At 41.6% G+C, this 71565-nt stretch overlaps 1 protein-coding gene across 1 annotated transcript; it reads left to right on the top strand.

The window, feature by feature from the left end:
* The first annotated feature begins 15052 nt into the window (after nt 1-15052).
* On the top strand, nt 15053-65438 carry IBTK (inhibitor of Bruton tyrosine kinase). Its single transcript, XM_054393225.1, has 28 exons — nt 15053-15376; nt 18488-18584; nt 20232-20356; nt 21036-21146; nt 22382-22552; nt 23679-23796; nt 26598-26778; nt 29046-29169; nt 32851-33028; nt 34442-34616; nt 35487-36083; nt 37447-37533; nt 38565-38647; nt 38761-38798; nt 41171-41267; nt 41660-41761; nt 43514-43631; nt 43878-43938; nt 46036-46163; nt 47069-47181; nt 47820-47968; nt 48722-48885; nt 51119-51211; nt 52330-52482; nt 55926-56072; nt 64080-64148; nt 64273-64405; nt 65114-65438. The coding sequence occupies exons 1-28, from the start codon at nt 15053-15055 to the stop codon at nt 65237-65239; spliced, it is 4062 nt and encodes a 1353-aa protein (XP_054249200.1). The 3' UTR covers nt 65240-65438.
* The last annotated feature ends 6127 nt before the right edge of the window (nt 65439-71565 follow it).

The following is a 71565-nucleotide window of genomic DNA, read 5'->3' as shown; positions in this document are numbered from 1 at the left end:
TGCAGCACCCCAGGATCCCATTGGCTCTCTTGGCCACAAGGCACATTGTTGTTCCATGCAGAACTTGCTGTCCACCAGCACTCCAAGCTCTTTCTCTGTGGAGCTGCTTTCCAGCAGGGCAGCCCCTAACCTGTCCTGGCCTGTTGTTATTTCTCCCCAGATGCAGGACCCTGCACTTGTGTTGTTTATAAATTGTAAATACATGTTAACATTGTATATTTTGTAAATATTAATTGTATTTCATATTTCTAGATTGTAGTTTTGCTTGTAAATAGAGCTTCATTTGCTTCTGCCCCACGGAACCGGTCTGGCAGTTTTATTTTGGGGGTAATTTTCTCCAAATTAGTTGAGGGGTAATTTCAACCCATCACAACCTGGAAGTAATTTAAATAACTAATCAGAAACAATTACATCAAACTTGGATTGAACTTGGGAAAACTATTATAACCAAAAATCCCCAACCTTTTTCTTTTTAAAACACATTCCATACATTTCCTGATACATTCTGTTTGAAATAGAACGATCTTTTTAAAGTGGGCCTAAACAATAGCTGGGTAGGTTGGAATTACTTGAGAGAAAAAAATTACTCTTTTTATTTTGTAAGGTTTTCCCCCCTCCCCCTACAATTTGGCATGTCTTTGTTTTAAAAACTGTAGAAAAAAGAGACTCTACTCAGGCATTTTATAGTTTCACTTCAGTTGTAATTTCACTACACACTAAAACAAAAGTCTCAAATTTTAAGTATTGAAGTAGTTACCTTTACAAAACGTAATCTCAAAGTTTAAGTACTGAAGTAATTACCTTTACAAAACTGAATCTCAAATTGTAAGCACTGAAATATTTACAAAACTTCATCTCAAATTTTAAGCACTGAAGTATTTACCTTTTCTTAACCAGTCTTTCATTCACAGGTTTCCACACACTTTGGATAGCCCCATTCCCTCCTTATTTTGCAGAAGAATCAGAAACAGCTTTATACAAGGAACAATTTAAAGGAGGTAAATCAAGCCGCTGTTTTTTCAGCAACCCCAGGAGAGTTTTATTCTGATTAGGTATGGAGACAGACCATGCTAGGAGTGAGGAAGGAGGAGTATTCTCCCCACTGCCACTAATTCACTGCCTTCATGCCTCAGCCTGCACTCCACAGATTCTGGGTGTAGAGAAAACTTCGGTTTGGTGCAGAACTGCCCTGCTAAGGCTGCTAGCAGATAACCAACCAACACGGTGATGTCATCTGCGTGCCGGCAGAGGTTTTCGACTCTAGATGGCACTGCAAGGTAAATGCAAAGGTGTGCTTACTAGCTGGAGAGATTTTATGCTCCTGAGGTATTTTTTTTATCTCCCAAGCACTTTAAAAACAGTGATTGCAAGGTTAAGAAAACCTCAAGAGGGGTTTTCAAGACCCATACAAGACCTAGAAAGAAGTAAAGTAAGGCCAAAGGAGAGCTGTCTGGAGTTGATATAAAAGGAACACCATGCCAACTTTGCCAACATACTTAATGCTATCCCCATTTTGGGAAGCAACCCCTCCCGAAACAGTGGTGAATCACTGCAGAGATGGACAGGATTGGTGAATCCAGCTGCTCCTGGCATCCCTGGATCATGCAGCTGGAGCAAGACAAGCTTGGGTACCCTGGCATCACTTCAGCTGGGCCATGAACTCCTGCAGAGAGCAAGATGAAAGACAGAGAGCATTCAGAGAGACAGGCAACCTCCTAGGGTGCCCAGTGCTGTGAAGAGCATCCTGATCCACGGTACTGGGTGGAGCTAGGGCTGTTTAGTTTGGAAAAGAGGAGGCTGAGGGCAGACCTCATTGCCCTCTACAACTACCTGAAAGGATGTTGTAGAGAGGCTGCTGCTGATCTCTTCTGACAGGTAATTAGTGATAGAAGAAGAGGGAATGGCCTCAAGCTGTGACTAGGTAGGTTTAGACTAGACATTAGGAAGAATTTTTTCCCAGCAAGAGTGGTCAGACATTGGAATGTGCTGCCCAGGGAGGTGGTTGAGTCACCAACTCTGGAGGTGTTTAAGAGGTCATTTAGATGAGGTGCTATGGTTTAGGGGTGAGCTTTGTAGAGTAGGGTTCTTGGTTGGGCTTGGTGATCCTGAGGGGTCTTTTCCAACCTGAATGTTTCTCTGATTCTGTGATACTTTGTGTGGCATGAAGCAGATGGTGGGCACCCTCTGCCACCCAGGCTGACTGAGGGTTTTGCAAGCCTTCCCTGCTATGAGGCGTTACACTGAATCTTCCTTACATTAGGTCTGTAATAGAAATTTCCCAGTATTTTATAAACATTTTTTTTTCAAGTTCATTAACCCAAAAGACCATGAGGAACTTACTTAATATCAGAAGAAGGGAAGCCTGAAGCTGATTAATTTTTACTTCAGTGTTACTGCTGCCAGCAAGAATTATTACTCAAGTCTCTATAGAGGACACTGGTAATAATTAGGCTGGCTAAGGCTGATAAGTAGAAATTAGAAGGGGGTAAATCTGTCACTTGACAGAATATAGCTGAAAAGGGGGGAAAAATTAGTTATTTTCACTTTTGATATATAGACTGAACTTTTGGACTGAATGAAGTAATTATTGAAGTAATTGATGAAGTAATTACCATCATTTTTTTCAACATTTGGAATCAGTTTCAGAAATGTGTTATGAGATGGTTGCAGGGATAGCATAACATGCTGAGTAGATTTTTTTTCCTCACTGTGACTTACATCTTCTCCTCTTGTTACTCCATTAGCCCAAGTTTGGTGCAGCAGACAAGGCATGGACCTCTACCTTAGTATTTTTGCAGACTATTCTGGATGGATGGAGGGAGGGATAGGTTCTATAGGCTGTCAGAAAGCTACCTAATGGGGTAATGTCCTCACTATAGCCTAGATTTATCTTCCTCTATCCTTAAATGACTATACACATTTAGAGCACAATCAATCCATAACCCTTCAACAGTCAAATAATGGCATACTAAGACAGAAGATACACTCTATAGTCTAATGAAGCCTCTCAAAATGGATGTTCCTCCACAAATTCTGAAGTACACTGATTTTCCTTTTAAAGTGATTCTGGGTTGTTGTTGTTTTTTCACTTTTTGAGGGGGTTTCTGACTTGGAGTCTAGAACTGCTATAAAAAGCAACTATGGTGGTCAGAGATACATTTTTCCCTGTAAGATAATTACATGTTTATTTGCAATAATGCAGACCTTTTCACCACAACTTGGAAAAAACAAAGATGAACAGTTCCTAACTCTCAAGCATGCACTACATGCTCCAGGACCTCACAGATCTGGGTGTTGGACTACCCTACTATACCAAACTCTTCAGTGACTTGTTACTGACTGTATCCACTGCCTGTGATTTCTTCTGAAAGGCTTAAAATAGTGTTATTTTTTCCACAGCAATGTTGTCATTTTCCACTGGTAAAAAACACTTAACCCAGTAATTTAAAGAGAGGTTCAAGTTAACCTGTTTTGAGCTCTTTTTGTTTTACAGTGCTACCTTATCACCTCCACTCCTCTGCAAGTCAAACCATGCCATCCTGATTCTGTGAAGGGGATTCATTAGTTTGCTGCTTTTGCAGCACAAGACAGAAGGAACTTCTGTCATTGACCTATTAGAGGGGGAAAATTAGAAAAGCCTGAACAATAAACAATAGGTAAATAGTTAATATTTTACCTTTCCATGAAAATGTTAAAAGTCCTGCAAAGGAGATCAGACTCTTGCACAGAGACCAGAGACCTGTGGCTAAAAGCTTTTGGTTACTCTGTCAAGGTTTTGACTGACTCAAATCTCATCAGGTCTTATTCAGGACTCAGTATTATTTTCCATCTTTTCTGTGTCCCTTGCTGCAGTTTCCCATTCTTTACAAAAGTATTTTGTACTGAAGAGCTCAGGAACTTCAGCTTCTTAAAAGTTACTTTTCTCATATAACCCATTGTTGTTGTCTTGGACTTTATTCTATTTTAAGCCCCTTGAGCTTTCCACTGTGCTGTTTAGCTCTCCAAAGGATGCCTGTCCTGGCTATTCACTTGAATTCATTACTGTATAACAAAGCATTGTTTATGACTGAGTTCAGCTGTATGTGGACCTCCTTGTCTCCCCAGATGGTCATTACTGTTCTTAGGCCAGCTGGCAGCATACTTGGAGCAAGGCCACCTCTGAGATATGCTTATGAGTGAAGCAGAAAGAAGTGATCACAAGGAAAGCACGCAGGGTTAGTTACAATGGTGAATGGCTGCTGCCAAACTTCACATTAACTGGGCCAGATGGCACAGGTAAGAATTTTTTAGATCCACCTACACACAGCTTCTACTCAGTCTTCCCCAAACTGAGCTGCTGCTGAAGAACACAAGTTAGCTATTTTCAACTGCAGAAGTTTTGTGGCTTAAAAAACAGTGGAGTCATTTAAAGTCTTTTAGTGCTTATACAACACAAGGGATAAACTGCAGCTTTAAAGAAACACATAGAAACTCTGGCCACTGACATTACAGTATCACAGACTGTTAGGGGTTGGAAGGGACCTCGAAAGATCATCCAGTCCAACCCCCTGACAGAGCAGGATCACCTAGACTAGATCCCACAGGAACTCATCCAGGTGGGTTTTGAATATCTCCAGAGGAGGAGACTCCACAACCTCCCTAGGAAGCCTGTTCCAGTGTTCCATCAACCTCACAGTGAAAAAAGTTTTCTTCATGTAATACACCATTAAAGCATGTCTGTATTTTGGCAAAAGTGGTGTTTGATTTTTTTTTTTTTAGTCTGTATTTTATGTTGGGTATTGTTTGTCTTGGTTTCTAGCTTCCCACCCTAAAACACTACACCCTAATCTTGTTCCAGACTAATGTGCAATCTGTACCACCTATTACATCATCCATTAATTAAAAAGCAGAGTTGAACTGAGCCTTCCTGGAGTTTAGCTGAAACACACATTGAGTGAACCATAGGTAATTACTTTACAAAAGCAATTTTTCCAATCCATGTGCACATACCAAATGTTGCTTATGATCATGCCCTCTGAGCTAGCATTAAAGGCCTCATAAAAATGAAGTTGTATCTTACCAATTAGGCCACTTGTTCTGTGAGACACAGAAAGTGCACTGACTTAAGACAATGTGCCTCAACACAGCCTTCTGGACACCTTCTCTCAATTATTTTCCTGAAGGCTGATTATTTAATGTGAAGTTCAACAAGACCAAGTGCGAGGTCCTGCATCTGGGATGGGGCAATCTGAAGTATTGATATAGGCTGGGCAGGGTCTGGCTTGAGAGCAGGTCTGAAGTAAAGGACTTGGGGGTGCTGGTGGATGAGAAGCTCAACATGAGTGAGCAGTGTGCACAGAGAGCCAACCAGAGCCTGGGCTGCAGCAAGAGAAGTGTGGCCAGCAGGTCGAGGGAGGTGATTCTCCCCCTCTACTCCACTCTGGTGAGACCCCACCTGGACTACAGAGTCCAGTTCTGGAGCCTCTATTACAAGAAAGATCTGGAGGTGCTGGAACACGTCCATAGAAGGGCCACAAGGATGATCAGAGGGCTGGAGCTCCTCTCCTATGGAGACAGACTGAGAGAGTTGGGGCTGTTCAGTCTGGAGAGAAGAAAGCTCAGAGGAGACCTTCTTGTGGCCTTCCAGTATCTCAAGGGGGCCTACAAGAAAGCTGGGGAGGGATTTTTTAAGGGTGTTAAGTAATGTTAGGACAAGGGGGAATGGAATAAAACTAGAAATGGGTAGATTCAGATTTGGATGCCAGGAAGAAGTTTTTCCCGATGAGGGCGGTGAGACACTGGCACAGGTTGCCCAGGAAAGCGATGGAAGCCTCATCCCTGAAGGTTTTTAATGCCAGGCTGGATGGGACTCTGAGCAACCTGATCTAATGTGAGGGGTCCCGGCCCATGGCAAAGGGTTTGGAACTGGATGATCTTTGAGGTTCCTTCAACTCCGACAATTCTGTGATTCTATGATTCTGCAAGTCCTCCTGGAGAGAGGTTGCCTTGCCAGACACCATCCTCCTTCTCCACTGCAGGCCATGATGCTTCTCTTGTGAAGACCGATAGAAACAGGCATGAAACACCTCAACTCTGCCCCCTTCACCAGCTCTTCCCCCGTGACTTCCAGCCCCTTTCTTCGCCCACAAGACACACCCGCAGCGCCCTCCTCGCTTTAACCCTGTCAGCCCCTGAGGCCGACCCCGCCCCCTCGCACCGTTACCACCTGACCCAGGCCGTCGGTCAATCCGGGCTCCGCCATTGAGGGGGAAAAGCGGTGGGGGGGAGGCCGTGGCGCATTCACAGCCAATCAGCGAGTGAAATGCGGCGTTGCCGCGGCCAATCGGCTCTTTGCTTCTTCCGGGGTGCGGTGGCTGCTGCTGTCTCTGCACTGTGCTGTGCGCTGCCGGTAGAGGCTGTCGCTGTCGCCGTCGCCGCTGCCTGAGGTACCGCGGTAGCCGTAGCAGCCTGGCCCTCCCCTGGTGTCACTGAGGATGAGCCCCCGCGCTGCCCAGCGCGCGTCCCGTCCTGCCCGCCCGAGTCCATTCATCTAGCGACTGGTGAGGGGCGGGCCGCGATCTGCTGATGTGTCCGGAATGGTAGCCGGGCCTGGGGGAGGGACAGGGTCATAGGTGGCCTTGCCGGAGGGATCGGGACGTCGGGGTCTGTTTGAATGGGGAGAGGCCCAGACAGAAGACCTAGGGAGGGTAAAGGGCAACCGGCCACATAGAATGGGAGGGGACCGGCTTCGAGGCGGAAGAAAAGTGGCTCGGCAGCCTCTTGATAAGTCTCTTCTGAGGCTCCTCGCTTCCCGGCTACGTGGACATGTGTAGTGGGGCTAAGAACGGCCGCTTAACCCTCAGCCTGCCCATGGCCTGTGTCTAGCTCTTTGCGACACTTTAGGCCTTGACACTGATTCTTTATCTTGAGATTCTTGGGAAGCTGTCGTGTTTCTGACTTTCTTGGTCATACTTGTCTGTGGCTTTTGTTAGCAGCTCGCAGTATTTCTTGGTTTTGAGCAACAACGTAAGCACCAGAGAGCTGAAGTCTCATAGTTAAAAAGGATATTTCCATGCAGTTTCCTTTTGGGCCAACCACCTGATCTTTGAAATATGCCTTTTTTTTTTTTTTTTTTTTTTTTTTTTTTTTTTCTGTGCTGACGTGGTCAATACAGTTGTCTGTCTTCAGGGAAACTGACCACGATTTGTGGTTTACAAAAAAACAAGCACAAACAAAACCACCCACCTGATGTGCGTACCCTTTAAGGATACCACAACTTAAGAGTCCATTGACAAAAGTCACTTTTGCTAAGACTTGATCTACTTATTGGATATAGTTTTATTTGGTGAAATGCTGGCACCCACTTGTGATTCCTTGTGCTCGATTTATCTGCAAGTTGTCTGTTTCAATTAAAGATCTAGATCAAGGTTCCAGTGTATTGTGGAATTATCTATAACTGCACTTGCAGTAGTTTTGTCTGAATTTATGTTATGCTTTATGTTTGAATTTTTTGGACAATGTTAAGTTACTAAATGGAAGTAGTTTGGGCTGTTACTAAGTAAGCCAAAGGCAGTATTTCACAGCTTACTGTTTATGTACTATGATTCCTGACTAATAGATCTGCTCTGACGTCCTGTAGCTGCATTTAGCTACCAGTGGTACTTGGAGGTTTCTTGGCAGTCATGTCTGCCTCTAATTGGCAGTGCTTGTTAGCACTGTTAGGAGCAAATGCATTAGAGTTGTTGGATCACTAAACGTCTCATCCTGATAAAGATTATGTTGTTGCTGTGAAGAAGGAAGTTATAGAAAGTCAGAAGAGAACCTCTAAAGGTCACCTGTGGCAGGTTGTACCTGTGGGAAGCTGTGGCACAGAGGCCTAGGCCTGGTAAATGAAGCAGCTTGGATCTGCCATGGCCCAGGGAGCATAGTGGGCATGGTGGAATGTGGTGCTTTTTAAAGCAGGCTGGTTTTCCTTCATAGCTTTGCTTCTAGGTCACATTTATTTGAAACTCAAACAGGTTGCTGGTTGTCTAGCCCATTATGAGAGCATTCAATTTATCATTTGAAACTGCTTCCTGATGTGCAGTCTCTTAGAAAATGTGAACAAATGACTGCTTATCCCACTGTCAGGGTGAAATGCACGAGACTATTGATATTTCTTCTATATGTAACAGCTGTGTTATTCAAAGGCTCTGGGTAATCTGAGGGAGAAAATAAATCCAATATGCTGAGCCCATACTCAGGTTATTTTGTACACCTTTTAATCCTAGCTGCTCTTTTGAAAGTTTTCTTCTACTTACTCCTTCTCTTAAAACTTGGTATCTGAACTAGAGGCAGCACTTGCCATGACATTTTGTCTGCTGAGAAGACCAGAACCCTTGTTTTCTGTAGCTTGTATTGCAGCATTTCTGTAAGACAGTCAAGAAGAATCTACTTTTAAAAAATGACTGGGTGTGGGAATGTCTGACTGCTAACTGCTCTAAGCTGCTGCAAAACTTAAATTACCCTTTTTCCCTTGTGTATTCCATCACTTTCCCCTCCTCCTGCCAAAACCCACATCCAAGTGGGTTTTGAAAGCCTCCAGAGAAGGGGACTCCACAACCTCTCTGGGCAGCCTGTTCCAGGGCTCTGTCACCCTCACTGTAAAGAAGTTTCTCCTCATGTTGAGCTGAAATCTTCTCTGTTCAAGTTTGAACCCACTGACCTTTCATCCTTGATAAGGTTCCCCTGGTATCTCATCCCACTCTTAAGGTAGACAGTATTAGCATAACTTCATCAATTCCTCCTTCAGAGGCCACCTCATCCCTAAGGTAAGCAATAGCAAATGAGCTTTTAAACAGTCATCACAGTCTCTCCTCATTTAGCAGTTTACTATCTAAAGGAGGAGCAAATGGACTTTGCATCTTCTGAAAAACCATATTATTTGCACTATTTTTTTTCTTTAAAGAAGAGGTGTTAGGGTTGAAAATAGAAACCATTATTTAGTTCTAGTTTAGGAGAGCCTAATACTAGGTAGTTTTTCACCAAGTGTATCCTAGATGCAGCTGGTGTTTAGAAGAAAATCAATACCACTTAACTATACAAAACCACACCAGAAGGGCAGTGAATGGAATGAAATTGTGCCAACTTAAAGATCAAATGAGATCTTGAGAAATATATTCTTAGTAAAACAGCCCAAAGCTGGATTTCAAGGCTGTGTCACTAATTTGCAAATGCAAAACTGTCAATCATCTTCAAGTGGCACTGAATTCTAATAATCTGAATAATCTTTTATGTTTTCTCTTCTACTTCTATGTGAGACCATTGCCTTTAAGATGAAAATCCACAACAGCAGCTATTAGATAGTACCTTGGTACTGATGCCCATTTCCATGTTAACCAGATTTTGCTGATCTCATACTGAGTATAGGATTTCTTTGAGAAGAATTTGAAAGGTATCAATTCTAATATCAAATGTATACCTCCCATACTGGATGAGAGAAACTACCAATCATGTGGTAAGTGTTGGTTACTCTCCTGATAGGGTGTTGTACCTTTGAGCTAAGAGCACCCAACTTCTGTAGAGAGTTTCTAGAAAAGGAGAAAATTTGGAATGTGTTGGTGGAGAACATGATCCTGCAGATGTGAAAACAAGCAGTCTGGTGTTTTCCTTCCTTCAGCTTGTGATACCTCTGTGCTGAATGTTAGTGTTCTAGGCATCACAAAAACTTGTGCTGAATATGTTTTGCCTTCTCTGTGTTTGTCTTTGAAAGATAGTGACTACAAAACAGTCATGTAGTAGGCGGCCCTAAAGCTGCCTTGGTATCATCATACCTTTCTTCTGGCTTAATTTTTTGTGATTTCATGAAGTTTCAGAGTACCACTGATTATATATTCTGGAAATCGTCTTGGATAACAAAATAGGTAAACAGAACCCTTTGGACTTGAAGACCACTAACCCACCAGAAGCCCCTTGTAAGCAGCTTTGAGATGCAGAAAGATTTATGGAACATCACATAAGTAGGAAGCTTCTGCCAACTGTTGATCTTTCCCAGTGACTGAACAAAATTTTGGGGCTTAATGTCTGCCCTCTGCTGTTTGCAGGAAATGAAATCTAGCATCATCGTGCTTGGTTGCTAAGGTATTTCTTAGCTAAGTCTTTACAGATATGTAGAATCGAGAGAGGTGTGACAGCTTTAATTATAGACTTTTCAGCAAAAAAAGAAGTGCCAAATCTTTGCTTATTTAGAATCATAGAATCAGTCAGGGTTGAAAGAGACCCAAGGATCATCTAGTTCTAAGCCCCCTGCCATTGGCAGGGACACTTCACATTAAATCAGGCTGGCCAGAGCCTCATCCAGCCTGGCCTTAAAAACCTCCAGGGATGAGGCTTCCACCACCTCCCTGGACAATGCATTCCAGGCTCTCACCGCTCTCATGGGGAAGAACTTCTTCCTCCCATCGAGTCTGAATCTCCCCACTTCCAGGTTTATTCCATTCCCCCTAGTCCTGTCACTACCTGATAGCCTAAAAAGTCCCTCCCCAGCTTTCTTGTAGGCCCCCTGCAGATACTGGAAGGCCACAAGAAGGTCACCTTGGAGTCTTCTCTTCTCCAGACTGAACAGCCCCAACTCTTTCAGCCTGTCCTCACAGGAGAGGTGCTCCAGCCCTCTGCTCATCCTCGTGGCCCATCTCTGGACACCTTCCAGAAGTAGTGTCTCTGTGAAACAGAGATTTTTGGTACAACCACAGCAGGTAGAGAGCTGCTTTTTCAGCTGTAGGAGCTCTGTTTCCATAAGGTCAGATGACACATCTGACACACTGCTTCTTGAAGGGTGTCTGGCAGCTGTAATACTTTGCCTTGTCTGAGGGGAAGAGTTGAGTGAGAGGGCTCTTTGTACTCACTTCCAGGAGGCAAGATACCACAAACACTTTCTTACTATTTAGGAATTGCTTCCAAGTTGGTTGTAAAATTTTCCTGGGCTGTGAACATGTCGCTTGTGTCTCTAAGAGGAAATGAAGAAATTCACTTGCTGCTCTGGTTGGCTCTCTAGGCTACAAGTGCACACTGGTGGCTCATACTGAGCTTCTCATCCACCAGCACTCCCAAATCCTTTACTTCAGGGCTGCTCTCAAGCCAGTCACTGCCCAGCCCACTGGTGCTTGGGATTGCCCTGATCCAGATGCAAGACCTTGCACTTGGTCTTGTTGAACCTCTTGTTGAACTTCTCAAATTCCTCCATTTAGTGACTTTTTTTTCTATAATGATGATAATTAGGAATTAGATTTTTAAAAGAATTTGAAATTCCAAATGATGCCTATTGTATTATAAAAATGTTTAAAAGATGATAATATTTAGCTATTTATGTCTTTTATTAATTACAGCATTAGGAAGATGCTGGTATTATATCATGAATGTGATTAGTGCTGAAATGCCTGCAGAAATGCTGCAAGTAAAAGCAGAGGCTCAATCAAAATGGCACTGTATTCTTAGACATTTCAATCAAATGTTTAAAAAATGCTGGTGCTGTTCCTATTTTATGCTCATTTTAGATGTCAGTCATTCAGCTCAGGCTCCATATACTAGAAGTAAGCATTTGGACAGCATAAAAGGTTTTCACAGAGACACGAGCATCAATTCACAATTTTAAAGCTTCAGGGCTTCACTTAAGGACCTCCTCTGTATTTAAAAACAATCAGATGTTGTAATAGAATCATAGAATTGTTAGGGTTGGAAGGGACCTCAAGGATCATCTAGTTCCAACTACCCCCCTGCCGTAGGCAGGGACACCTCAGACTAGGCCAGGCTGGATGATAGTGTGTGCTGTTGGGGTTACCAGTTTTTATTGTGGAAGGATGAAAACTTGATCTGCAGCCTTCTGTCTCAAAACTCAAGGTGGTATATATCAAGTGCTAATATTCTATCTAATGTTGCAATGTTTATAGTACAAGAGGGCTGGGTTAGAATGACTTACAGAACAATAATTCAGCAGAATCAGATTTCACATAGCTGCAGTAAATGTCACCATAATGGAGCCAGTGTGAGGCAGGCAGGGTTGTATTTCTATCTAATAGTAAATTTTTTAATGTGTGGTTTATTGTTCACAGTATGTTGATGTTTGGTGAGGCTGGAGATCAGGTGCTTTAAAGAAGTTTTTCTGTAGCCTCTTTATTCTGTTCTTGTAATGGCACAGATTTCTTTGGAACCTGGACTTACTTCGTTCTGAATCATTTTTTCTTGCACACCTCTTTAAGGCACTGAAATGTATCTGCACAAGGGAGTGTATGACATGGGGCATGGCTGGACTGCTTCCTTGGGTGGTGGTGCTATTTCATGCTAGTTTACCTAACAGATTAGTCGATTCTATTTTATGACTCCTCTGACTAATCTTTATTTATTTTCTTTTTAATTTTTTTTCTTTGTAGCACTGTCTTAATGATGGTTCACATGTAAGATGTGCTTTACAAGGTGTATGTAAAATTTGTTCTTCTTCCACAGCATAATTTTGTTGCTGGTGAGGTGAAATGTGACAAATTGGTCTGAGGATAACAGCACTTGTGATGTTTTTACTATAGATCTCCAAATATATACTTTTTTATTACTCCTGTTTAGAAGGGTGCTTGATGCACTGGCAATCTGCTGGAGTCTGCTGATAGCAATCACTTGTCACACTTTGATTCTTTAGAGCAGCAAGTCAGGCTGTGTTATTAAACTAGACCTTTTTTTGAGCTTGCAACAGTAATTCAGTTTTTTTTAGAGAAGGTGAAAGGAGAGGAGTCCACATGGATACATGTTAAATTTCTTATGTTAACTGCAGAAGTTTGTCTGTTGGTTGTAAAATGCCCTGCAGAGTGAACTGAAGCTTGCTGTGACAAATGTTAAGCTAAACAGTTGTGGTCAGTTTTGGTCTCTGAAATATGTCTAAATGTTACCCCTGGTCAGGGATGAAAGATGAAATTGTAGTGAGTGAAAAATACCCCTTCCCCCTCCATTTGCCTAGTGTTTGAAGTCGTTTTGAAGATGCATACAGAAAGTCTTCTTATCTGTAGAATTCCATTCCAAGTATTTAATCCTGTCTGAATGATGTGGAAAAGTAATTGTTGGAGGCTTTGTCAAGAGATGTTGAAATTAATACTCTTGGATTAGAAATCTGAGTGGTTGTGGGTTTTTTATTTTTGTCTCTAAAATTTAGATTCCATTGCTAGTGTTTGTTCAAAAACAATTGCTTTTAGCCTCATGGCAACCTTGATGATTATTCTTGAAATACCAGGAGGACTGGGATTTCTTCTTTCTTTTCTAGACAAAATGGTCTGTCCCTGACACATCTTTGTTAGATAGAGACATTAATAAAATATTGTTCTACATTCAGTGTATGAAAAACAATGGAAGCTAAGCTCAACAGGCTTTTTTTCCAGGGGGATGGAGGCCAGGGAGTGGGGTGTACACATTTATAACGACTGCTGAGCTGGAAAGATATCAGAGACGGGTTTTGTTGTTGTTGTTTGGTGTCCCTCTGAGGATTTGCTAACAGTTTTAGCTTTCTTTGTTCACCTTCTTTTGGAATATTTTACTTGTGGGTAGAACAACTTTAAACTGAAGTTTTCAGAAGAAGCAAAAACTTCAAAGATGACTGAATACTACTTCACTCAGTTTGCAACTTATGCTTGAAAGATTGAAGCCTGAGGTTTTTTGGGACAGAATAAGTTCACATTAAATTAGGCAGTGTATCAGTGATGTACAGAGTGGTTGCTTTTTTCTGTTTTAGATGTGTTCATGTGTGATTTCTTTTATACTGCTGTCTGCATTTCATGTACTGTAGCTCATTTAAATATAACTGCACATATTTAATAGGCTGGATGAGTGCTTCTGTCAGGCCTTCTGTATTTTCGAGCAGGTGGCTGCCAGAGAAAGATGGATATGCTAAAGATAAGCATGCACAAATAAGCAGAAGTGCTGTGTGCCCTAGAATACATTTTAATGAAGAAGAGTTTGTATCTTTGCCTCTTTTTCTTTCTTCTTCTTCCCTTATCCCTTCTAACCTACACCTTCACTTCTTCCTGCCCATTTCAGGAGTTTATACTGTAGCCCTGCATGAATGCTAACAGCCTGCATTTGCATCTCTTGTACAAGTTGTCATTATTTGATCTGTTGCTCACCTTTGTCAGTGGTTGCAGGAGGGGTGCAGAGGAGCCTTTTTGATTCTGCAGAAGACAGTAGGGAGGTGGCTAAGCATTCAAGCCAGGGAAAAGGAACTGGGGCGTAAAACTCGTGGAAGGGAAACACTCCGTTGTTATGGGTGTGACTGACAAGGCTTCTGTTAGCTAAGGTGTGCTCAACAGCAGTGGGGATATTTTGGTGGATGCTTTTGGTTTGTGGTTTTGGTGTGTTTGGTTTTTGTTTTTCTTTCTGTTTTTAATTTTGGTTTTGTTTTGTTTTGTTTTGTTTTTTTTGTCCTTTCTGCCAGGAGTGTTTTAGGTCAGTTCTTGCATGACCTCCTTGGATCGAGCTCGCTGTGTAGCCTCAAAGATTTATGTCAAAAAAAGGGAGGAGGTGCTTTTGGAGACTGGGGTGGGAAAGAAGAGTCATGGGTTTTTAAACTGGCTGAATGCCTGAGGATAAACTCAGATGGCATGGGGAAGGCCGGTTAGCCCTTGCCACATTGCACCTGTACTTGCAAGCACTAGTTTGGTATGCATTTAAGTTAGTACAATTGCTAGGGAAAAGAATTTTTGTTCACTAATCTGTTTTGATTTGTTCTCTTTCAGGTCTCCCTTGCAATTATGGAGTTTTAGAAGAATAAAGTAGTGTGGAGGGGGAATCCCCCTCTACACTCTTGAGGTAGTTCACTTTTGGAATTTTCTATGGACAAGAATATTTGTTATATAAGATGGTGAAATAAGACTTCTAAAAATATATATTTATAAATATTTATTTGGATCAAGTGCCAAACATAGCAGTACAAAGATTTCTTATGGCAGCTCAATAAAACTGGATTTACATCTTTGGAATTACAAATTTTTCTAAGGCACTGTGTTGTGTACTGAATTGGAGTGCCTTGATACACTTAAGGAGAGGAGCAGCTTTCGAAGTGAAGATGAGTTCTCTCTTGCCAGACTGCACTTCAAAGTGTCGATCTCTACAGCATGCTTTGGATGTTATTTCTGTAGTAACCAGAGGAAGTGAAGGCCAGATCAAGGCCTTTCTGTCTTCTTACTGCTACAATGCTGCAACTATCAAGGATGCCTTTGGTAGGAATGTTATACATCTTGCTTCATCTTGTGGCAAAAAAGGTGTGCTGGACTGGTTGGCTGAGACCAAAGGAGTCGATCTCTTGGCGAAAGACGAAGAGTCTGGTTGGACAGCTTTGCACAGAAGTATATTTTATGGATACATTGATTGTGTTTTGTCCTTGCTGAAGGTGAGTGATCTGTAATTGTAGTTTTCTTCAATTTCTACAGTTTTGAGAGTTGTATTGGTTATGTAAGAGTGGGTTTTTAAACTTGACCGAAAGCCTCTCAAGAGATAACTTAATAGTGTGTTTAGATCACAGTGCATTGACGTACTTGAAGATTGTCCCTGTATTCATAAAAGATGTTTGCCTTTGCCCATGCAGAAATCAGCACTGAGTGAGGATCTCTGATTAATTGTGGACTTGAAGACTGGTTTTTGTGAATAATATCAAGGTCAGGATCTTAAAAGTGGAGAGTGATCAGAGTGAAGATACTCTAAAGATAGACTGTTCAGTAATTATACCAATTACTGCTTTTAGAGAACATAAAATAACAAAAGCTTAAATGGATTTATAATTAGAAATGAATCATACATTTGAGAGAGAAGCACTTAAAGAGTGCTTTATTAAGTGAATCCCTATTTCATTCATATGTAACCAAGGCTTTTGCTCAGTCCCCCTTGTTAATTTCTTGCAATTGCTGTTTCTTCCCTACCACTTAGCAAGTTGTGTCTCTTCTAGATTGCTCTTCCTTCCATTCCTCCTGTCCTAAGTACATCAAAGGGAAGAGCTATATATGGCTGAGATGTTCAGGGTTTCTTTAACTACAAAAAAAAAAAAAAAATTGTGTTTCAGGGTTACTTAAAGCAAACCTTTTAAGGCAGAGAATTTTCCATTTTAAATTCAGCTTTTTAAAATTGCAATGACTAGCTGTTTGTAAACATAAATCTTTCTGGTTTTAAGCAAAATGGTTGTGGATCCAGTATTGAAGTTCTAATAACTGTTAAATATGTATTTCATGTGCTGTACCCTTACACAGCAAGGAGGTTTTCATTGAACTTGACCAAAGTAGGTGTTTGTATGAGATTTGTACATGATGCTATTTCTTAGAAAACTGGAAATGGTGTATATGATAATTGAAAAAGTGATCAGTCCTCTAGCATGTATTTGTGTGTCTGTATTCTTGATGCTTGCATACAGGAGGCCTGTACTGGTTTCTCCATATCTGTTATACTTTTTATGTCAGTTGCAGAAATGAATGAGGTTTTTCTGATAGTTAGGCTCTGCTGATAATCTTCTAAGAAGCAGAATGAAACAGTCCATGGAGAGTCTGCCTCCTGGTTCCTTCACTGAAGTCTCTCTGCTGTGCTGCGTTATAAAAAGGATATGTTCTGAAGGTATTACAGCAGCAAGAAGAAGGGATTATAGAATAGAATTACAGAATAGCTGAGCTAGAAAGTTGTCTAGTCCAACCCCTCGTGTTCAAGCAAGGTCACTAGGGCAGATTTGCCAGGACTGTGTCTGGTTGGACTTTGAATGGAGACTCAGACATCTCTGTTCTGATGTTTTAATACCAGTGCACTAAAGACCAGGTATTTATTACACATTTTGATAAGAAGTGCACTTTCCCTCGAACCCTGGACCTTCTCTAGGGTAAGGAACTCAGCTCTTGCAGCCTGAACCTAACACTCCAGCTGTGGCTTGCCAGTGCTGAGTAATGTCTGCTGGCAACACTCCCACACGCAGCCCTGAATGCTTTCTCCATTCTTGGCCATAAGGACACATCGCTGGCTTGTGGTCAACTGGTTGTCCACCAGGAGCCTCAAGTCCTTTTCTGCCGACCTGTTTTCTAGCCAGTTGGTCTCCTGCTGTATTGGTGGACTGGATTGTTCCTCCCAAGGGCCAGGATTTGCATTGCCTTTTTTTAAACTTCATGAGGTCCCTGTCAGTCCATTGCCTGTTAAGGTCCCTCTAAATGACAGCACAACCCTCTGGTTTACCAGCTATTCCTGATCTTGCATCATCTTGCTGAGGGGGTACTCTGTCCTGTCATCCAGGTCATTAGTGAAACTGTGAAACTGTATCATCCTCAGAATCAGCCCCTGGGGTACTGAGCTAGTGTGGATGACAGACTTCTGTTCTGAGCTGCAGGCAGTTGTCTTATTCCCAGGACTATGTCTAAATACAGGTTTTGCCACTGAGCAACTGGGGGTTGCTTTTACAAATTCAGACCACCTGAGTATTAACTACAGCCTCTCTTCTGCTTGTAAATTGCTTATACAGCTGGCAAAGAGAAGAATGTCCAACTGAGTGATAAATCATAAAAATAGGTTGGTCTTTCTGTCATGTAGTGCATTAATATCAGCACTCTCTTATTAGAGCTGCCTTTATCATTTGGGAAATATATGTTGTTGCTCTGGCTAGTGCTTTTGCAACTGAAGTTGCAGGTTAAAATCCATCCTTCAGCTGTGGCTAGCTGTCCTGTCATGCTTGAATTAATTGTATTCCTTCAAGTTTTCAATTTCATGTGTTTCCTTCTTAAGTGTGAGATTCTGTACATTTTCCCTTTGTATTAGCCATGAGTTGCATTAGCCATTACAGTCTGCTTGAGGACACCTGCAGTTCTGCTCTTCAGGGATGTAATTGATAATACTTAACTCCCTTAAAACCAAGATTGAGGTAGCTGTGTATGTTGAGGTAGCTGTACTTTTGTGTTGAGAAAGTGCTTTTATAGAGAATATCCCTAGCTCTGAGTTCTGAAGAATGACCTGTTCATGCTTTGTGCTTCTGTCATGTCTGGCTGTTATGTCCTCTTCCCTTTTCTCAGCAATTGTGAACCAGTATTCCTTGCTTGTTGTCAAAGCCATAGTAGTTCTTTTGTGGTTTTTTCAATTTTTTTCTCACTTCTCTAGCTTGTGAAAATTGATTCTGGAAATATGCCAGTATAAGAAAAATGTAGTCTTGGAAGCTGGTGGATGCATTTCTGGTGAATACTTGCCCTTCTTAGGTGGCAGTGCTTTACCTTCAAGTTTGTTTCACTGATTACATCTTAGTACTCAATCAGTACCCATACAACAAAATCCCACTTGATAGATCGACATGGTGTGTGCATGGCTGAACAGAATTGCACTATTGTTTTCAGATTTTCTCAGTTTGCTTGACTCTGAAGATTTTATTTTATCAATATTAAACTTCAATGAAAGATTCATTTGGCTTGTTAAATGCTTACCTGTCTTACTTCAAGCTGTGAAGTTAAAATTAACTTCTTCTTTTACCCCCCCCCACCCGCTTCTCTTTCAGCATGGTGTTAGTCTCTATGTTCAGGATAAAGAAGGCTTATCAGCCCTGGATCTTGTGATGAAAGACAGGCCAATCCATGTGGTGTTCAAGAAAACTGGTAGGAAATCAAATAAATTGTATTGTACAAGGGGATATGTTTCAACAATGTATTAATATATGTAGCAGTGTGGACTGTTTTCTATTTCTAATTAGGACTGTGTAGATTTTGAGGTGGCTAAAGATACAGGCTCACTAATCCCATAAGACAGCAGGTGCAGAGTCTTGATGGACATGTAGCAAAAATGAAGGAATGATGACTGACTGAAACAACAACAACCAAAGCAAGTGATATCATGGGTAACCCAGAGAGGTTGTGGAGACTTCATCCTTTGAGCTACTCAAAACCTGAGAGAACATGGTCCTGGGACAACCTGCTTTAGCTCACCCTGCTTGAGCAGAGGTGTTAGACTAGATGATCTGCTCAGTTACTCTGTGATTTTTCTCTGTTAATTCAAGTTACCAGAGAGACTTCGATGTCATTGAAGTGGATAGAATAGTTTACGCCACTTCTGTGTCTTTTGTGAAAAGAGGGAGAATCTTAAATCTTCAAAATATGTTTTGGACAAGGTAACTTTGTATAAGCTACTAACAGTCACTCTAAATACATTTTATCCAAATAAGAAATGGGTATGTAAGAACATCTCTGAGCACACAAGTCTTTCTTTGATAGGGGAGTCATTTTTCCAGTAGCTACTTTTTTTTTCTTTTTAATGCTCTTCTATAATTTTCTACTCCCTTTTTCCCCTGCTTTTGTTCTCCATGTCCCCATGCTCAGTGTTTCTTATACAGTGAAACTGTTTCTTTTGAGCTTACATTTAGTCAGTTTGATTTTTGGTTACGTAAATCTTGAGAATGGTGTTCAGATATCACTGTAAATCAGAGGTTTTAAAAAATATATGAAGTGTTAGTTTTGGGGCACATGTCTGATTTGAAAGTGGTTATGGCACATGACAGCATAACCTTTTTATAGGGAAAGGCTTTTTGCTAAATTGAAGCAAAGCACAGATAACCTAATGTAGTCTTCTGAAAACACAAGTAAATCTGCTGCTGAGGAATGTTTGCATTTTCTGCAACTGGAAAGCAATCTCTCCTCCTTGTGAGAGGAGAGACTGAGGGAGCTGGGGCTCTTTAGCTTGGAGAAGAGGAGACTGAGAAATGACCTCATTTATGTTTATAAATATGCAAAGGGTGAGTGCCAAGAGGATGGAGCCAGGCTCTGCTTGGTGATGCCCAGTGACAGGACAAGGGGCAATGGATGGAAGTTGAGGCATAGGAAGTTCCATGAAAACATGAGGAGGAATTTTTTCACTGTAAGGTTGATGGAACACTGGAACAGGCTACCCATGGGGGGATTGTGGAGTCTCCCTATCTGGAGATACTCAAAACCCACCTGGATGTATTCCTGTGTGATCTGGTCTAGGTGATCCTGCTCTGGCAGGGGGGTTGGACTGGATGGTCTTTAGAGGTCCCTTCCAACCCCTAACAGTCTGTGATTCTGTGATGTTGATTATCTATACATTATTGTTGAAATATTTTGTCATAGCCCTCTTTTTTTTCATAAGAATAAATATTTTTAAAATTCAGTTTGAGGTAAAAAACTTTCCTCTTGAAATTTTGCATAGAAGCAGCAGGAGTTGCTTTTCAAAGTCACTATGCATGAGCCCAGTAAATTTACAAGCTGCAGAGAAAATGTGTTTCATTGCAGATCCCACGGAAGTCTACACCTGGGGAAGCAATATAAATTTTACCTTGGGTCATGGTGGTCAACAGGGTAAACATCATCCTGAACTGGTGGACCTCTTCCCTCGAAATGGCGTGTACATCAAACAGGTATTCTCAGTGCTTAATACAGGCACCTTTTGCTGTGACCTTGGATGAGTATCTGAAGGGGAGCAAGTACTGAAGATATTAGCAAATTTTGAAAATGTTCGGGGGGGATGCAAAAAAAAAAAAAAAAGTGTGGTCTGTGGTTTCTTGTTGGGTTTGGTTTTGATGGTTTGTTCTTTATGGTTTGTTTTGAAAGCAGCATTTGCTGTTAAGCATGCTTCCTCTAGCAGCAATTTTGTCCCTAATAATTTCTTGAGACTTCAGTTTAAGAATGTTTGAAAGCTTAGAGTACAACTTGAACAAGCATTCTGTGCTGCAATCTTCACCTGATTTCCTTCAGCTCTTTGGAGGCAGTATTGCTGCCCTGAAAATTCAGTATTTTGAGCTTCCCTTAGCCTGTAGACCAGTACTTGAACTTACTTTAAATGCAAACTGTAAGTCTCCAAGTAGGTTAAGCCAGTACAGAATGAATTTAAAGCCCATATTTTATGTTCCTTGTGACTTGATTTGTCAGTCCTGTGCTTTTAACATAAGTGTCTTACTCATGTTTTCATGAACAGATCTTTATTAAAGCTGGACTTCTTTGCAAAGTAGCTTTGACAGGTGTTTTCAAATTATCTGAGAAAAGTAATTTGCTCTGTACTACCTCTTCCCCACTCCTATTTTGCCCTTTTTCTTTCAGGTGGTACTCTGCAAATTCCACTCTGTGTTCCTGTCCCACAAAGGTCAAGTTTATACATGTGGACATGGACAAGGAGGACGCTTGGGTCATGGTGATGAACAAACATGCCTGGTATGCCATCCTGTGCCATCTCCTGTAGTCTAGCATGATATTTCTTTTATTTCAAACAGTCAATCTCATAAATTAATTAAGAGTTTCTGTGAGTGTACTGTGAAAATGAGTTTGCTGTTGAGTTCAGAGAAATACCCTTGGTCCCCATGAAATAACAGAAAAAAAATCCTCTCCAGCACTGCTAATGAGGTGACAGAAGAAGAATGTGCATTTAAATATATTTCAATTTAAGATACCTAAATGCTGTGGTCTAGTTACAGCTGAGTTGTTTTAAAGGCTAGCTGATGCCAGATGAGTGGCAGCAAATGGGTTTGGGCTGTGATGGCTTCTTAAACAGGCTTGTGAATCCATCTGATGAGTGTCAAGGCTGGCAAAAGGAAACAGCAGTACTGTGGAGTGTAGTGGCATGGAAAATGATGGTAGGGTTTCTTCTTAGTAAACTTGCACAGCTATTAAATGAAAACTCACCTATCACTTTCATTTGAGTAGCACATTGTTGCAGTATGGGAAAACCAAAATTCGAGAGGGCTATGTTATGACAGATATAATTTTTAGACTTCAGGATCTTATCCTTGCCACACTACCTGCTAGCCTGTGTTTAGTTTGCAACAATTAAAAAAAAATTCTAATATCAGTTATGTGGTAGAGATTGATACAATGCTGCTGAGTGTTATAGTGAAGACTGGAGCTCAGTTATTAACTTTTTGTTTTTAAATGCAATTCTGTGAAATTAGATTTTTTTTTTTTTTTGCAAATTTCTGTTTTGAAATTGGGATATTACTCAGCTGATTAGTTCCAGGACAACTCATGTTAAGAGTGTATGACAAGTCAAAGATACAGAACTGCTTCCTCATTCTGTAGAATTTTCATAGGATTATCCTGCGTTTTGAAGGGGGAAATCTTTATTGCTAATGGTAATTTAAAAAAGAAAAACAAAAGAGATAATAATTAACATTTGTCCAGCTGTCCTGAAGATAGCAGTTTCCAACCTGATTTTGCAGCAGGTAGTTTGCAAGTCATTTCCCCTGAGAGCGGAGGTGCATTTCAGATGAAAGCAGGTTGTTTCATTGCATTGAAAATGGTAATTACATTAATGAATATTCAATGTTCAAATGCATTTTCTTCTGTAGCTCAGTATTTGATCATAACTTTCTATTTGTGTAACTTTGGTTTCCTAGATAGCTCCTGTTTAGTATTAAACTAATACATTTTTAATGTACTTTTGTCTTGTGCAGATTCCTAGACTTGTGGAAGGCTTAGCTGGCCATCAGTGCTCTCAGATAGCTGCAGCTAAGGATCATACTGTTGTGTTAACAGAAGATGGATATGTTTACACATTTGGTTTAAACACTTTCCATCAACTGGGTATTCTTCCTCCTCCTGCTAACTGCAGTGTTCCTAGACAGGTAAAATAACATCAGTCAGAGCTTAATTGTTTTAACAGAAAGTAAAATGTGAAGGTTGTGAAAATAACTTTTACACGTTTTCAGGACAGTAAAGCACATTATGAGTTCTGATAAAATCTTGATTCTGTGTCATCATGCACCTCAATCTTTAATACTTTACTGTGTGCTGATAAATGTCTTAGTTTGTAACCTGAACTGTACTAAAGTTACTCTAGTGCTAAGTATGGTACAAGTTACAACGGCCAAACCCCTTTTCTTCCCCAAATTGCTCTGTAGCTGACATGATGTAAAAGAAATAGGTTATGTGTTAGCTGAGATTGATTCTCTACTCCCTTTGAATTACTGGATGGTGGATCTCAGGATTTGATGGTTGTGTCCATCACTGAGAGCACTGTTGGTTCTGGACTCATAATCCTTTGAGAAGAATAGCAACATGGAAAAGATGGTATGAGTATCAGCAATTTGACTATATTTCTGTGCTCAATCTCTAGCTTTTTTCTATTTTTTTTTCCACGAGTAAATAAGAGTTACATTACTTCTTATTGAAGGGAAGCTTCATCTGGAGTGGAACAACATTGTACTACCAGTGTTGTAAAAGCAGGAAAGAAAAACTGGCCAATATTCAACAGCATTGTGTTTTGGGATAGAGTGGGATGCTTCTCAATAGTGTAATGATAGCTCTATGTATCCACAGTATTTGCTTTGATCTTGATCTGGAGAATCCAGTTAACTTTGAAGTGTGGAATTAGCAGTAAAGTGGTCTTCATTGGGATTTACAAGCTGAAATTTTTTCAGCTGACACTTTTGTAGCACCTGAGTCTTCTTTGGCTGTGTAATACATATCCTGAGCAGTCTTGTTCAACATCTTGTATGTGAATAGTGCCTAAGGAGATTTGATTCTGGTTCTGATTAGATAATGCAAAAAGCTTACCTGATTTGGGCACTAATTTACTGAGCACCACTTGACAAACTTCTGAAATAACCCTGACTTTACTAGACTGTATGTGGATTGATACCAGTGCTTCATTCTGAATGACTTTAGGAGTTAAATGTTGTCAGAAGTCTGTACATGTGAAACTCACTTGTTGCTGCTTAATATTAAGATGTGCTTTGGATTTGTGCTTAGGTTCAGGCAAAAAACCTGAAAGGTAGAATGGTGATTGGAGTGGCTGCAGGCAGATTCCATACAGTGCTATGGACTAAGGAAGCAGTGTATACCATGGGGCTGAATGGCGGCCAACTAGGTAAGGTAGAAGCATTCTGAAATTAAAACCCAGCCTTTGAAAGATGTTATTTTGTTATCTGATTCTCACACCAGAGGCCTGGTTAAAGCTTTCTCTTTTCTCTTAATTTTTATTTTATTTTTAACCAGTTTGATGACAACTTGCCTACACACTTCTTTTCACAGAATTGTCAGGGTTGGAAGGGAACTCAAGGATCATCTAGTTCCAACCCCCCTGCTATGGGCAGGGACACCTCACACTACAGCAGGTTGCTCAGAGCCACATCCAGCCTGGCCTTAAAAACCTCCAGGGAAGGGGCTTCTACCATCTCCCTGGGCAACCTGTTCCAGTGTATCACCACCCTTATGGTAAACAACTTCTTCCTGATGTCTAATCTAAATCTGCCCTCCTCTAGCTTGGATCCAGTCCCGGTAGTCCTATCACTCCCTCACATCCTAAAAAGTCCCTCACCAGCTTTCTTGTAGGCCTTCTTGAGATGCTGGAAGGCCACAACAAAGCCTCCTCAGAGCCTTTTCTTCTCCTGTGTTATTAATTCTGTATTTAAACTCTTTTTATCACTCTTTTGCCTTCCATGTGTCTTGTGTGGTCCAGCTGCTGAAGGCTTTCAGGAAACAGAACGTTGCTGTTTGTGTTGCAAATTACCCCAAGGCACACTTGTCTCTTTCCAGCAGCCTGGCTGGTACTGCCCTTAATAAAGTCTTTCACCACACACTGTAAACATGCTACTGATAACTTTTTCCATAGTAACTTTTTAAATTGGACTGCTTGCCCAAATCTAGAATTCCTTTCATCAGTATCATTACCAGAACCTTAACTTGGTGTTATTCTGTAATCAGGGGGAAAAAAAAATAAAAAAAGTATTGCCAACTAGTGAACTTCTTGATTTTTTTTTTTCTGTTTGAATAGAATATTTTAATTGCTTTGTCTTTTTTTTTTTTTAAATGAACATATATTGAAATACTGATTTGGATTTGCATTTGTGCAAGCAAAACTGTTAGCCAGCTCTGGTATTTACAGTTAATCTGCACCAGTTCAGGCATCAGGTTCAGACACTTCTCTTTTTTTTTTTTTTTTTTTTTTTGTATTCCTATTTAAGATTGCAAATGTCCTTGACTGGGAAGTATTTTACTAATGAATTTTTTGTTTGTTTGCTTCTTTTGTTGTTTGTTTGTTATTGTTTGGGGGGGGGGGTGTGTTTGTATATACGCTCATCCTTTAATATTTTTTTTGTAGTTGGTTGTGTTGTTGAGATTATTCTAGTGTACACATGGCCCAGTGCAGTACCATGTGGAGATAGTAACTGGATCATAAGTGGTATAGTTCTATCAGCTGGGCACTATGATAGACCTGTAGTCATAAACTCTGCCTCTTTAAGATGTTTGGGCACAGCATTACACCATCATATGACAAGGTTGCTTCCAGCTGTAGATGTAGCTACGCTGCTTGTTCCTGGGTATTTGTATCCTGATGCAGCTAGAAGTACACACAGAGCACTTTACGTATCAGATTCTTTGTCTTGGGTTTCTGGATGCAGCAGAGCAGCAATGGCCTAATTTTATTTTCATTTAAAAAATACAGACTTGTCAGAGATCTTCTGTTGCAGCTCCAACCATGTCTGTTTCACATAATTGCTTATGTGCATTTATAGTAGTGTCATGACAAGCTTCTTTGGTATATTCCAGTGTCTGAAATAGATTAGTTTATGCCAGTGTTTTTTCTAATGTCTGGAACTGTAATATGATCAAATAAATGCTCTTTCTTTGGTATCAAAGGCAGTACCACTGCAGAGTTTAACAGCATTAAATAGCTTTCCCTGTAGAATATAGAATCATAGAATTGTCAGGGTTGGAAGAGATTTCAAGGATCATCTAGTTCTAAGCCCCCTGCCATGGGCGGGGACACCTCACACTAGATCAGGTTGCTCACAGCCACATCCAGCCTGGCTGCAAAAACCTCCAAGGATGAGGCTTCCACCACCTCCCTAGGCAACCTGTGCCAGTGTCTCACCACCCTGATGGTATAAAATTTCTTCCTAACATCCAATCTGAATCTACTCATTTCTAGTTTTGTTCCATTCCCCCCAGTCCTATCACTCCCTGACAACCTAAAAAGTCCCTCCCCAGCTTTCTTGTAGCCCCCTTCAGAGACTGGAAGGCCACAAGAAGGTCTCCTTGGAACCTTCTCTTCTCCAAACTGAACAACCCCAACTCTCTCAATCTGTCCTCATAGGAGAGGAGCTCCAGCCCTCTGATCATCCTGGTGGCCCTTCTCTGGACACATTCCAGTACCTCCAGATCTTTCTTGTAAGAGGGGTGCCAGTATTCCAGGAGTACTCCAGGGATGCAGTACTCCAGCTGGGGTTTCAGTGGAGACTAGTGGAGTAGAGGGGGAGAATCACCTCCCTCAACCTGCTGGCCACACTTTCCTTGATGCAGCCCAGGATGTGATTGGCTCTCTGGGCTGCAAGTGCACACTGGTGGCTCATATCGAGCTTCTCATCCACCAGTACCCCCAAGTCCTTTTCTTCAGGGCTGTTCTCAAGCCAGTCAGGGCTGCTCTCAAGCCAGTATATGCCTTACTTCATGTTTTGTGTGTCAAATCTTGAATATTTTCTGGAGTTTGTGGTCAGCTAACAAGTCTTTATGGTGGCTCTCTTCTCTAATTTGAAGATTAATTCTGTAACTACCTAAAAAATATTTTAGAAAATAAAGGTTCTTTGAGAGTAGCATAGCAAGGAGTCCTTTAAATGCACAGTGTGTGGAATAACAAATAATGGTTTTGGGGTGTGTTGTGTTTTCTAGGTTATCTGCTGGATCCCAATGGAGAAAAATATGTGACTGTACTTCGCCAAGTGTCTGCTCTTCACCATAAAGATATCTCCGTGTCCTTGGTCGCTGCGAGTGACGGCGCTACAGTCTGTGTTACTGAGAGAGGAGATATCTATTTGCTTGCAGACTATCAGTGCAAAAAGATGGCTTCAAAGTATGTGGAACTTTTCTAATCTGTCATGAAGAGCAGTAGGTGAAGATTTCACAGTAGCCTTACACTTGCAAGCTATTTTAAATTATGTTTGGGATGTTTTTGTGTGCGTGAAGTAGCAAAAAAGAGGTCCCTTGAGGTTTTCTTCCTTTGCAGCTCTATATGAGCTGCAGCTATCGATTTTTGTTTCTCTATTTTTGTTGTTCAGAATCACAGAAGTGTTCATGTTGGAAAAGACCCTCAGGAGCACTAAGTCCAACCCAGAACTCTGCTCTACAAAGTTCACCCCTAAACCATATCCCCAAGCACCACATCCAAACCACCTTCAAACACATCCAGCCTTGGGGACTCAACCACCTCCCTGGGCAGCACAATCCAATGCCTGACCACTCTTGCCATGAAAAATATTTTCCTAATGTCCAGTCTAAACCTACGCAGTCATAGCTGGAGGCCATTCCCTTTTGTTTCATCACTAATTCCCTGTGAGAAGAGACCAGCACCAGCCTCTCTACAATGTCCTTTCAGGTAGTTGTAGAGAGCAAAGAGGTCTCCCCTCAGCCTCCTCTTTTCCAAACTAACCATCCCCAGCTCCCTCAGTTGCTCTTCATCAGATTTATTTTCCAGGCCCTTCCCCAGCTTCCTTGCCCTCCTCTGCACTGGCTCCAGCACCTCCACATCTCTCTTGGACTGAGGTGCCCTAAACTGGACACAATCCTCAAGGTGTGGCCTCACCAGAGTTGAGTCCAAGGGGACAATCCCCTCCCTGTTCCTGCTGGACACAGCATTTCTCATCCCAGCCAGGATGCCTTTGGCTTTCTTGGCCACCTGGGCACACTGCTTGCTCCTCTTCAGCTGCTTGTCCATTATCACCCCCAGGTCCCTTTCTGCCAGACAGCTTTCCAGCCACACTGCCCCAAGCCTGTAGCGTTGCTTGGGGTTATTGTGACCCAAGTGCAGGAGCTGGTGTTTGGCCTTGTTGAAGCTCATCCCATTTACACTGGCCCATTGATCCAATCTATCCAAGTCCCTCTGTAGAGCCTCCCCACCCTCATGAAGATCAACACTGCCACCTAACTTGGTGTCATCTGCAAACTTACTGATCACACCAAGTCATCAGTAGTCACTGTTAGTTGAGGCTGAAGTGCCACTTGCTGTTTACCGAAGATACTTCTTAAAAAAGCATATGAAGAGGGAATATTTTGTGCTCTAGGTTTAAAAATACTGAAACTGGTCTTTTTGGTCCTCTGTTAGCCTGAATTTGTATAAATGCATCTTAGAGGAGGTGTTGAAGATGTGTTTTTCTATTCAGTTACGTTGTTAGGATTTTGAATCAGTAATTTGAGGTTTGAATTTCATAATTGGTGTGAATATGGCCCTGCTCTGGCAAGGAGTTGGACTTGAAGATCTCCAGAGGTCCCTTCCAACCCCTAACATCCTGTGATCCTGTAATATAGTATGCTATTGAGGGTAATTTTGATTGCAGGAGGGGCCATGTGGCATCATCTGGTCCATATGCTAAAACTCAGAGGTAAAACCTGTTGAAGAAATTGCCCATGAGTCATTAACTTAGGGAACTACTTGATCACCTTCTCTCTTATTAGTTTGCAATAACAGATTAGAAGAGGTAATTAGCATTTTTCCCAGCTAACTCCTCATTAGCTTTTCAGCTTCACTTCCATTTATTGCAATGCTATAGCTTAATGACTGCTTTACACTTCATTTTCTACATGGTTGTAAGGGGAGGTGCTGGCACTTGGAGAAACTTATTGCTATTATTAACTGTGCTCTTATACTAAGAAACTGAAAAAAGATAGGGTGCATAGCTTTGATCAGGTTTTTACCTGATCAAAAGCAAAACCCACCAAAAACCTGAGAAATGGCCTAGTGGGATGGGATAGGTCTTTAATACTAAAAAAAAAAAAAAAAATCATTTAGCTCTTTGTAACTATAGTTTTTGTGATGCTGAAGATCTAAGGGAAATCATAGACCAGTTTCAGTTAGGGAGTTTTGTGATGAGCCTGTGGATGTGACTTACCTAAAAGCAAAACAGATTGCAATGTACCAATATTTTTTTATGGGCAGTAATAAGAGTAATACCAGTGGGGAGAAATTAAAGTAATTTTTTAGTGTCACTACCTCAACTGTGGTTTGTTTCTTTTTGTTTGTTTGTGTGTTTTTAATTGTTTCTATAAATGAAAAAGATAATTGTCATAGAAACAACAAAAGTACACAATGAAGGAATAAGAAGTTAACATTTTCTGTTCTTTCAGACAACTGAACCTTAAAAAAGTTCTTGTTAATGGGGGACTCTTGGAATATAAGTTGGATACCCAGCATCTTAAAGAAAATGAGGGTCAGAAGATCTGCATTCTAGCACTGGATGAAGCTGGGAGAGTAAGTTGTGTCCCTAGAAATCATAATGATATAGTAAGCTGCATACTGATGAATCAAACTTTACACATAAGACAGGACAAAGTTGCACATAGGAAGCAACCAGTTCATTTCTGTAGAGCTGGCAGTATTTTTTTTTATTTTTAGGTTTTTTTAAGGCCCATGGCAAGGCTCTTAAAATGTTTTACACTATTTTTAAATCTGTGAGCATCCAAGGGCTTTTTAATGAAGGTGTAACTCCTTTTGTTTTCTTACATAAGTGGTTAAATAGCATACGTGGCATTACTGCTGCCTTGCAGTACTTAAAGGGGGCCTCTAAGAATGATAGAGTCATAGAATCAGTCAGGGTTGGAAGGGACCTCAAGGATCATCCAGTTCCAACCCCCCTGCCATGGGCAGGGAGACCTCACACTAGATCAGGCTGCTCAGACCCACATCCAGCCTGGCCTTAAAAACCTCCAGGGATGAGGCTTCCACCACCTCCCTGGGCAACCTCTTCCAGTGTCTCACCACCCTGATGGTATAAAATTTCTTCCTAACATCCAATCTGAATCTACCCATTTCTAGTTTTGCTCCATTCCCCCTAGTCCTGTCATTACCTGATATCCTAAAAAGTCCCTCCCCAGCTTTCTCTAGGTCCCCTTCAGATCCTGGAAGGCCACAAGAAGGTCTCATCGGAGCCTTCTTTTCTCCAGACTGAACAGCCCCAACTCTCTCAGTCTGTCTCCTCATAGGAGAGCAGCTCCAGCCCTCTGATCATCTTGGTAGCCCTTCTCTGGACACCTTCCAGCATGTCCATATCCCTCTTGTAATAGGGGCTCCAGATCTGGATGCAGTACTCCAGGTGGGGTCTCCCCAGAGCAGAGCAGACGGGGAGAATCACCTCCCTTGACCTGCTGGCCACACTTCTCCTGGTGCAGCCCAGGCTCTGGTTGGCTTTCTGGGCTGCAAGCACACACTGGTGGCTCATGCTGAGCTTCTTGTTCACCAGCACCCCCAAGTCCCTCTCCTCAGGGCTGCTCTCCAGCCCTTTTTAGTGGGGCTAGTTGCAGCAGGACAGAAGTCTCTTGAGTTTGGAGCTTTTAGAACATTTGCTGAAAAACAGATGTTCTGTAGATGAGATCTCCCTTCTGTTGGTGAAAAGTTACAGGTAAGCCTGGTGAGTATTTTAGTTTTTTATAAGCAAGTGTAGATTCTCTGTTGTCTTTAGATCTGGAATGCTGTGGCAGATTGTTTTCTTCCCTCACTCTTCCCATAGAATTAGCAGTTTATAGGAACGTTTAAGACTCTAGTCTTCTCTAGAGCTGTTCGCTGGGAGACCTAAGCCTTCGGTGCCATCTAGTGGTGATTACAAAAAGGTTTTGTTTCTGAAATGCTACATTCTTAATGAATATTGAAAACTGAGCTTATGTGTAAAAATAGGGAGCAGCGTGGGTATTTCTGTTTCTTTCTTAGCATTTGACTAAATTGTGTTTTTGAATGATTTTTGCCTGTTTATTAGGTCGTTAATTGGCTTGGGTTATAACCTTCCATTTCAATATTGGTCATTTGAGGTTTAGCCTCTAACACTTACACTGTATTGGTACTGCCCCTTCAACAGATTTGGGACACTGCTTTAGCAGTGTGAAAGTCCTTTGTCTTCCTGCATCAATGGAATTATGTCAACCTATGTTTGGTGTTTTTCCATGCTGAATACTAACAAATGCTGGCATCTTAAGTGCTAATTAAATAATTCATGATGCTTTTGGGCATCATTAATTATTAAGGAGAAAGATAGGGTCGTAATACTTTTGTTTTCTGAATCAACATTCCTGGTCTGGCTTGATTGTACTCTCTTTAACAGAGTTCTGTTTGGCTTGCAAAAGAGAAGTCTCAAAATTTGTGATCTTATCAATACATGGAATATAAAAAGAAGGTGGAGCCAGGCTATTTCAGTTTGTTCCCATTGCCTCTGGTTCTGTCACTGGGTATCACTGAAAATAAAGGATGATCTGCATATGAAGAAGCACTTTGTGAGGGTGATCAAGCAGTGGCACAAATTGCCTGTGGAGTCTTCATCCTTGGAGATACTAAAAAATGGTCTGGACGTGGTTGTGGGTAACTGGGTTTTGATGGCCCTTCCTGAGTGGGGGGGTTGGACTAGATAACCTCTAGAGGTCTCTGCCAGCCTTAGCCTGTGATTCTGTGAGCATCAAGAGGAGGGAAAGATAATAGGTTACTCCTGATGCAGATGTTGAGAGACCTGTGCAGGCCCTTCCGTGGGAGAACACAAAAGCCCCAGTGTAGCACCACTAGTGCCACATCTGGACTTCACCTTGCATTGGGTTGTTGCTTCACACTCACTTTTTTCAAACACTTACAATGTACCTTGTTGGGGTCCTACTGTGCAGTTCTTCACATTTCTGTTGAATATTTTAACGTTTGTGTTTGATCGTCTTCATTCCAAAACCTTGTCTGGTACAGAGAAACAGGAGATTTTTGTCAAAGAAAAAAAGGAGAGGGGAAATAAAGAAGGAAAAAAAAAAAAGAAGGAAACAGTTTAAATTTTGAATCTGACAGCTTTGAATTTTGCCTGACATAGAAGCAAACAAATTGGAAAAAAATTATTTAAATGAAGACCTAGACTAAACTTGTTTTTTCACTTAATGATGCATTTGCTGTCCTTGTTGAAATGTCAATGGGCAAATGGATCTTGATATTATAAGAGACATTCCCTGTTTTACCTGTGGGTTCACAGAATCACACAATATATCTGGTTGGAAGAGACCTCAAAGATCATCCAGTCCAACCCTCAGCCCGGCACAGAAGGGTCAACTCTAAACCATGTCCCTAAGCACCAGATCCACATACTGCTTGAACACATCTTGGGATGGTGACTCCACCACTGTCCAATGTTTGATAACCCTTTCAGTGAAGAAATATTTCCTACTATCCAGCCTAAACCTCTCCCAATGCAACTTGAAAACGTTATCCCCAGTCCTGTTGCCCCAGACTGCCCCCTTTGCTCCAACCTCCCTTCAGGTAGTTGTGGAGAACAGTGAGGTATCTCCTCTTCTCCAGACTGAACAACCCCAGCTCCCACAGATGGTCCTTATAGGTCATGTGCTCCAGGCCCTTCATGAGCCTCATTGCCCTTCTCTGGACACACTTCAGCACCTCAATGTCCTTTCTACAGTGAGTAGCCCAGAACTGAACACAGTACTCAAGGCTTGGCCCCTTTTTACCTGTGGGTACTTTGCATTAGATGATCATCACACTTCAGGGTATAATTCTGAAGACTGCCTTTCTCTTTTTATATGTCACTTTGAGATCACAGAAACGTTCAGGTTGGAAAAGACCTTCATGATCACCAAATCCAACCCAGACCCTTACTCTACAAAGGTCACCCTTAAACCATAGCCCCAAGCACCACATCCAAACCACCTTTAAACACATCCAGGCTTGGGGACTCCACCACCTCCCTAAGCAGCACATTCCAATGCCTGACCACCCTCTCTGTGAAATTTTTTTTTCCTAATGTCCAGTTTAAACCTACCCAGTCATAGCTTGAGGCCATTCCCTCTTGTTCTATCATGAGATGCATGTTCTTGTCTTAAAAAAAAATAGTAGTGTGTAATACATAATTACTTTTCTATGGTAAGAAGATTTCCCTTTTTTTTTCCCTCTGACAAACTGATATTATAGGTGTTCTGCTGGAAGTCATCAAACAACTCCATGAGGCAGTGTCGTTGGGTATATGGCCGGCAAGTCTTCATGTCTGATATTGCTTTAAATGGCAACGAAATAATGTTTGTCACACAGGATGGTGAAGCCTTTACAGGGCAGTGGCTGGAAGAAGAGAAAAAAATCTCAGAAAAGAAAGGTTAGCTGTGATTTCTTAATGGTTTTTAAGTGCTTCAATCAGTGTAAAAGTTTAATCAAACCTTCACAGTCCCTGACAGTATTGCATGGGGAGTTTGTTCTTTCCTCTGTGGCTGATGGTAGAACTGGCCACTGCTGTTCTCTTTCCTCAGAAGTACTAAAATTTGTTTATTTTGCTGCCTTCAGTCAACCTTTAGGTGGAGATCTCCAGAAAGAAAAGTACTTCTGAGGAGTAATAGTAGCACAAGGGTCCTGAGTAATGATCTTGTCATGTATTAGTTGAGGAGTCGTAAGAAACTGGTATTAAACAAAAGAAGAATCAATACTTACTTGCACTGTCTGTGAAATGTTTCATGTTTCCCAGACTGTTATATATGTATAATACAGGATCTGGAGAAATCTCTGCCTTACTAACTTGGCTCACAATGCTGAGAGTAGGTCCTGATGGGTTGTTTCCCTCTGAGGAAGATACCTGCCTAGTATAGATCAGCTTTTTAATCAGAACTCTCAGCCGTGTTCATGTAGGGTCCTTAAAAGTCTATGGAAAGAAATAGATTTACTTTTAGCCTGGGGATGCATTTGAACATTATAGCTTTATCTCGCAGTTCTCCTTCCTTTGATACTGAGATTATTTAATTTTATCAGGCCTTTTCTTTTTATTCTTTCACAGTAAAAATCTTTCTTCTGTTGCTCAATCTGGACTTGCCTATTAGTTTTACTCTGCTGGTGTTTTCTTTTATTCTCCACATCATATAATAGTTCCCTCATTACAGAGGCACCAAAATCTTTTTGCAGTTTGACCTGGTGCTGCTATATATGTGTAAGCACTGCTTTTTTTTTTTTAATGCCTATTGCTCTTCTTTTGTAGTTTTAGTATCTCCAAGGAAACTTCAGAATCCAGACTGATCCATCACTGATTTGTGATGAGATGTTTTTTGAAAGGTTTTAGTGATTGTGGTGAGTGGTGTGCCTGTATTCAGTTATCCAGTACTTGAAAAACAATCCAGTTTTCAGAGAATATCCCATCTTTTCAGTAGCACTTTGTTCATTTGGGTATAATTTAAACAGATAGAATATGAAGTCTGGAGGCAATTGTATTAAATCTGTTTTAACTGATATGACAGGACAAGAAAATCACTGCGGTATGCTGATGCACAGCTTGTCTTATTCCACAAGAGGCTACACTGAATGTTAGATTTGAGTGTTTTCCCTTACATGAAGAAGTAACAAAACACTCCACAAGAACCTCTCCCATAGATGTAGAGGTGCATTTCAGTCAAGTGAGGTGAAATCTGCAGCATAATGTAGCCTTATTCAGTGACTCCATTGATGGACTTTCAGAAGTCCTTTTTTTGTTACATTATTTTCTGGGCCTTACTATGTTTGGTTTTTAATTTTTTTTTTTTTTAAACAGAGCTTGTATCAGGCCTTCAGAATTCTTCATGTGACGTGTCTTGTGAACATGATTCAAACAGTGTGTATGAAAGAATTCAACTACAGAAGCTGACTTTTGTTCACCGAGCTGTCAGTATTGCCACTGATCCCAATGGCTGCAATTTTGCTGTTTTACAGTCAGATCCTAAAACAAGGTATATTTAAAATACCAACAACTGCCTCTTTTCTTTTTTTATGTGTGTGATTTCAATTAAGTCATTTTGTGTGAGCCAAAACAGAGGTTTTGAAAAGCAGTTGTCACAGTAAATGCAGTTATCCACACTGCAAGAGAATAGTACTTGTTAGTAAACAACTGTGTTGAAGTTACCCAAAGAGCTCAGCTTAAATATTAGCATAATTAGTATTCGTGTTGATGTGAAGTGTGATTAATGTGATATGAAGTCTTTAAGGCCAGGATTTGTGATGTACTTCTTAACACACTCTGAGCTCTAAATGCTGTAGAAAGTCCCTCATTTAGTATTCATCAATAATCAGCTTTCAAATAAGAGAAGTGGTTTTTCCTTTGGGAAAAAAAGTGTTTAAAGGAAAATAAGTAAGTAGAATACTGAACCATGTTCCTTGCAGTCTCATAGTAGTTTCCATAAGTTTCATAAATACTAGCTAGTAGTTTCCATATATTTAATAAATATTAGCTTTATTTACATTTATTTACATTTTCTGTTTTCTTGCTGTGGAAATAAACTGAAGATAGTTCTGATAATACACATTCATTGGTGAGATTATAAAGACAACAAACTATTTGATAGTCTGCAGCTAGACAGATCTTACATATGTGGTTTAATTGCCTAATTACTGCCTAATCATTGCCTAAATACTGCCTAATAGTTGCCTAAATACTGTCTTTATAAAAATAACTAATAATAGGACAAAAATTGTTTAGTAATCCAGCAATGTAAGGAAAAAACACAAACAAACCAAATGGAAACGATCTCACCCTGTTCATTAAACATGTTATGGACGATTTTATTCCGTGGCTCTTTGTGATGGATTTAATTTTGTTCCAGTCTCTATGAAATTCCAAGTGTGTCGTTATCAAGTTTTGGAGAGGATTTTGGCAAACTGTTACAAGAAACCGATGAAATGGACAGCATCCATGATGTGACTTTTCAGATTGGCACAAGAACCTACCCCCTGCACAAATACATCTTAGCTGTGCGCTCTGAGTTCTTCGAGAAGCTGTTTGCTTCCAGCGGCAATCAGTTAGACACTCCGGATGTCTACCGTAAAGATGAAGATGCTGTCGGGTGTGATCTATACATCATAGAGAAAGTTCATCCAGATCTGTTTGCATACCTTCTGCAGTTCATATATACTGATACCTGTGATCTTTTAACTCATGGTTGCAAACCAAAAATCCTGCCTAAAGGGAAGTCGGAAGAATACCAAGATACTTTAATTTCTAACCTGAGCAAGATGAGTTTTGATGACGATGTTAATGGAAAGTCTGCATTTGAGATTTACAGAAATAATCAAGTACAAGTTATAAGTGAAAAACAGAAGAGCAAATCTAAAAAAGGCGGAGTTGTTGATGAAGAAGCTAACCTCATAAAAATGTTGCAAAGTGCAGCAAATAAGTTTGGACTCAGCGATTTAAGTGGGAGGTAGGTGAAAGGAAGTGGATTTCTATTCTAGTAAGCTCTTCATAGAGTTGGATGAGGCCTTGAGAAATCTGGGTTAGTGGAGGCTGTTCCTGCCCGTAGCAAGGTGATTTTTTTTAAGGTCCCCTCCTTTAATTGTACCTAAAGTAGAAGGCACTTTGGGGTTGAGAAGTTTATCTTTTTTCACTGGTTTTATTGGTTTTAAGTATAAAAGTTTACAGTGCACACCATGTCATCTCTTTAAAGCAACTTCAATTTGTTTTGATGCTCCGTGCCAAGAGAAAGCACATAGTACTTTTTAGAATAATATCAGAAACAGACTTTTGTAACATAATTACATACTTAAAGAATATTTTTTAATAGTCTTCGGTGTGATGGAAATGTTCTTTTAGCCCTTATTATGTCCCTCTTGGACATTTGTATTTAAAACATCTGCCCTATGTGATCTTCTAAGGTATGAGCTCTCTGAAGACTTGGGCATGTGATGCAAATCATCTGATTTTCCAGAATGGTTCTGATAAAACATCAATACTTGTTTTGTTAGGGACAGCTGATCTGACTGAGTTTTGGACTGATGAATTTCTATAGTCTGGTCTTTACCAGTTTTTCCATAAGCAGTGAATAGATTTAGCATAAACCAACATAAACCAAAGTTAAGTCCTTGTTTAACTGATCCAGTTTTACTATTATGTGGTGAAACATTTGGTCTCAATTCCATTATTTTCTGTAGAACTTTACTGTTCTTTCTTTTTTCTCTCAGTTCTTTTCTGCATTCATTTTTTGCTTTCATAGGAGGCAATTATCTTTTTCTCAGCAGTTTTCTTCACTATATTTTTGAAAACAGTGAAATGTTTTCATCTCAGATGTAAAGCTGCTGCTAAAGCTCAAGTTGCTAAGGAAAATTTCCACGTTAAAGGACATTCCTTTGGAAAGTGTGTTGCGTTGTAATCCACCAGCAGCACTCCTGTGTCTTTACCAGATTCACAAGTCTCCTAGATAAATTGAGGTGCTGTTTCACAGAGCTGAAACACATCTCTTCTAAACTGCTGTCTTTGCTCAGATAACTGACTGGTAGCAGTGTATGTAGCTCCTATTTTGCCCCTGTGGTGTTGGACTTTGGCCTTAACTATAGCAGTTTAGCTTCCAACTAAGGTAATAAATAAGATAGCTAGAATATGAAAAGAATGTCAGTTACACTTCACAGTTGCAGTCAAGATTTTCAAGGAGCAACTGATCCTTTCTAGCTCTCTGTGATGAATGATTTTTGGAGCCCACTGAAGTGTTGTGACTTTGTGAAATTGTTCTTCTTAGTGGCTTGAACTGTGTAGTAATTCTGTTGCTTACTACTAATGTTCATGATTTACAGGTTGGATGGAGTCAGGTTAGAAAATGGAAAAAATAATGTTGTCAAGAAGAAGAATGGGAACAAACCAAAGTTAAATCAGAAGAAATGGTAAACTTTCCAAATCAAGCTTCCCCTACCATCTTCCTCTTTCTTTATGTCTTTCTTTCCTCATTTCTTTATCTGTTAAGTGTAGGCTAAGAGTGATTAGCTGTATTTTAACTTGTGGTGTACAGTTGTCTCTTTCACAGTAACTCACGTTTGAAAGTTCTAGACTGAGTTAGTAATCTAGGGTAGATGTGTATGGCATATTCTTGCTTTTAAAAATATTTTTTTCTGTACATCAATCTGTTTTGTGGATTAACTGTACCATAGAATACTAATTCCAAGAGAAATGTTGTAGGTAATCCAGGCAAAAGCAGTTTGCAGGTGTGCTTGCTGTGACCATAAGGCTACATGGATTGGAAATAAGCAAATGTGTAATTTTTTTTTTTCTGTAAGAAAGTGTGTGGAATTTCTTCAAAAAGAAAAAATCCTTATCATTTTATCAAGTGGTGTTAAGGTTTTAATTCTTGGGTGTGCCTGGGTTATTTATACCCAAAGACTTGAACAGTCTATGTAAGTAATAAGAGCTACGTTTGCACATGAGTAGCTTTTTCACAGAATTTGGATTACTTCATTCAGAAAATGCATTGTCAAAGCTTATAGTTGTTTCTACTGTAAAAGAAATAACTTAACCTAACATAAACCATTTAAAATTGACTAAATTTAGACACAATTAGTCTGGTGAGACCACACCTGCAAGACTGTGTCCAGTTTTGGGCTCCCCAGTTCAGGAGAGACAGAGACCTGCTGGAGAGAATCCAATGGAGAGCCAGGAGGATGCTTAGGGGACTTGAGCATCTCCCCTGGGAAGAGAGACTGAGAGCCCTGGGGCTGTTTAGTGTGGAGAAGAGAAGACTGAGAGGGATCTGATCAATGTCTATCAATATCTGAGGGGTGGGTGTCAAGTGGAGGGGGCCAGGCTCTTTTGGGTGGTTCACAGTGATAGGACAAGGAACAATAACAACTTTATTTGTAGAGTTTACGACTTGTAGCTCTTCCTCTTAGTCACAGTTCTGATCCTATCAAATATCTTTTAGCTCTTACCTCTGCGATGTGACCCTGAAATCATTAGATGGAAAGGAATTCCCGTGTCATAAGTGTGTACTTTGTGCAAGACTTGGTATGTGTGGGCATTTTTTTCTGTATACATATAAAATATAAGTAGTATTGTCTTTTTTTTTTTTTTTAACTGACATTTTATTGCATCATGAACTGAAATGCCTTTCTTTACAGATTATTTTCACAGCATGTTAAGCAGCTCGTGGATTGAGGTAAGCGTGCTAATAAAGATGTGGTAGTTTGGTTTGTTGCATCAAATAAGTGACATCTTTTCAGTTTTTCTTTGAATAACATCTCCTAAATACTGGGAAATAGGAAGGGTAGGTTCTTGGGTTCTGGCTGCAAGATAAAACAACCTCCCACTGACACCTTTTCAGTTTTTCTTTGACTAACATCTCCTAAATACTGGGAAAAAGGTAGGCTAGGTTCTTGGATACTTCTTGCAAGACAAAACAACCTCCCACAATTCCCACAATTTTGGTTACTCTATACTTGTACTATTAAAATTGTGTATTAGGTGAGACTAACACAAGTAAAATATACCAAAGGAAATTAAGAGGTTTACTTTGAGCTATTTCCTGGATTTATAAAAGCTGTTGTTATGAGATACTGCTTTGGAAGAATTTTAGTTTTTTTTGTCAAAGATCTTACATTTCAGATAGTGTGGAATAGATTTGCATATGTACTGATTGAAAGATACAGCAGAACTGAGAGTCAGTGTTACTGAATGATAATAATGAAATATTTGATATCAAGAACTATTCCACTTAGTCACCAGCTGCTGCTCCAAACTGTGTAAACCTTTTATTTGTCTTGGTCCCTATTTGCTGTCTGTGTCAATGCCCTATTTGTTCCTAGACAGCATAATTTCACTAAATGCTTCACTTTAAGTATCTGAATACTTCTGATAATGCTTGTTGAAAGAGAGAAAAGTGGAGAGGCATTTTTCAGAGACTGAAAGCTGAAGTAGTGTGCAGGAGTTTTCTCAACTTTCACAGCTTTTTGGCAATATGTAGATCTGTGATCCTAGGAAAGTGCTGGCAGTTCTGCTGTGTTACAGAACTTCACCTGTCCTCTCTACTGGCTTTTCCTCAGTCATCTCTGAGGAAGTATACCCAAAACATTGTGACAGAAGTGATCATTTATTTAATGTTGAATGCCTGTCTGTATAGCTGATATCTGTATCAGTTGTATGTAGTTCATAAGGTTTCATGGATTGTATCAGGTTGGAAGTGACCCTCAAAGGTCATCTTGTCCAACCCCCCTGCAGTGAGTAGGGACATCTCCACCTAGATCAGGCTGCCCAGACCACATGAGGTCTGTTCTTGAATGTCTTCAGGGATGGTGCCTCAATGACATCTCTGGGCAACCTGTTCCAGTATTTTACTATTCTCAGTGTAAAGAACTTCCTCATTATGTCCAACCTAAATCTACCCTGCTCCAGTTTAAAACCACTGCCCCTCATCCTATTTCTTCACAGAAAGAGTAATTGCCAGTGGAATGTGCTGCCTGGGGAGGTGGTGGAGTCACCATCCCTGGAGGAGTTCAAAAAAAGCTTGGATGTGGCACTTGGAGCCATGATTTAGTTGTCAGGAGGTGTTAGTTAATAGGTTGGACTTGATGATCTCTGAGGTCTTTTCCAATCTGGTTGATTCTGTGCTTCTGTGTGATTCTGTGATTCTATTGCTACAGGCCCTTCTAAACAGTCCTTCCCCAGCCTTCCTGTAGGTCCCCTTGAAATATTCAAATGTAGCTGTAAGGTCTTCCCAGAGCCTTCTTTTCTTCAGGCTGAACAGCCCCAATATTATTCTACAAGTAAATCTAAATGATGCAGAATTCAGAAGTAAACATTTTGTGAATCAAGAGCTCTAGGTAGTGTTTAAAAATCTTAATATTTGCAAGAGGTTTTTACACTTCAGATGGGAAATACCTTGGTACCAGTAGCATGTTCTAAACCTTTTGGAATAAATTTTTGCTTCAGTACTACTTAAAACATGCCAAAGTTGTTAAGCAGTGATGTGATACAAACTTGAACGGTGACAATTCTGTGGTTTAATGGCTAGTGTCTGCTGATGCCAAAACCTTGCCTTAATGATTGATTCTTTAAATGGAGGATTTGCTGAGGACCTTACTTTTCTGAAGGGTTATCAGTAATAGCTACTTTCATGTTGTTCTTGTACAGAAACTTGTGATTTCAATAGATCTTTCACCTTGAAAAGAAGGCAGTTTGGTACTTGTGTAGGGGGTTCCGGTAGCTCTGCTTTTAGACAAAGGCAAATAATCAAGGAGGATTGTTAGAGAGGACACTCAAACTGATGGAAAAGTGAACTGTTTCATGGGCATGTGCTCAGAAGTTTGGGCAGATTTTAATTGCTGTGCTACAATCAATTCTTAATTGAAGAACATGAACAGAATCTGTGCATGTGCTTAAATAAGCATTTGAAAATGTGACCCTCAGTCTGAGTCATTTGCTGAATTTAATTGCTGTCCTAATTTTGTATTTGATTTCAAGTAGTCAACTTATTTTACTCTGATTGTTTTGCTGGGTTTTGTTTTTTTTTTTTTAAATCCTTTTGCTTTTCAGGCTTCCTGTTGTTCAGCTCTGGAAATACCAATCCATTCTGACATCCTGCAGATAATTGTAGATTACCTGTATACAGATGAAGCTCTTGCAGTAAAAGGTGCCTTTCATGTATTTTCAACTCAACTGTAGCTCCTGCAGTTTTTATATATTTTTAAGTAGAAATTTGGTACTTCATATGCTTGCTTTGAAGTTTTATGTAGAAAATCCAAATGTCTGTGACTCTTGCTTTAGATTTGAAGTGACAGCTGTATCCTAGGTCTTTCTGTGCCTTTTCTTTAGTTTGTCTGACTGCCATTTTGATTCTCTGTCCTTCTCTTGCTTCAGAAAGACAGACTGTGCTCTTCTAAGCTGTTCCTTGTTCTGTGAAAAATGCCATAAAATTTTGCAAAGCCAATAGATTTGTCCTTTGGCAAAATCTCATTGAAGCTGTATGTGTTACAGTTGCTTTTGACTTTCCCACAGTGTTTACACACAACTTTTGTTTTCCAGATTCTCAGAACGTGGAATTCATATGTAATGTTCTGGTGGTAGCAGACCAGCTTCTTATAGCCCGACTCAAAGAGATCTGTGAAGTAGCTATTGCAGAAAAACGTGAGTTCTTCCACTTTGTATTATAAAGGGTTAGAGAATATATCTAAAAAGATATTTTTTTTTTTATAAGTGTTCTTGCCTACTTCAGCAAAGAATTGGTTGTGTATATTCCTTTGCTTGGATTATCTTTTGCTGTTTGTTGCGTAGCTGTTAAAAGTTGCTTCTTTAGTCTGGGTGATGTTCTAGGTTAGCATAATCTTCCAGTCCTTATGCACCATTATCTTATCTCATGCTTTGTCACAGAATCACAGAAACACTCAGGTTGGAAAAGACCCTCAGGAGCACCAAGGCTGACCCAGAATCCTACTCTACAAGGGTCACCCCTAAACCAGAGCCCCAAGCACCACATCCAAACAACCTTCAAACACATCCAGGCTTGGGAACTCAACCACCTCCCTGGGCAGCACATTCCAAGCCTGACCACTCTTGCTGGGAAAAAATGTTTCCTCATGTCCAGCCTAAACCTACCCAGTTGTAGCTTGAGGCCATTCCCTCTTGTTCTATCACTAATTCCGTATGAGAAGAGACCAGCACCAACCTCTGCACAATGACCTTTCAGGTAGTTGTAGACAGCAATGAGGTCTCCCCTCAGCCTCCTCTTTTCCAAACTAAATAGCCTCAGCATCTTCGGTTGCTTTTTGTAAGATTTATTCTCCAGGCCCTTCCCCAGCTTCGTTGCCCTCTGCCCTGGCTCCAGCACCTCCACATCTCTCTTGCATTGAGGTGCCCAAAATTGGACACAATACTCAACGTTTGGCCTCACCAGAGCTGAGTCCCAGGGGACAATCCCCTTCCTGCTCCTGCTGGACACAGCATTTCCAATCCAAGCCAGGATGCCTTTGGCTTTCTTGGCCACCTGGGCACACTGCTTGCTCATGTTCAGTTGCATGTTGATTAGAACCCCTAGGTTCTTTTAAATAAAAGAAAAAGAAGAAAAGCAAAACCCCCAAAAATATCAACCCCAAATCACTACCACAAATAAACTGAACCTTTATTTCATGGAATTCAAACTCTTCACGTTTGCTTTTCCCATTTGTTTTAGACTGCTGAATTTCCATATATAGAGCCATGAGGATGCTTAGGGGACTTGAGCATCTCCCCTGGGAAGAGAGACTGAGAGCCCTGGGGCTGTTTAGTCTGGAGAAGAGAAGACTGAGAGGGGATCTGATCAATGTCTCCCAATAGCTGAGGGGTGGGTGTCAAGTGGAGGGGGCCAGGCTCTTTTGAGTGGTTCACAGTGATAAGACAAGGAACAATGGGTTCAAACTTGAACAGAGAAGATTTCATCTCAACATGAGGAGAAACTTCTTTGGAGTGAGGGTGACAGAGCACTGGAACAGGCTGCCCAGGGAGGTTGTGGAGTCTCCTTCTCTGGAGCCTTTCCAACCCCACCTGGTTGCATTCCTGTGCGGACTCCCCTAAGTGATGCTGCTCTGGCAGTGGGGTTGAACCTGATGATCTCTTGAGGTCCCTTCCAACCTCTGATACACTGTGAGACTGTGAAACTTAATACATCTGTTGGTAGGGCCTTTCTGTTTTCTGTGAAGCAACCACTGCATTCAGGCTGCTACAAAGTTATGCAAAGCTTGCTGTAGTTCATGCCTATTTGAGCATCATCATTTTTCCTAGGAACAGAGAAATATGTATGTTATGTTTCAATAACTAGATAGTGCTGTGCAATAAGTCTTAGAAACTGGTGTATGACACTGCAGCACATTGTCCACCTTGGTTTGTTGTGTTTCTTCTTTGCAGTTACTTTAAAGAATGCTGCTGAGCTGTTGGAGTTCTCAGCAATGTATAAAGCTGAACAGCTAAAGCTGTCCTGTTTGCAGTTCATAGGACTCAATATGGCAGCTTTGCTTGAAGCAAGGTAAGGAGGAATGCAAATGTGTTCAAATGCTGGCTGTTGAATTCAGACAACAGGGTAGGAAGAACTAATGGGACTAATTAAAATTTAAAATGCAGCTGATTGCTCCTGGTTTAAATGGAGACTCATTTTTGGTAAACAGGGATAGAGAAACTCGTTAAAAATCAGAGAATCATGGAATTCATTTGAACTTTCCAGTAATACAATTTTTTTTTGATGCTAAGATAAATTTGTGTTTATTTTTTTTAGGACTCTTGATATCTTAAGTGATGAAGTTGTAAAGGACCTCTCTGTTTATTACAGGAAAATGGTAAGTTGTATAACCTGAACATAAACTGATCAGGTTTAAAATGAGAACAGATGAGTAATAGAATCATAGAATGGTTCAAAATGAAAGGGACCTTAAAAGATCATCTAGTTCCAATCTCTCTGCCATGGGCAGGGAAATCTTTCACTAGGTAAGGTTGCTCAAGGCCCCATCCAGCCTAGCTTTGAACACTTCCAGGGAGAAGGCATCCACAGCTGCTCTGAGCTACCTCTTCTAGTAGCTCACCACTCTGAGTGAAGACTTTCTTCCTCATACCTATCCTAACTCTACCCTCTTTCAGTTTGAAATTGTTACTCCTTGTTCTATCACTACAATACCTTATAGAGTCCCTCCTCTCTATCCTTCCAGTAAGTCTCCTATAAGTAGTGGAAGCCTGCCATAAATTCTTCATGGAGCTTTCTTTTCTCCAGGCTGAACAACCCCAACTCTCTGAGCCTGTCCTCATAGAGAAGGTGCTCCAGCTCCCTAATCATTTCTGTGGCCCTCCTCTGAGCCCATTTGAGCAGGTCCATGTCTTATGCTGGGGGCCTCAGAGCTGAACACTGTACTCCAGGTGGGGTCTCAGGAGAGTGGAGTAGTGAGGGAGAATCACCTTTCTTGAGCTGCTGGCCATGCATCTTTTGATGCAGCTCAGGATGCAGTTGGCTTTCTGGGCTGTGAACACACATTGCCAGCTCTTGCTCAGGTTTTCATCCACCAACACCCCCAAGTTGTCATCCTCAGGGCTGCTCTCAATCCACTCATTGCCCAGCCTGTATTTGTGCTTGGGATTGCCTCAACACAGAGGCAGGGCCTTGCAGTTGGGTAATTGTGTAATAAATAAGTTAATCATGTTTTATTAATTTATCTAATAAATACATACCTGTGGATTCTGTAGATGACAGACAGAATGTGGAACATCTGATGTCAGGAATGAAGGGACAGCTTCTGCTCATTTGTGCCCTGGAATAGGACAGGGGGCAATGGATGGAAACTACAGCACAGGAGGTTCCACCTCAACATGAGGAGGAAATTCTTTGCTGTAAGGGTCTCAGAGCACTGGAAGAGGCTCCCCAGAGAGGTTGTGAAGTCTCCTTCTCTGGAGACTTTCAAGACCTGTCTGGATGTGTTCCTGTGTGACCTACAGTGGATTCTGTGGTCCTGCTCTGGCAGGGGGTTAGGACCCAAAGATTTCCAGAGGTCCCTTCCAACCCCTAACGTCCTGTGATCCTATGACTCAAAAGCTAAGGTTGGCAGCTGCTATTATCGTGATTATGGAGTTCACATTTCATTATTCACTAGGCAACTGCTGTGACAATATTGTGTCCTTTGATAACATACAGTAAACATATTAATGGTATGCAATTATCAGTTGCATGAAAAAATAAAAGCAAAACCTATGGAACAGAGATTCTATAACTTAGGGAGACAGAAGAAAGCAAATCAGACTTTGTGTAAAGTGAAGGGTGATCATACAGTTCTGAAAAGGAGGAAGAATCACAGAACCACAGAATTACCAGGGTTGGAAGGGACCTCAAGGATCATCCAGTTCCAATCCCACCCTGCCATGGGCAGGGACACCTCACACTGGATCAGGTTGCCCAGAACCACATCCAGCATGGCCTTAAAAACCTCCAGGGATGAGGCTTCCACCACCTCCCTGGGCAACCTGTTCCAGTGTCTCACCACCCTCATGGTGCAGAACTTCTTCCTAACGTCCAATTTGAACCTGCCCTCCTCTAGCTTGGATCCATTCCCTCTAGTCCTGTCACTACCTTGAACTTTAATGCAAAGGGAAAGGCCAAGGCCCATTGTAATCTAATATTCTTTAACTGTACACTAGTAAAAGATCAGAGTTTGCAAAACTTTGAAGCATTTGTTTTTCAGGAGCTGCAGGCACCTGAAACATGCTTTCTCAGTCAGTTAAAATAATTCTTCTGGTTTGCTTAAAGATTTAACTTAAGTTTATAAGATGCTTCAATAATTGATTACTTGATCTGTAAAAGTGTTCTAAATACAATCAGTTTTGGCTCTTTTTTACAAGAGATCATATATTTGCTAGTGTGCAACCTAAGAGAAACTTAACTTTTACAACTACAGATTCCAGCTATGGTCAGGAGAGTCATTACTCCATATCCAGATGGACCTGACATAAGTTCTTTTGAGCCTGAAGATGGAGATAACTTTGTCTTTTTAAGGGATGAAATGAATGCAGAACAAAACACTCAGTAAGTGTCTCTTTCTTATCAATATTTTAACTAAGTGAGCTGTATATGATATTTATTCCCCTTTGCATGGTGCCTGGTTCCAGTTGGGTTCACAATTAAAACATTAAGACGTAGGAGATGTGAAGATTTCAGAGGCTGTTCTCAGTTCCTTTAAGTATTTTGAAATCTTACAGAACTGATGCAGGAATGAGTAAATACATATATAGTAACTCCACAAAAAGCCTCTTAAGGTAGCTTTTGGAAGTAGGGTTCCTGTAGCTCTGATTTGTAGAATTCTGAGTTTGTAGTAGTGAAATGAAAAATGCCTTTCCTTTGATTCCACTCTTCCTGGTATCATATACACACGTGATATTTTGGTAGCATGACCAGAGACTTGCTTTATTGTAGAAGTACTGTTACCTTCATGGCAGTATTAGTGTTGGAGTAAATGAGACCAACTGTGGGCTTTATTGAACTTCACTGATGAAGGACAAATCAAGAGAGGAAAATGTGGAGCAAAACCACTTGCATGTGGTTTTGCTTTGTGTCATTTGCCTCATTGTAAAGCAAGTTTAGTCTGACCTAGGTGGCAGTGCCAGCCTATGCAGCTGCTGTTTTGTACAGAGTCTCAGCAGAAGTCTTTGTGCAGCATACCAGACCAGGGGCTTGATCTAGATTCAGAAGAGTATTTTATCTTCCTCCTGGATTTTGTTTTTTTTTTTTCCCATTCAAATCATTTATTAATACTTGTGCCAGTGCATAAGCAGAGCAGGAACAAGCAGCTAGTGACAGCTCATGGGAACAGGTTACTTCTTTAAGTATAACTGCTGCTGCTGATTGGAAATCTTGACACTTACAATTCTGAGGCTCAGTTTCTTTGACTTTAATCCTTCTTAGGGGTTTTTGTTTTGTTTTGTTTTTAATAGGGAAGCCCTTTTCAAAAAAGCAAAAAATAAGGCAAAAAAGAAACCACGAAAACGGTCTGACAGCTCTGGAGGATATAATCTATCAGATATTATTCAGAGTCCAGCCTCTACAGGTCAGTGGGAAAGAGGCTTCTTTCAGGTACAAAAAGAGAACCTAAAGCTCAATGTGAAATACAATTTCCTTCAGTAAGGAAATTTTGCAAGGACTCTTTCTTTTCTAGTGAACACCACAGTTGAATTTGAAGAATGAATTCTTAACTCCAAAAAGATATTTTTCCTCTTAAACTTGTGCCCAAGGTTCAGATTCTGTAAAAGCATGTATTTTATCAAATAAAGTTAATGGACACTTTCCATCTGGTTTTAATAAGTATAACCTTCCTGCTAAGGTGTTTTGGTTTGGGGCTTGTTGGTTTGTGGTGTTGTTTTCCTCCTTCTGGACTGTAAAAAGGAAATTAGTTGCTGTTTATTGAAAGGGTGGTTGAAGCCTTAATTTATCACTGGAAAGTGTCAGTGTTACTTCCTAAAGTGTGTATTGTGAAACAGAGAAAGAAAACTGGAAGTAATCTTACTCTGGCAAAATATTTAAGATAGTCTTAAATTTGCTTATACTCTATTACAGTCCAATATACTGGACTAGGTAAACTTCTGGGTATTTTGCATTTATCATGTGAAGTGAACTAACTTTCAGGTTATTTAAGCATGGTCAGGCTACCATAATTTAATAGTCCTGTCTTCTTTTCTTTTTTCCTAGGCTCAGTAAAGTTGGATAAAACTAACTCTGTGGAATCACTTCCAGAACTCTTAACATCTGACTCTGAAGGTAGTTATGCAGGTGTGGGTAGCCCCAGAGACTTGCAGTCCCCTGACTTCATGAAAGGATTTCATCCAGAGAAGACTGAGGTTGGATTTCATTGTTCCTCATTTATCTTTTTGTTGTTCATCTAATCCATCAAAAGCAAAGCTTGTATTTTGGAGGGTTCCTTAGAAGCTGATGTCCTTAAATGTAGTAAAAAACTTTAGTTATTGTTTGTCTGATAAAGCAAATATAAATCAGTATTCCTTGTTAAATTATATAAGGAGAATTTATTCACATGGTACTGCAAGAAGAATTTTTATATGTTGTAGTGTTAAAAAAAGTAAAAATGAAAGAACAATTGTAAAGTCTTTGTCTGCTTCATTTGAAATGCAAAGTGGATCTGAAATTCAGAAGCCAAAAAAACAGAAGCCAAAAACCTCCAGGAAATTCTTGCTGGTTTTTGACTGCTGTAGTTGTACAGAAGGACAGTCCGGGATACCTGAGCCATAACTAGCAAAAAGAAATAAGTTTGAGAGAGTTTTGCCTATGTTAAGTATTAAAGTTTTATAAGTGAACATCTCCAATTTTCCATTATCAAGATGCACATTTAGACTTAAGTAATTCAGGGTCCAGTGTGAGGTAAAAAAAAAAGTGTGGGCTGAGGGAAAAAGGTACAAATAGCAAACTGATCAAGGATTCACTTCGTTACTGCTAGTTCAAGGTATCCTTTAAAAATCTTTTTGCTTACATGTGTCATTCAGGTTGTTTGTAGTATTACTCTTTTTTTTCCAAATGAGAAAATGTGAGATGATTCAGCATTTTTCTGTCCTTTTTTTTTTTTTGGTTTTGTTTTTCAGATGAAGGACAAAGCATGCAGTCAGAGTATTAAACTCCCTCAACCTAACAAGGAGACAAAGTCATACAAGGCATCGTCAGCACTGACACAGTCTGTTCCACAGTCCATTCCTGGTGCCAAAAACAGCTCTGCAAGCTCTCCCAATTGGGTAGCAACCAGTTTCAGGTGGAGTAATAGTTGTGGTGTCTACCTAATTTGGAATCACTGTTCCACACTTGGTAGTGAATGCTGATAACCTTCGATTCAGACTGAAAAGCTATCTGCCCTTCAAAATCATCACACACATCTTGAGACCTGAATTAAAGATTTTAGTAGTTTTATTAAACTGGTACATTTTATTTAAATTATTCTTTGAGAAAAGCAATTGCTAGGTACATATTTTTATTTTCTAATTTTCTTTTCAAAGTGCTACCAGGACTTCTAATAGATCTTTTCAGAAGGCCTGCTTGGTTAACACTTTTCTTGGAAGCAGTCCGTACCTGAAGCCATGAGTAGCACCATTGTGCTTTGACATTTGTAAGGCATGCCTGTAGACTTAAATGGTCTGTGAAAATCAACACTGCAGGCTTGATTGGTACAGTAATAATAAATTGGTTATCAGCTTATGACCAAGGAGCAGTACTGTGATAGACTGCACTTCTCTCTTGCCTGGTGTCCTGCTCTTGATGGTTGTCAAGAGGTTCAAGGGAGGCTAAATCACAGAATCACAGAAACATTCAGGTTGGAAAAGACCCTCAGGAGCACCAAGTCCAACCCAGAACCCTACTCTACAAGGGTCACCCCTAAGCCATAGCCCCAAGCACCACATCCAAACTACCTTGAAACACATCCAGGCTTGGGGACTCAACCACCTCCCTGGGCAGCACATTCCAACGCCTGACCACTATTGCCATAAAAATATGTTTCCTCATGTCCAGCTTAAACCTACCCAGTTGCAGCTTGAGGCCATTCCCTCTTGTTCTATCACTAATGACCTGTGAGAAGAGACCAGCACCAGCCTCGCCACAAGGTCCTTTCAGGTAGTTGTAGGCAGCAATGAGGTCTCCCCTCAGCCTCCTCCTTTTCGTAGTAACCATCCCCAGCTCCTTCAGTCACTCTTCATCAGATTTATTCTCCAGGCCCTTCCCCAGCTTCATTGCCCTCCTCTGCAATGGCACCAGCACCTCCATATCTTTCCTGTACTGAAGTGCCCAAAACTGGACACAATCCTCAAGGTGTGGCCTCACCAGAGCTGAGAAGAGAATCTTGTAGTGATAACTACCCACAGTTTTCCCAGGCTCTGTTGATTTGTGGCTGATGGGCTTTGTTAATACAGGTGACAGGGCTGAAGAACTTAGAAGCTGCAGCTCTGTGGTGTATTGTTGGTAAGCAGGGCCCATTATGGATCCATGTTTTGTCCCACTGGGTTTTGCAAACCCAGTTTATGCAGAGAGAGGGTGACACAGCTCTGATGTTTAGCTGGTTTGGAAGAAGCTACACCTTTATCTACTGTCTTAAAAGTTCTTTTCAAAGATTTTTTTAAAGGATTGAATGGAAGGGTTAAAAATAAACTCATGATTATCCCTTGTACTTGTCCTTCACTTTTTCTGCTACAGCTGGTATGATGTCAGGAAGGTAGTGATGTTGTGTGGAATGTTTGAAGGATTAATACTGCAATGTATGTAGTTGAACTGCTGTGAAAGAGCAGTGACTTCCCAGTTGCTAATTCACTAGTCTGTCTATGGCAGAGGCAGAGGGATTGCAGCTTATTTTATTTCAAAGCCTGTTCTTGAATCCAGTTACAGCACAGCTTAGTTTACACATGCCTTTAAGTATGCAGATTTTAATTTATAGTTTTGTGTAAAGCTTGGGAGTGTCTCCAATTAATTAATATTTGTGTCTATGGAAGCTTAATATTAGGTCATTTGTGAAAAAAGAAACAGTTTGAGGATGTTACTGGTGTTTGTACAGAGCTCTAACTTTGCAGAGTGTTCTGTTTACCATGTGAAATAATTTTAATCCATTTCTTCAGAAGAAAGATCTAATTCAGCCTTCATGAAAGAACTGTCAGCAGTTCTTCTTTAGTAGGGAGCAGGAGCAGCTGACTACCAAATAAGTATCCTGGATTTAGGTTATCTATTTTTTTTTTCCCCTGAAGTAATCATAGTTCACATCTTTTTGTTTCATAGCATAATGAGTCTTGAAAGTATTTTTAGTGTGCTTTTAAATATGTGTATATTTATAAAAGTTTTGTCTGGAACATTCCATTTGAGGTTTGCCATAATTGAGGAAAGAGACATAAATTATACATCCGGTTCCCAGTCTTATGTATGATTTAAAGGATTTCAGTGAAGGCTGGAGCTGTGGAATGCAAGAAAAAATGAGTGCCTTGCAAGGTAACTTCTTGTTTTTCATGTAGCCCTGCCAGCCCTCCTGCTATGGATCTGAGAACCATCATGGAAATTGAAGAAAGTATGCAGAAACGTGGAACCATGCCAAAGGCAAATTCAGGGTTGGTAAAAAACCAAAATCTATAAAAGAAAAGTGTGATAGACGAGGTTATGATGAATTTACTTAGTGGTTCAGGCAGTACAGAGTTTAAAGAAAGCAGGAAAAAACCTACACTATTTTTTGCTGAATGGTTTTCTTTGTTTGCTTCATTATTGTGTCTTCTGTCAGCATATGAAATTTAGCCCTTTATTTTACTGTTACCTTGGTTAGTCAGCTACTGCAAAAGTATGTCTGAGCTGCTGAAATGTGAAAGAGCAAGCTAGTAAACTGGTGTCTTAAATCAGTAGCCTGTTCTGCTGAGCTTTCCTGTTTCCAACCAAAGAGAATTAATCCTTGGATGCTACTCTGACCCTGAAGTTTATTTCTTGTCCTGCATTCTCTGACCGCCCCTAGCCCCCATGTGCTGATATTGGCAATTCTCCCAGACAGAAGCAAGGGTGGTTCCTGATCAGAGAAGCATCCCAAAGACACAAGGAAATAAATGTACTTTTTCAGGAGGCAGTGGAATAAACCTAGTGTTTCTTAACTGGTAACATACCGAAGAGAACTAGAGATGAATTTCATGGCTTTTGAAGTGTGGCATTGAAGCTGGGACAGTAGTCCTGGAGCCTAGTAAAGGGTTAGTGTCTGGGTGGATTCAGAAGCTGTGAACAAAACTGCCAAGACTGAAGAATTCAAATAACTTAGAAAAGGAATTAATACAGATAGGAAAAATGGCTACATGCTGCTATATCCATTTCTTATGCAAGAATATTTTTGGTTTAAGGGAGCTAAGCTTGCAGCCTCTAAAGTCACAAGATTAGAAAATAGTGCTTGTTCATCTGGTGGTAGTCCATATCCATTTTGGAGACTAGATCCCTACTCTGCATGTTCCATTTATAGACATCTATATGAAGAGATGCTTTTTTTTCCTGTCATTTTTCATATTCATTGATCCTCCTTTTGCTCCCTAGCTGTCTAACCCTCCCCCCCCCACCTATGATACACTATGATATGCTCTAGACAAAGTATTTTGGACTGGAAAGGAAATACTTCTTAGTTTAATTTGCAAGATAAAAGGTGAATCATCTCAAAGGACATTAACATTACATCTTCTCTCTTTGCAATAACAATTCACAGCAGAATGGCATCTCATGGAATCAAGCTGTCTCAGAAGCAAAGGAAAATGATTGCCCTGGCAGCAAGAGATAATGGATCAGTAACTAGCAGCGTGGAGCATCCTTTGATAATACCCACACCACCTACAAAAGTTGCAAAACTAGGGAATGCATGGTATGTTAAAATGAAATATCACTTTTTCTTTGGAGGGTTTTTATGTTGCAGTCTCTTAGAAGCAGTTTCTTAAATAAAAGTGGCCTAGGGTTCTGTTCACTCAAAAAGATTAGCATTGAACTATCTTTATCTACACTTGGTTTTAACCTAGAAATTCAGAGGAGGCAGGGAAATGCAGTGGTTGCAGTTTAACAGTTCTTTGAGATTTTGCTGTAATGAGTCAGAAGCCTGCATCCCATCTGGTTCTTGCCTCTGTGTGATGAGGTACTTGCAGATGGTGTCAAAGTGAAGCATAGAAAAAGAAGATTGAGCACAAGCTCTGAAACTTAGTCAGCAGGAGGTTATTGAAAACCATGATGAATGCTGTTTTTTCTGTCAAAAACATAAAGAAAAATGTTAGCCCTTCCTGGGAGAAAGAGCTAGAATGACTTTGGAGTAGAACAAAATTGACTGAAATTACAGATAACAAGGTTATCTGGCTGTCTAGGAGCTAGGAAGAGTGACACATGCTGCTAAGAATTCTCATGGTAGAAGGATGCAGAATGGGTTTAAAATGACTTTTAATGCTGATTACACACAAATGTTCAAGCTAGTAGCACTGTATTGAATAGAAAAATGATTTGTCATCTGTTCAGTGAACTAAGTTTACAGCAATGAATGTAATGAGCTGCTAGCACGATTCATCTTTGTTGTTCACATTTACAGTTGGCTTGGAATGAAAGCATAAAGGCATGAATGTAGAAGTTGCAAGCTATGTGAATGTAATGTGTTTAATTAGTACAGAATACATACCCATATGCATACTCTTAATCTGAGGTAGGTGCTGGGCAGTTCTCCCTCTTTCCCTGTTCAAGAAGGTCTATGGCAACTCATTTCTCTACTGGTGTTCTAGAAGAATTGTGAGTCTGTCTCCTCTCCCTAGAGCTTACCTCTGTGCCTTGGTGGGAATAAAGCTTGCTGCACACCCACCAGTCACTCTGTTTTAAATGGTCTTTAGCTGTTTAAAATGCTATTGTAGGAGTTCTCCTTTTGTATTGCACAACTTTTATATGCAACAAAGCCAGAAGTAGGTTTCAGAAGACATTTGGGCTTCTCACAAAAGGTTTTTGTTGCTTCCTGAAGTCCTGTTTTTCAGTGTAAGATAAGTGGCTTTTTAGTAGTAGTGTGGCCAGCAGGTTGAGGGAGGTGATTCTCCCCCTCTACTCCACTCTGGTGAGGCCCCACCTGGAGCACTGTGTCCAGTTCTGGAGTCCCTATTACAAGGATCTGGAGGTGCTGGAATGTGTCCAGAGAAAGGCCATGAGGATGAGCAGAGGACTGGAGCACCTCTGCTATGGAGACAGACTGAGAGAGTTGGGGTGGTTCAGTCTGGAGAAGAGAAGGCTCCGAGGAGACCTTCCTGTGGCCTTCCAGTATCTGAAGGGGACCTACAAGAAAGCTGGGGAGGGACTTTTTAGGTTGTCAGGTAGTGATAGGACTAGGGGGAATGGAGCAAAACTAGAAATGAGTAGATTCAGACTGGATATTAGGAAGAAATTTTACACCATCAGGGTGGTGAGACACTGGAACAGGTTGCCCAGGGAGGTGGTAGAAGCCTCATCCCTGGAGGTTTGGTAAGTCCAGACTGGATGTGGCTGTGAGCAACCTGCTCTAGTGTGAAGTGTCCCTGCCTGTGGCAGAGGAGTTTAGATGATCCTTGAGGTCCCTTCCAACCCTAACAATTCTATGACTGAAGCACATTAGTTAGATGCCTCTATTTAAATGGTTTGCTTTTAATACAGCAAATAAGGTATTAAGGAGAGCTGTGATAAAAAGCATATGAACCTTGATCTAACATCTGAAGAGTTTGGCTGTTCATCTGCTCTCTGATAGATAATTCTTAACTGTTGGGTGTTACTTAATTTCAAACTACAAACTGTCTGTGAACTTTTCCTCACATTTAAAAAGCAAATATAGACTTAAAGAAGTATACACTTAAAGAACTATCTGGGCCACTCAATTCAACAAAGATGTTGAGATGCTCCAATGTGTCCAGAGAAGGGCAACAAAGCTGATGAGGGTTCTGGAGCATAGCCCTGTGAGGAGAGGCTGAGGGAGTTGGGGGTGTTTAGTCTGGAGGAGGCTCAGGGGAGACCTTACTGCTCTCTACAACTACCTGAAGAGAGGTTGTAGCCAGGTGGGGGTTGGGCTCTTCTCTCAGTGACAGAACAAGAGGACACAGTCTCAAGCTGTGCAGGGGCAAGTTCAGGCTTGATCTTAGAAAGAAGTTCTTCCCAGAAAATGAGATTGGCCATTGGAATGTGCTGCCCAGGGAGGTGGTGGAGTCACCATCCCTGTAAGTATTTAAAATAAGCCTGCATGAGGCACTTAGTGATTAGGTTTAGTTGATTAGATGGTGCTGGGCACTTGATCTCAGAGGTTTTTCCCATCCTGGTTGATTCTGTGATTTTGTAACTTGTAAAAGCAAGTATAGACAAGTATAGATTGATTATTGATTATTGAATACATTAGATAAGTGTCTCCAGAAAATACATTGTGCTCTTAAGGTTCTGATTAAACAGCTTTTGAAAGGAGCTAGGCTCTACCATGTTCCCATCTTGAGTGTAAAGGGCAGAGTCTACTTCAGCAGGATGGAATCCAATCTAACGCTCATGTGGTCACCATTCATGATTCTGTACATTCCCCTGCAGTATTCCTCTGGCTGCCCATCTGGAAAATGCCAGTTGCTTAAGAGTTCAAACAAAGAACCAGTGGGAGGTATATGAATGTTTAAAATTATGCCTAGCTGCTGGAAGAGAGCATTTGTTAATAAATTTAATCTGCTTTAGACAAGCCATCAAGTTTGTGATTGCCTCTGCTCCTTCCTCCAATTATTTTTGTGTGTAACGTAAAATAAGGTTTACTCCTCTGCCCTAATAGTGTATCTGCAGAGTTATATTCTTTAAATTCACAATGGACTGTGAATTTGGCACTGGACTGAGCTTTCCATGCATGCAATGTAGCTGAAGCCACAGAACTTGTGTTCCAATGAAATAAGATATTCATCTTGGATGTGCAGTGAGCACGTTTGCCAGAAGGGTGTGGGACCTTCCGCCTCTTTCTCTCTTGACTGAAAGACAGAGTCTATCACACACAATGTCCTACCTTTTCCACCTCCAGTTTCACAGTTTTTGAGGGGCTGAATCTGTGCTTTCTCCTTTGAGGAAAAGTAGAAATTAGAAGGTTGGGGGAGGAAACCACGCTAGTAATACTTTGGGCATATGTCATGCAAGAAGCTAGGTGTCAACTTCATTAGTTTGATTGAGGGAGGGGACTGTTGTTTACTGTAGTTTTATTTTTAGTAACTGGAAAGACCCTCTTTTCTGTCTGAATCATGGAATAATATGGAGTCTTGTAAAGCACAAGTATAAAATAAATTTTGCTTATTTGTTTTAATTTGAAAGGTCATCTTCATTACATTCTGCTTTCCCAAAATCATTCCGTGATCTTGTAATGGAAGAAGAAAAATCTATGAATAATTCATCTGGTCCTGGTATCAAGAGAGGTGGATATAAAGGATCTGAGGATTCATCAGTCCAAAACACCATAAGGTAAGAGAGCAGTCATTTCCTAATTATCAACCATTGTACAAGAACCACAGTAACGTGTTTAAGTTCTGCTGCAATAAGAAAGGATAAAATTGTCACTTAAAATAAAAAAAAAAAATCCTCTGGTCAATTCTTTTAATGCTTCTGTTAATAGAATTTTGTGAGTGGAATACTCTTATGAACAGGAAGCTTAAAGACTAGAAGGATTTGATACCACTGCTAATATTTTGAGGCCGTAGTGTTTGTGTCCATAGATATGGACACATGTATATGTGTATATGTATACATCTATGTATGTATGTATACAGGCACTTCAGGCTGCAAGCAGTGTCTCTGTGTGTGTACATTAGTAGGTGTATGCCTGTATAAAACTGATAAGCCTTTATTTTCTAAATGCTGTAGAAATTACATGTGCTTTAGCATTGAGATATGGCACGTGTCAAATGGAATTCATCTAGGAGCATTTCTGTGTAACTGCTAAGTGGATAAAATCTGTTTATTCATAGAATCACAGAATGTTAGGGGCTGGAAGGGACCTCCAAAGATCATCCAGTCCAACCCCCTGCCAGAGCAGGATCACCTAGAACAGATCACACAGGAACACATCCAGGCAGGTCTTGAAATCTCCAGAGAGGAGACTCCACAACCCCCCTGGGCAGCCTGTTCCAGTGTTCTGTCACCCTCACAGGGGAAAAAAATTATCTCGTGTTTCCGTGGAACTTCCTATGCCTCAACTTCCACCCACTGCCCCTTGTCCTGTCATTGGGCATCACCCAGCAGAGCCTGGCTCCATCCTCTTGGCACTCACCCTTTACATATTTATAAACATTAATGAGGTCACCCCTTAGTCCCCTCCAAGTTAAAGAGCCTCAGCTCCCTCAGTCTCTCCTCATAAGGAAGATGTTCCACTCCCCTAATCACTTTTGTGGCTCTGTGCTGGACTCTTTCAAGCAGTTCCTTGCTTCCCAGCCCTTCCTGAACTGAGGGGCCCAGAACTGGACACAACACTCCAGATGCAGCCTCACCAGAGTAGAGGGGAAGGAGAACCTCTCTTGACCTACTAACCACAACCCTTCTAATCCACCCCAGAATGGCACTGATCTTCTTGGCCACAAGAGCACATTGCTGGCTCATGGTCAGTCTCCCATTCACTAGGTCCCCCTTATTCAAACACACAGAATTGTAGAATTGCCTGGTTGGAAGAGACCTTAAGATTGAGTCCAACCATAACCTAACATCTCTCTGTACACAACTGTTACTCCATGTGCTTAAGCTCCTCATCCAAATGCCTTTTAAACACCTCCAGGGAGGGTGACTCCATCTCTTCCCTGGGCAGCCTCTTCCAGTGCCAAGTTCTGCCGAGTTTCTTTTAAGCTGACTTAATTGTTTAGCTGCAGTTTTTCATTAATTAAGAGGATGTACTGATGTATGGATGGATTGGTTATGGCCGTGTATTACAATGTAGAGGGCTATCATTATAAGGACAAAAATAACTTCTTCTGAGGTGCATGTGAATGATTTGTGTAGTTATTAGACAATATTGCTCTTTAGCCAAGTTGTTTTGGCCATTCATCCTCTTGCTACCTCCAATAAAACCTCTGGTTGTGATTAATATAGCTGTCTAAGCTGAGGAAAGAAATCTCAGCCTTATTCCTGAAGGTTTGTATGACTGAGTTGCCCACCCATCTACATCTCTTCCCACTCTCATCCTTAACTTTGAATGCTGTGCATTTCCAATATGTTTATAAGGTAGAGGGCCTGCAAATCCTACAGACTTTCCCACCTACTGTCTGGAAGCAGTGCAAGCCAGATCCCTCACCATGACAGGGAAGCCAAGGGTGACAGCAGGACCAACTGGGTGATGGCCTCTCTGGCAAGGTCACAGGCCCACTTGTACTGGAGTGCAGTGAGCAGGACAGGCTCTGTGACAGAAACCAGGGTGAGCCACCATCAGTGAGCACAGACAGGCCCATTGGGATGAGGAAGGCAGGGTTGAGGTCAAACCTGCAAGTCAAGTCATGGCCAAGAACAGCAGGGTTGGGCTTGGGCTTGCAGCATAGCTCAAGGCCTAAGACTGAGACACTGAGCTCCAGTGTGGTTCCTGAGTAAAGAAAGGAAGCCCCAGTGAGCCTTGGCACAACTCTAGTCATAGTGACCTGACTCAGTGTGCTCAAAGGTCACTCAAAGTGACCTTACACAGATGTGCTGAGGGAGAAGAGTTTGCAGAGCCTGTTGGTGCACACTCATTTCCTTCCATTTTTTTTCTTACTCATTTCCTGTTCTATCCCACTCCAAAAACTGTCCCCTCCATAAGGAAAAGAAAGTCCTGCAGGGTCTCCCGCTTAGTTGCTCAGCTTGTACAGAAACTAATATTTCCCTAGGACAGAAGTAGTATTTGTAGATAAAAACCAAAATGAAGGTAGAAATATGTGTGAGGGATGGTGTTAGAGGAGAGAGGTAGGAGGGATTTGGAAAGTGTGTGTAACAAGTGGGTGTACTTCAGGAACAGGGATAAAGCTGGAGTCATCGTGGTGAGTGGAGATGTAGGGACATGAAGCACCAAGCTGCTGAAAAATAGGTATCATTAATTTTGTTGCTGTCCAAATAATAAAGCTTTAGGTCAGATAAGAGATGAGAAGGGCTGGTAACAGGGGGATTTGCACTGGATGCTATTAGTAGCCTTGTCATACCTGCTCTGACATCTTCATGGAGTAATTTCTTTTCCTTTTGCATTGCTTTGCCTGGTCTTAGTAGTCTAGACGGTCTGCATCCTCTCAGAGTGGATTATTTGGGCTAAATCCAGGCCTAATATGTTAGTTGTCTGAAAATGATATGTTAAGCTAGTGGGAGATTCATCACTTGGAGAAGAGAGCACTTCCAGAGTTATTTGAGGGTGTTTTGATTTGTGTCTGAAGATGCTTAATTTCTCTCTGTTAGGTCTTGACAACTAGTTCTTCCATCTGAAAAAGTTAGGAGTTGAGTTTCTAGTTTAGGGTAATTTTATTCTTTGACTGACTGTACAGCTCCTGTCCAGGCAGGCTCTGTTTTGTCTGTAGCGTTCAAGGCCTGGTTTTGTGAAGATTAGTTACCCACACCTTTACCTCTTCCTTTCTAAGGAAAGGAAATTGCAAGTGCACAGAGCACAAGGAATCCTCATCTGTTTATGTCAGACCTGCTGATGGCATGCCAAAGGTTCTTGTATTGCTACTGTTCTTGCTTTGTCTTTCTTCTTTGGACAAACAGTGCAGTAATGAAACTCAGAGTAAGCTTTTCTGGTTGTTACATAAACACTCTTCCATAGAGTGTCACCTTCCAACTTATGGAAACTTGAAATTTTCTGTAGATGAACCATATCTACTCTTCTCTGCTGAGAACCCATCTGGAGTACTGTGTCCAGCTCTGGGGCCTCAAACACAGCCAAGGAAGTGGACATGCTGGAGTGGGTCCAGAGGAGGGACACCAAGATGATCAGAGGGCTGGAGCACCTTCCCTGTGAAGGCAGGCTGAAAGAATTGGAGCTGTTCAGCCTGGAGAAAGAAGGCTCTGGGAAGACCTTGGAGCTACATTTCAGTATCTGAAAGGGCCCTACAGGAAGGCTGGGGAAGGACTCTTTAGAAGGGCTTGTAGTGATAGGGTGAGGAGCAATGGTTTGAAACTGGAGCAGGGCAGATTTAGGTTGGGCATGAAGGACAAAGTTCTTTACACTGAGAGTGGTGAAATACTGGAACAGGCTGCCCAGGGATGTGGTTGAGGCACCAGCCCAGGAGAGATTCAAGATCAGACTTGATGTGGCCCTGGGCAGCCTGATCTAGCTGGAGGCATCCATGCTCATTGCAGCAGGGGTTGGACAAGATGACCTTTGAGGGTCTCTTCCACTCAGTGTGATCTGTGGATCTGAGAATGTCATGAATGTGATGTGAAGTGGATTCAGTCCAGAGGCAGATCAGCCCAGAAGCTGTGCTATGTGGATGTGGCTGCATTGTTTCCAGGGACAGCTCAGCCTTGGGAGTTATGCTCTGCAGCTGTGCATGTGGAGCTCCTAGTCCAAGCTGGAAACATAGGCCTGACGTGACTGAACTTTGTTGTGGCAGCCTGGGTTGTCTTCACTCTGTTACTCTAGGGAGCAGTGAAGAGGCTTAGTGGAAACAAGTCTTTGTGGCTTTGCGTGGGAATGGCCCAGTTCTGGCATGGCTAATAATGAGCTAGTAAGTAGTACATGACTCAAATGGTACAGTAAAACCCAAGAGGTTCTGCAGGAGACCAGGCTTTGTGTTCCATTTTTGAGAGCACTCATTAAATCAGGGAGGCACCGGACCTGAACTGCCTTCAAATGCACAAATCCTCCAGAAACACTGGGGAGCTGAGTGCTGGGACATCTTGGTGGCTGTGCAGGAGTCAGGGCAAGTTCAGCCAACTTGAGTTAATCAAGTTGGTTCAGTACTGATGATGCTTGGCTGGTTTGTTTCCATGCAGAACCACTTAATGTCTCTGCATTTAATTTTCAAGACTTCCAGGTTTCCAATTTCTGTATTTTTTGAGGCTTTTTTCTCTCCATTTTTCTGTTTATGCTAGCTTCAGGTTTCCCATCTGTCCCATTTCTCCTACTTCTTTTCATGCCAGCTGAAGACTTAAATTTAGCATAATGAAATACCTGCAGTTGATTTAATGTCTGAACTGAGTGTCTTGCTAGCAAGAGGCACAGAAGTACTTATGTACAGCTTTAGATTACCTGAACTGCTTCCTACTTTTTAAAGCCACATTTAAATTGAGGGAGATGAGACAGGTATTTAAACTTCTCTTTTAACTGAGCACTAGAGTGTGCTGTGATCCTGGAACTATGAATTCCAAGTTTGGGAAATTTCTGCTGTGGTGGATTTTTTTTTTTTTAATTGTTGTTTGGGTTTGGGTTTTTTGTTTATTTGTTTGGGGTTTTGTTTGGTTTTGTGTTTTGATTTGTTTGGAGGTTTGTTTGGTTTTGTTTAGAAATCTCAGTCTGGAAAGAACTTTTCATCTGTACTGAAACTGATTTGTGAAATCTAGCAATCTACTTGGATTTGTTAATAGGGATTGTGAGTGGGAAGAAGAGCATAGCTGGCAAATGGGATGGTGAGCATTATTAAAGCAGGTGGAAAAAGAGAGTTAAGAGATGAAACCAGAATTAAAGCATTTAGTAAGTTTTTACAAACATGCTCTTAAACCAGCAAGCAAAAACCTGCTACCTTCTTATCTTCTCCTACCTTCCTTTCTTCTGGTTCTTCTATGGTTTTTCTTGTGTTATCATTCTTAAGTGAAGTAAAAGCTAGCAGCTAATTTATCTAGACTTCAGCTAAAAAGTAGGCCTCTGCTTTTGAGATCACAGAATAATTTAAACTCTCTAGTTCAGCCTCCTGCTCAGAATAAGTCAGACTAGATCACATTGTTCAGGGCCTGGTCCACTTGAGTTGTGACTGCTTGCAGGTCTGAAGATATCTCAACCTTTCTGGGCAACATGTTCCAGTGTATGATCATCCCCATACTGAGATTCTTAATGTTCTTTTTCCCTTGTATCTAACTGGGATTTCCTGTTTTGCAGCTTGGGTATATTGCCTTTCATTCTGTCACTGTGCCCCTCCAAGATTCTTGCTGTATCTTTTCTCTACCATCCAGTTAGGTAGTTGAAGACATGGATGAGATCTCCCCATTGCCACCTCCCTTTAGGATGAGCAAACCACAATTTTCCCTGTTGTGTGCTCCAGCCCCTAGTATTGGTACCCTTCCACTGGATTTGCTCCAGACTGACAGCATCCTTGTATTTGAGGAGCCCAAGTGTATGATAACTCTATGTAGGCTAACAACTGCAGCACAGAGTGGAAGAATCACTTCCTGCAACTGCCTGGCTTCACTCCTGCTGGTACAGCTGCCTTTGCTGTGAGGACATGTGCCAATTCGTGTTCTACTTGATGCCAGTCAGCTCTCTGCAGGACTGCAGAACAGCCCCACTGCTGCATGGGGCTATTCTCTTCCAAACACTTGGAATACTTGCAGTTGCCTTTGAAGTCAATGAAATTCAGTTGGGTTTTGATGAGAGATGTTGTACTGCAGATTTTTTGAGACCTTGCCCTCATTGCTTAGCAGTAAAAAGGAAGAGATTGGTTGGATGGGACCTTGAAGATGATCTAGTTCCAACTCCCCTTGCCATGGGAAGGAGCACCTGATTGCTGAAGGCCTCATCCAGCCTGACCTGGAACACCTCCAGGGAGGAGGCATCCATGATCTTCCTTGGGCAACCTCTTCCAGTGTCTCACCACCCTTACTGTAAAGAATTTCTTCCCAACATCCAGTCTAAATCTGCTGTTCTGGGAAAAATACTGTAGGCAAAGAACTTAGCAGTGACTGGAGTTCTCTTGGCTTTCTACAGATTTTTTCCCCCCTCTTTTCCAAGAGTTTGTGGCCACTTAGAGAGGATTACCAAAGCCTTAATGAAAACTGGAACTGATTTATTAAAACACCAACACCCCTTAGAGGTTTTTTAAACAGTGCTATAGAGTAATTTAGAGCAGCCTGCCAGCATTTCTTAGTATGCTGTAACATAACTGGAAATGAAAGAAATTGCTGAAATTTGAAATGGCAAGAACAGGACTCTTTTTCTACTGATGGAGGCTTTTCCTGACAGATACACTTGTCTCTTAAGGCATACAATGTACCAAATGTGATTTCTTTTTGTTGAGGGGTTGACATTTTGCAACTGAAGAAAGTATCTTCCTGGGGGGAACTCTATGGTATTGCAGGAATTTTGGTTTTTTCAGTTGTGTTAGTTCTAGTTTTATGCTCTTCTTATGAATGTGGGAACTGGTTGCAGGATGTGTACTGAAAATCCATCATTTCTGAGCTTACACTTCAGGAAATAATTTACTAGTGCTGTGGTAGCACTGGTTCTTTTACATGACACACTCATTTTGACAATTGTTGTGGTATTTTATCTTGAAGACATTTTTCTCATATTAATTTCAGAATCTTGTTAGTGCCTAACTCATTTTTACATGTCAAAATGACTTCTTGTTGTTAAAATAGCATTGTTCAAATGCTCACATGTTAGAAAATCAGCCTTTGTATATTGCCTCTGTGGTTGGAAAAGACCTGCTGGACACACTCTTAATGCACCCCAGGATGCCATTGGCATTGGAGCAAGGGGGTGCATTAGGAAGAGTGTGTTCATCAGATCAAGGGAGGTTTTCCTCTGCTCTAGTGAGGCCCCACCTGGAATATTGCATCCAGTTTTGGGCTCCCCAGTTCAAGAGGGACAGGGATCTACTTGAGAGAGTCCAACAGAGAGCTGCCAGGATGATTAAGGGACTGGAGCACTGCCTTATGAGGAGAGGCTGAGAGCCCTGGGGCTGGTTAGTCTGGAAAAGAGAAGAATGAGAGGGGAGCTAATACATGTATATATATATATATATATATATATGTATCTGAGGGCTGGGTGTCAGGAAATAAGAGACAGCTTCTGCTTACTTGCACCCTGTGATAGGACAAGGGGCAGTGGATGTAAAGTACAGCACAGGAAGTTCCTGTGCCTCCTCAACATGAGGAGGAACTTCTTCACTCTGATGGTCACAGAGTACTAGAACAGGCTGCCCAGAGGGGCTCCTTCTCTGGAGCCTTTCAAGACCCACCTGGATGCATTCCTGTGGGACCTGTGCTAGATTCTATGGTCCTGCTCTGGCAGGTGGGTTGGACTCAAAGATCTCTAGAGGTTCCTTCCAAGCCCTAACATCCTGTGATCATCAAATCCAAGCACTATGGAACTTTACCAGGCCCACTACTACACCATAGGAAGCCAGAATTAACACCCAGACTGGAAATCCATTAAGTTCTGGTAGTCAGAAATGAACATCAGTGTCTCCTGTAGTCACAGTATCACAATATCATTACATCCTAATGCATTTCATCTGGAAAAACTCTGTAGCTGCTGTAAATTTGTAGGAGAATGCTCTGTAAATGACTTTCACTTTTCTTTCCAATCTCTTCCAGGTGCACCACTAGAAATAGCCCAGGTCTGGAAGACCATGTTCTGGATTCTCCACATCTGGAGAGTCACAAGTAAGTCTGACAAGTGACTTAGATTTTGGAGCTTGATTTCTGATTCTGGAGCTTGATTTCTGTGTGCTGTGCTGATCTTGTTCTTGATGTTGCCTCATAATGTCATTTGTTTTCTTTTGTGCAGTCCTTGGTTAGCAGCATCACCAGCTAGCTCTCCTGTCATAGCACCTGTCATGTTTTCAGCTATTGTAGAGGAAGAGCTCCAGCAAGAAGCTGCTCTTATTAGGAGCAGAGAAAAACCTTTGGCTTTGATCCAGGTAAAATGTTAAGTTGCTGCAGCTGCAAAGTAACATGAAGAGTTTCCAGCAGCTGTTTGAGAGATCAGTTTTATGATGAGTTATGGATTGTAGTATCATTTACATAATGATATTTAATATCTAATAATAATAACTTCACATTGCTGTTTAATAAGGTAGGCCTGTATGAAAGTCAAGTCAAGACTGCTAAGTCCATGATTAATGCATACACAACATCAGAAAACGTTTGAGGTTGAAAGGAACCTCTGGTAACTGGCTAATCCAGACCTCCTGGAGTGCTTGTGTCCTGCTGTGTTGCCTTTCCAGCAGGCAGTTAAAGTTAGAATCACAGAATCATAGAATTGTTAGGGTTGGAAGGGACCTCAAGGATCATCCAGTTCCAACCCCCCTGCCCTGGGTTTGGGTTGCTCAGAGCCACATCCAGCCTGGCCTTAAAAACCTCCAGGGATGAGGCTTCCACCACCTCCCTGGGCAACCTGTTCCAGTGTCTCATGAGGGTGCTTTCTTCCTAACACCCAATCTGAATCTACCCATTTTCCCAATGAGGAGCAGAGCCTTCAAGTTGTCTGAAGGCCTCATCTCCTACTTCTTCGCAGTTAGGAGGTCTGTAGCAGCCCTGCCTTTGGAACCAGTAAAGCCAGTTCATAACCACACTGCTGGTGTGAGTGTAGCTCTGACACTGCCATCCCTGTTCTTTTTCCCTTCCAGATCGAGGAGTGTGCTATTCAAGACTTGTTGATCCACTACGAAGCATTTGACAACCCTGATGAATTTGTGACTGTTGAAAGGGCTCCACAGGGACCGATAGCAGCACCTATGTGGAACAAGCACTAATTTGGACTCTTCACAGTCCATGCTGTATATGCACTTCTGAAGGTCTAATTCTCATAAATCACAACTGGAGGAAGAGGAATCTTTGCAATTTTTAACATCAGCATTAAAGCCCTGCACATAATCACTAGGTATTTGTTAGAGAGAATGGAAATAATGAGCTCACTGTGTCCTTTACCCACAGTATCTATCCTATGTATGTTTTGAGAGAATTTCCTTAACAAGAGAATGCTCCATGAAGCTGTAGACTGGAAATGCATTTGCTAATCTTCAGTTGGGAGGGGTTTCTGTTCACTTCACGGGTGGCTGAAAAGCGAATGCTTCTTTTGTGATTTCACGTGGAATTGACTCTGCAGAATCATACATCTTTAAACTTTTGGGGTGCTTATGTTCTTCAGAGCTTCCTGGCAAACTGTTGGCAAAAGTTTGTGCTTGAACTTTATGTAAAAAGTACAGTCTGATCATGCAGTTTTCCTTAAGTGTGCAGGTCCTGGCTCTCTGATTGTTGTGGCCAGTACTTCTTACTGTAATGCTCCTTGATGGACCTCTGTGCTGTGCTAAGTACCCTGCCACTGCCTGCTCCCAGTTGAGTTGTGCATGTTTGAACACTGTTGTGAGACTGGCCTGTGAGCAGTCAGCTCTGGTGTGAAGTAGAGCACACAGCTGAAGGGAAGATGGTGGCACTTAATCAGCTCATACATAGTCTTAATCTGGTAAATATGGTACAGTCACAGAACCACTGTCTTTAAGGTACAATTCACTTGGAAGTGCTGAGGAAACAAAACAGATCTCTGTATTCATTGTGAAAGCTTATAGGGATGAATGCTTGACTTGGGGGATTTGCAGACACCTAACTTTCAAAGATTATCATAGGTGGCTTTGGGTATTTGTGTGTTCTGAAGTTCTCTGTGCCTGGTTTAAACAAATTTACATAAATATATAAAAAGTTTAAAAAACAAAAAGTAGCCTTATCTGCAATGTTGTCTAGTTTGTCTGTTGGTATAGGTGTGTTTGAACTTGTATTTTTCAGTAGTGTTCAGTACACAGACTCTGGAAACTTAGAATTGAAAGAGCTACAGAAAATGAATGTAGAGAACGATCACTGTGTGATAAAAGAATCATGGGAGGGGGGAAACCCAACCTATGTAGAGATGTCTAATGGTTTCAGGTCAAGCTGCACCAAAAAAAATCCCCCACAAAAATTGTGAAGAAATGCAATAAACCATAAAATCCTGATTTACACCACCATAGGTGACTTTCATGTGCTGTCTATATGTCATCAATGCTTTAGGTAACTGTGGAGTAATCTAAAAGTATTTATTTTGTGCACAGAACAAGAACTGTAGGCATGTGGAAGCTGCCACAGCAAAAAGGTGATGTAGCTTTTTATTCTCTTTGAAGTTTTACTGATGATTGATTCCCTGTCCTGATGACAATGCTTGCATTAAGAGCTTGACTTGCTGCAGGGCCTTAAGGCCTGCTGAAACTATCTGGGAATCACAGAATGGTAGGGGTTGGAAGGGACCTCTGAAGATCATCAAGTCCACCCCTCTGCCAGAGCAGGATCACCTAAAGCAGATCACATAGGAACATGTAAGGCAGGCCTTGAAAGCCTCCAGAGAGAAATTCATAGGATCACAAAATCAGAATCACAGAATCAGCCAGGCTGGGAGAGACCTCCAAGATCACCAAGTCCAAGTGATCACCCAACCCTAACTAATCAACCAGACCATGGCACCAAGTGCCTCATCCAGGCTTTTCTTAAACACCTCCAGGGATGTTGACTCCACCACCTCCCTGGGCAGCCCATTCCCATGGCCAATCTCTCTCTCTGTGAAGAACTTCTTTCTAAGATCAAGCCTAAACCTCCCCCTGCACAGCTTGAGACTGTGTCCTCTTGTTCTGGTGCTGGTTGCCTGGGAGAAGAGACCAACCCACACCTGGCTACAACCTCCCTTCAGGTAGTTGTAGAGAGCAATGAGGTCTGCCCTGAGCCTCCTCTTCTCCAGGCTAAACACCCCCAGCTCCCTCAGCCTCTCCTCACAGGGCTGTGCTCCAGACCCCTCCCCAGCCTTGTTGCTCTTCTCTGGACATGTTCCAGCATCTCAACATCTTTATTGAATGGAGGAGCCCAGAACCGGACACAGTGCTCAAGGTGTGGTCTAACCAGTACTGAATATAGGGGCAGAATGACTTCCCTACTCCTGCTGGCCACACTCTTCCTGATGCAGGCCAGGATGCCATTGGCCTTCTTGGCCACCTGGGCACACTGCTGGCTCATGTTCAGCTGCTGTCAACCAGTACCTTCCAACCAGGTTGGAAGGGACCTCAAGAGATCATCAGGTCCAACCCCCCTGCCACAGCAGGGTCACTTAGGGTAGTCCACACAGGAATGCATCCAGGTGAGTACACTCTGGGGGTAGCTTATGGTACACACAAACTCTAACAAAACTCCAGAGCCAGGCAGTCGTATCAACAGCTGTAAATAAATGTCTTTCTGTGGAAGGGGAAGAACTTACATTTTCTTCAGTTGCATTATCATTTCCCGGTATTAATGTGAGGTCAGTCTATATTTTGTGTGTGTGTGTGGAACTGACAATTACATTGTCATCAAGCTTGACAACAACCTCTTTACATATTTATAAACATGAATGAGATCACCTCTCAGTCTCCTCCTCTCCAAGCTACAGAGCCCTCAGCTCCCTCAGTCTCTCCTCAAGAGGAAGATGTTCCACTCCATCATTTTTGTGGCTCTGCACTGGACTCTTTCAAGCACTTCCCTGAGGTCCTTCTTGAACTGAGGGACCCAGAACTGAACACAACATTCCAGATACAGCCTCACCAGGGCAGAGTAGAGAGGGAGGAGAACCTCTCTTGATCTACTAACCACAGCACTTCTAACACACCCCCAGAATGGCTTTGGCCTTTCTGGCCACAAGAGCAGATGTGCTTTAAGCACAGCAGCTCTACGTGCTGTGTGAGCCTGGCTATAATCCCTGCATGGTAAGTGAAGAGGTTGTGAGAGCTGCACAAGGAGTACAAGCTCCCTGCTCCAGCCCACTTCTCTCCAGTCATCATGATTCATCAGCTGTGACGGCCTTGCAGTATGTCTGAGCTGCTAGGGCTGGTTTTTTGTCTAATGCTTATAGGTGTGCTCTGAAAGGGGCTCTGCCACTCCTGCTAAGTGTCGTTGATGGCAGCACAAGCACTTCACTGTGAGAACCATGCTCCTGCAGTCTGGTGACACAATGCCTGCAAGCCAGGATGCCATTGGCTTTCTTGGCCACCTGGGCACACTGCTGGCTCATGTTCAGCCAGCTGTCAACCTGTACCCCCAGGTCTCTTTCAGCCAACCTCTCCAACCTCTTCTTTCCTAGAAAAAAGAAACCCAGGTTTTACTCAGTTCTTTTCATCTGGCTCCTTTGCACCTTCAGAAGGAGCAGCAGTAACTGAAGGCACAGTATTGACCAAGCTTTGGTGGAGCAGGAGATGTGAAGATTGATGTAATCCTGTGCAGAGCAAACTTGTTCTGTGGAGTGCTCTTGGATATGTCGGAAATGCACCAATTGCTGCAGAAGTTGTAAGGCTTTAACTGGGAGTGGCAATGGCTAAAGACTTGTGTGATATTTTGCTTTATTTCTAAGAGTGAGCTTAGTATAAACAGCACCCAAGGATTTCTAAGGTTCTCGTGTAAGCCTTCCCTGCATAGCAGCTCTACAACTGTATAAGAGTCTGAAATTACCACCTTAATTTCAGTAGTGTCCAAGTTCATATAGTTCACAGAATCATAGAAACATTCAGGTTGGAAAAGACCCTCAAGATCCAACCCAGAACCCTACTCTACAAGGGTCACTCCTAAACCATAGCCCCAAGCACCACATCCAAACCACCTTGAAGCACATCCAGGCTTAGGGACTCAACCACCTCCCTGGGCAGCACATTCCAATGCCTGACCACTCTTGCCATGAAAAAAGGTTTAGAATCATAGAATCAGTCAGGGTTGGAAGGGACCACAAGGATCATCCAGTTCCAACTCCCCTGCCATGGGCAGGGGCACCTCACACTACAGCAGGCTGGCCAGAGCCTCATCCAGCCTGGCCTTAAACACCTCCAGGGATGGGGCCTCAACCACCTCCCTGGACAACCCATTCCAGGCTCTCACCACTCTCATGGGGAAGAACTTCTTCCTCCTGTCCAGCCTGAATCTCCCCACTTCCAGCTTTATTCCATTTCCTAATGTTCAGTCTGAACCTACCCAGTCACAGCTTGAGGCCATTCCCTCTTGTTCTATCACTAATTCCCTGTGAGAAGAGACCAGCACCAGCCTTTCCACAAAGTCTTTTCAGGTAGTTGTAGAGAGCAATGAGGTCTATCCTCAGCCTCCTCTTTTTCCAAATTAAATAGCCCCAGCTCCTTCAGTTGCTCTTTATAAGATTTATTCTCCAGGCCCTTCCCCAGCTTTGTTGCCCTCCTCTGCACTCTTAGATTCCACTTAGAATCATAGAATCAACCAGGTTGGAAGAGACCTCCAAGATCCTCCAGTCCAACCTATCCCCCAGCCCTATCCAATCAATCAGACCATGGCACTAAGTGCCTCAGCCAGGCTTCTCTTGAACATCTCCAGGGATGGCAACTCCACCACCTCCCTGGGCAGCACATTCCAATGGCCAGTCTCTCTCTCTGTGAAGAACTTCTTCTTAATCTCCAGCCTAAACCTCCCCTGGCACAACTTGAGACTGTGTCCTCTTGTTCTAGTGCTGGTTGCCTGGGAGAAGAGACCAACCCCCACCTGGCTACAACCTCCCTTCAGGTAGCTGTAGACAGCAATGAGGTCTCCCCTGAGCCTCCTCTTTTCCAGGCTAAACACCCCCAGCTCCCTCAGCCTCTCCTCATAGGGTTTGTGTTCCAGGCCCCTCACCAGCTTTGTTGCCCTTCTTTTGGAAATGAATTTCATTTTTCAGAGGCTGTATATTTATGCCTCATGTAACTTAGAGTATGAGCAATTCTCCTGCTCTGATGGTAAAAATTCAGCTGCTTAAGGGGATGAAATGTAAAACATTTCCCCCCAGAAGGCATAAGATTTATGCTAACTACTGAAAAGGCTTTATGAAATCTCTGTAGCAAAAATAACCCCAGGCCAAATCAGAGGCATCATCACTATGTACTGGCTCTCAAAAACTTTTCCCCTGCTGACTCTAGTGCTTGGCATTTGGCAGCCTTGGCACAGCAGCTGCACTGCTGGGTGTTTCAAACCAGTTCTGTCGACTTGTGAATGTTTTAGTGGTTTTCTTCTGAAAGCTACGATGCTTCCAATCATCAATAAAGCAGATGCTTGCCCATTCCCCTGGGACTGAGGCAAGGGAATCACAGAGTCATCACAGAATCAGCCAGATTTGAAGAGACCTCCAAGATCATTCAATCATAGAACTGTCAGGGTGAGAAGGGACCTCAAGGATCATCCAGTTTCAACCCCCCTGCCATGGGCAGGGACACCTCACACTACAGCAGGTTGCTCACAGCCACATCCAGCCTGGACTTACCAAACCTCCAGGGATGAGGCTTCCACCACCTCCATGGACAACCTGTTCCAGTGTCTCACCACCCTCATGGGGAACAACTTCTTCCTCACATCCAATCTGAATATACCCATTTCTATTTTTGCTCCATTCCCCCTACTCCTATCACTCCCTGACACCCTCAAAAATCCCTCCCCAGCTTTCTTGTAGATGTAAGTAGGATATAACTAATACCATTAGTCTTATTCCATTTGACTCCTTTCCATTTGTTGAGGAAAGTGTTCCCATTTCTCTCCCTTTAGGATATGTGCCATCTTCCCTCTTCCTTCCCCACAGTTTGGCTGGGACACCACTGATGGATCAGTGTTTAGTGGCTCTGTTTATCCAAGGCCTCACAACCCACTCACCTCTGTGTTTCTGTGTTAGTAAGACATTAGTTAGGGGGAATGCTGTTGGAGTCCACTTACTGCTGGTGGCTGTGCTTGCTTTGTTTTGGCTGGTTCATGAGTGGGAAAAGAGTTTTCTATCTACCACCTGCCCCCAGATCTGCATTTATGTATCCTACTCAGCTTTGCTTAAAGGAGTTGTGGATAGGGAATGACAGCACAGTCAGAATTATCCTTAAACAACAGTTTAAAGCAGATGACTGTGTCATTAATTCTGTTGCCTTATAAACCAGGCATTGCTACTACTGTGGTTCTGTCCTTGCAGAGAGGGCTTGACTAGGCGCTTGGAAGCCTTTGTTTACTGCAGGGACAGTGGAAGTCAAGCAACCTCTTAAAGCTTTGTTAGCATGAAATGTGTTGAATGTTA

The sequence above is a fragment of the Indicator indicator genome, chromosome 2 (genome assembly GCF_027791375.1).
Source record: "Indicator indicator isolate 239-I01 chromosome 2, UM_Iind_1.1, whole genome shotgun sequence".
NCBI lineage: Eukaryota > Metazoa > Chordata > Aves > Piciformes > Indicatoridae > Indicator > Indicator indicator.
The sequence above is the reverse complement of the archived record's forward strand: the minus strand, read 5'-3'. Positions and strand labels throughout refer to the sequence as shown.

Bases quoted from the DNA above. Each gene is read 5' to 3' on its own strand.
- IBTK (XM_054393225.1), top strand. From the start codon at position 15,053: ATGAGTTCTCTCTTGCCAGACTGCACTTCAAAGTGTCGATCTCTACAG. The intron at 20,357-21,035 runs GTATTCTCAGTG...TTTTTCTTTCAG, and splicing joins ATGGCGTGTACATCAAACAG to GTGGTACTCTGCAAATTCCA. The intron at 64,406-65,113 runs GTAAAATGTTAA...TTTCCCTTCCAG, and splicing joins AACCTTTGGCTTTGATCCAG to ATCGAGGAGTGTGCTATTCA.